At 37.9% G+C, this 72,089-nt stretch overlaps 1 protein-coding gene across 1 annotated transcript; it reads right to left on the bottom strand.

Moving 5' to 3' along the window:
* Window positions 1-13,230: 13,230 nt before the first annotated feature.
* On the bottom strand, window positions 13,231-55,189 carry LOC124155162. The gene is made up of 3 exons (XM_046528879.1): window positions 54,547-55,189; window positions 54,266-54,449; window positions 13,231-13,300 (listed from the first exon to the last, which is right to left on the bottom strand). Exons 1-3 carry the CDS (start codon window positions 55,187-55,189, stop codon window positions 13,231-13,233), a joined length of 897 nt encoding a protein of 298 aa, XP_046384835.1.
* Window positions 55,190-72,089: the final 16,900 nt, after the last annotated feature.

Below are 72,089 nucleotides of genomic sequence, written 5' to 3'. Positions count from 1 at the left end.
ACATTTATCGATAGCGTAATAGCACTTTTTACAATTCAATCCCGATGGAACACTGATAAGTCTTGGCCGATATGTTTCAACCTCGTAAAACTTTGTGCATTAAAACCACTGGCACTATGATTATTAGCGGTAGCTTGACGGGAGATGTCACGTTGAAAATAACACTATTTTGGCACAAAAATGTTCTCCTATCTAGATGTTCTAGATGTCTCAAATCAGCGAGCAAAAGTTGCATTGACTGGAATTGACCTCATAATACAAGCACAGGCAGTCCTAAACGACGAATTCTCCGGTACTTACGAATAAACGGATGAAGTTATTGTATGTAAAAGCTAAGCGGACATTAGTAAACATCAAAATCGTTCTAATTACATACTTAAATGAATGATGTGCCGTCGATAACATCAACTTACAATTAATGTATCCCCCTTCCAACGGCCGCGGCTCAGACTCCTACAACGATGTTATTTAGGTATTTAAAAATTTTTGGTTTAACTGCTCCAGTTTTATACTTTATGCCCTTACTCAGATATTAATATTATAAATAATACAAAATATGAGGGCTTCCGAGCCCATATCGTCGGATATTTATCTTTAAATAGAAAATAATCAACACGTCTAACAAACGAAGCTCTCACAACTGCTGGCAACTATTACAAACAATCACAACAATTGCTCCGTGTGATGTTTAGGCACCTTTGACGTCATCAAGGCTTCGTCGGCAGTGGCTTGGGGGGTGAGGGAGTTTTTCCCGCGCTTTAAAATTCGTCATATTTATCATTGAATATCTCGCGAAGGAAAACTCAGATATAGATGCGGTTTTCTTTGTTGTATTCAGAAAATAATTTTCTGTCCGCCTGTGAAATAAAAAAAATTCATGCAAGTTCCTCATTTTTACAGTACAACTTAGTCACTCAAGGAAACGTGATTTTCGCAAGACAAATAATTGAATAAGAAATACCTTTATTTGCCCTTATCTTCCATATTGTATTATTCACTGCCTATTCTCTCCTGCAGCTCACGGATAACATTGTACATTAAAAAGGACATTAACGGAAAAAAGAACGTAAACAAAAATAATAAGTTATCAGCATCACAAAAAATGAAAATAAAATCATTTTTACCTACCTATATTATGTAAGACTTGTTTAAAAGTCTTTCTACCACAATCGTGAATCGCCAACAAGATACGAACTATAGTCAACAGCACGAATCTTATTTCTAAAATGGCATTTAGTGTACTTGTTAACTTTGAAATTAATAACCACCACACTTTCGATGTAATATACCAAAAACAACAACTAATTTCCTACCTTATATTTCTCCGCTTTTGATTTGAATGCGCTTTGATTTAAACAGATGTTTGTTCTCGCGGAAAGAAGATTCAAAGAAATAGACACTTCAAATGTTACTTTCTTAATTTCCTTCCTTATCTTTATCATCCTTTCGTTTTATTTCCTTTATATTCTTTCCCAATTTAGCTCCTCTTGTTTGCATAAACAAATATGTTGCTATGATTGTTCGTTTGTATGACTGCCGCGCCGCCATTGGAATTTGGTGGCCATTTTTTGAACTAATCCCTATACTCACTTTTAATTGAATAGACGGATAAATAATTGTAAATTTAGTGTTTTCATAATTTTTCCTGGGGTTTCAGACAATTTTAGAGGGGGTCTTCATTAGACTTTTTGCCGTATCTCGTCTCGTTCACCCCAAACATTTGTATAGGTGAGTGAATGAATGAATGAGTGGTCGTAAGTGGTCTTTATGGTAAATAGATTCCAAACTCGTTATAATCGTACCGGTTAACCTACCTATTAAAATCTGTTCAAAAAATAGCCCTACTGTGTATTGTCCAACGGATTTCAGAAAAAAAAATGGGAAAATGATTGTGTACTTTATTACAGTTATCTCGTGGCACAGCTTGGAACTAATATAAGAGCTTGACATTTCAATGGCGGCCGGATGTATAATACATGTCCAGCTGTTGGCAAATTTTGGGGAGTACCACCTAAATTTTATTCCCAGCTACAGCACTGGCGTGTACACATTATTGAAAACGATTGTGCATCTTACTTGTTCACTTATCTGAACTAAAATTTAGCAAAACTTTCAGCCAATGGACATGACACAGTCATTTCCTTTATCCATACTAATGTAAGAATCGCGCTCATTTCCGAATTTGACACTGCCATTCAATGAAGCTCCAAATTTGGCGTTTATAAATATGAAGCTGCTGTTGCCGAAGACAAACCCAACACCCTTCCCGCCTGCACCTGTATGTTAACACATTCCGTGCTGACCGTTTTTTGAAGAAAATGCCCTGTGGCTGACTTTTTGGCAAAAATTTGTATTTTTTTATTATTATTTTAACGACGTGATCTTATGATTTGTGATGCCTGCTACATGTTTTCGCACTTTTTTTAAAAAAATAACCCTTCATTTTTTGAAAATTTGAAATTTAAATTTTCAAAGTATCCTGTCAAACGTTTGATACCTTCCCGCAACACACCTACATGTTTCCCACATTTCTTTGCTCTTTGTCAGTACTGTAGCGAAAACCCGTTCAGACTTTATCACTTTCTGGAAAAAACTAATGGAAATAGTAATGCAGCAAACATTACTTTTATAATCTGGAAATGATACATTCAAATACGACTTTAAATGTTTTATTGCTCAAAAGAAAATATTGCGAGTATTACCAATATTTCCAGCAAAAGTGTTGCTCCCTATTGTGAAAAAATTATTATGAACGATATGATATGCTTTGGATAAGATTTTATAATGATAAACATTGGTTTATAAATGAAAGGGAAAATTTGTATGAACGAAGAATTATTGCAACGAAACATATTGTTTTACAAATCAAAAATTGACCAGCATTTTTAGAATAATTTTTCAGTTACTAAATACTTCGCATAAAATAATATCTTTTTAAGTAAATATTGAAATATAAAATATAAAAGGTAAACATTAAAAAATAATTTTTTTCTGCTGGGTAAATAATTTTCTGCATCACAAATTCTTGTGATACTTCTGGAAACAGTCAAGACACAATCGAGGATCAGATAGGCAGGGCTATAATATGATGTATCTTGGTGGACATTCTTCTTGAAGCACTGCCTACATCTCTTCTGTTTTTGTCTTTTCTGTCTATCGTGTTTTTCATATAATCGGGTAAATGTCCTAATAAGCCCTTGGTTTTGGTTGTGGCAGGCTAGGATGACTATCTCTTCAAAGGGATCGAAGGTACAGGTATTGTCATAAGAGATTCTATAACTAGAATTAGAAAGTCGATGAGAGGAATTTTTCAAAAATTTTCTTTGAATAAAAATTACGTTTCAGCAACAGTGATTTCAGTTGGTGGTTTCCCAATTTTTAGTACCATTTGATGGATTTCCTTTCAATGGAAAAGTCAGACATCATTTGATCCCAATGATCGAGGCCACAATTGTAATTGCTGTATTCAACCACCGCATGTGGCTTTCTCGGCGTGCACCCTCGTTTTTTCGTAGATTTTTTCATTTTTTGCACTAAATTCAGCGATGATCATCCGCACTTCCCTCTTATCCGTCCACCTTAGGATACCGATTTATACTCATGAAAGGCCTCCACCACCTCACCTTTCTTTAATTCGCAGCAGAGCACCAAAAGAGGAATAACTTTCTTGCCTCTCCTCAGTGTCCCCGTCAAGTTAGGTTTCCCATTTGGATGGAGTCTAGAACTGGCTACACTGTTATAAAAGTTATCAATATAAAAGGATTAGCCTCAGTCTAAATGATCCTACATCATTTCTTTACCATCTTCTCCGAATGCCCTTTTCCAGACACTTCTGAGTTGAAGGACCTGCAGTGCCAAGCCCTTTGCTTCCGTCAACATATACAACTTTATTGCGTACCTGTAGCGCTTTCCCCTCACATATTCACTATATCCCAGCCTAGCTCTCCAAGGAACCATAGACTCTTCCAAACTTAGGTCATGTGAGCGGGTCACTACTTTTTCCATTGATTCCTTGAATGCGTCTATATGGGGCTAATTTTGAATAATCAGTGGGCCAGAGGAGTGTTAGAGTCAGAGAACGTAGATAGGTTCTTGTTGATTTGAAGGGCTTGGAGAATTGACATGAATTGATCACGCGACTTCTCTCTCCTGAAGCAATGCAAGTCATATAAAGATCAAGATTTTCAATTATTGGAGATACGGGAGATTTGGATAATTCTAGCACGAAAAATAAGGCCAAAAAGTGGGTATATTCTTCTATGGTTAAGTATTTCCATCTAGTAAATTTCCTTCAGGACACGTATAGCCCATTTTATATCCTCGGATGTATATATCCTCGGGCCGGATCAGTTTCTCCGAGTTCGGCGGCATGTAACTGGGTTAGTGGAAATTGTTCTCTTAGGCTTTTTTTTGTTGGGGAGGATGCCAAATAGAATGCTTGTAAGTATTTCGGATATTATGGAAAAATCAAGTAATGAGTCTCTAATTCAAATGCTAGTGAACATAAGGATGGGGAAGTCTAGCTATTGTGCATGAAATGTAAATAGTAAAAATAAATTGCAATGTGGAACCAGGACTTCACTGAAGTTATTGTAAAATTTATGCAAATATACTTATTATTTCATGCATAGCAGCAAATAAACAGGGATAACAACAAATTTTGCCATGATGAAATCATAGCAAATAAAATTCACTCGGAAACTTAAAAGTATGAGAACGGAAGCATTTATTAATATCGTAAGGATAAAAATAACCATACCTGGAGTACATATGTCCGAAATTAGGCAACCAGCTAAGCAATTTACCACGATAGCGTTAATTGAAGTTAAAAATAAAAATAACAACAAGGGAAAAATATTTGTATTCCTTCTTGTAAAAACCAATTAAATAAACACAATCTAATTATTGCGTTAAAAGTCATGAAGAAAGATAAAATACCTTGTAATAAAGTAATTACCTATTCTCGTCATCAAAAGTATCTTTTTATTATTTCGCTCTGAATATTTGTAAAAGTTTTTTTAAGGTAAAATAACAATTGTGAGATAATATAAATGTTTTCTGCATTATAAAATGAAAGTAATAAAAAATACATTGTAAAAAGCCACTCCCAAAGACGTCCTTGCAGAGAAAAACAGGGTAAAATAGAAAAACACAGAAAAAATCGAAAAAAAATTTTTTTCGGAGCTTTCCGTACGGCAAACAGGCGAAGAGTGGTGACTGACCCTCTCCCATACCCTAACAGCGGTGGCTGGCGCTCAGGGCGGAACATAACGCAAAAGGGAATCGTGACGTAGCGTCTACGTCATCAGTCACTGGGTAGTGGCTGCCATGACGTAGACGCTACGTCATCAGCACGGAACGTGTTAACAGGCATGGCACAGAGTTGTACAAACTTTTGCATATCGGGTGTCCACAACGCTGCTGGTACTTGTTAGCCTCGGGCCGCCGACATGATGGGAAAGTCCACACGGGATTAATGAAAGACCACAGCTGCAATGTACAGTTATATTTCTAGTTACCTTCAGGCAAATAAAAGTTAAATTTTATAATAGACTGACACTTGCAAAAATTAGTTGCAAGTTTCTCTCGTTTCCCTAATCAAAACTGGTGCGACCCTGGAAGTAAAGTAGAGACAGAGTATTTGGTAAAAAACAGCGCATTCCTAATACGAAAAAAATAAACAGCATATATCTGTATCAATTTTTTTGCAGAAGGAATGGTACTTCTTCGTAATTATGTACGTATATAGCATTTATTTAATTATTAATCCTCTGCCCTCGCAATCACTCTTCATTATGCCTACAATTTTTTGAAACTATATTATTTCTTTTTTAAATTCCAGTGGTGAACGCCTCATGTTCATGAGAAAACACTCTCATGATGCAAAAATACATTCACTCAAGGGAAATGAGGTATATTTAGGGGTGTTAACAGAAATTTATGTATTTGATGATGAGATCTATCAAATTCGTAACTCTTCAATGCTATTAATTGCAAGCATTTCACTTCAAAATAATGGATAAAAGTGGATCGCATTGCACTCATCCGCGCTCCGTGGACATTTTAGTGAACCGATGAAAATGCGACCGAAGTGGCAACAGAAATCAGCCGTCTATGGGATGGATTGGGTCTCCTCTGAGCAGTCCCCTTTTGCGGCTTCTTACCAAGGTTTTCATGAGGGTTATCTTCTCTCCTACTCTGCTTAGGACTTAGCATTTCTTACTCATCGTCAGTCGATCCGTTTGATCCTCATCATTACATATACTTCCATATGGATGGATATGAGGTTCATCATTCATAAATATCACCACTTTTCGAAAGCCTCCACCATTGATCTCTTCACTGCTGTCATTGTTCACGCCCCTCTTCTGTAGAGAATCAGAGCGTAGAGATTTTCTCAATGGAACTTCGCAATGAAATGCTATTTTGTTTTCAGTTCCAAGGATAATCGGTTGCGACGCGTCGCAATTTTCTCTTTCTAGCTAAGACTCATTCCCAGAATTGAATATCAATTTGGGAGAAGACAGAATTGCTCTGGATTATGGAGACATTTGAACGGATTGGATGCAATCACTTAATGGTAAGAATGGATTTAATTTATTTCCTTAAAAAAACTAATACATGTGCTGTGACCCTTCTCTTGAAAATCAAAAATATTATCCTTTTCATAAACTAAGAGAGTCACTTTTTGACAACATGTAATTTTGACTTATGCTAGTATAAATAATTGCTTTTTGATTACTTGCTTCTTTGATTATTGCCTTTCCAATACGATATCAAGATTTACGATCCAATAACAGTAAATTATTCTTTTTTGTAGTATCATATTGAAAAGTTCGTCTTCTAACCATGAGACAGGGTCTTCCCCTAGTCACAAATTTTTTGATGAGATAGTATTTTTTCGAAAATGGATCATGAAGGAGGATTTTTCATTGTTATTTCCGAATAGCTTGATTGTATTTATTGTAATCCTTCATTTAGATTTTAGGATGCTATTTTTTCTTCTCTTCAGACTTATCGATTAAGTTCATACTGTCTTCTTTCCTTTGACCTAAGAAATTTACCTACTACATATTTATATATGCTCTAATTTTGTGAATAATTTGTTAGAATCAATATTTTAGTATGATATTAATGTGAAAATAGTTTAATTAATTACTAGAAAATAAATTAAATGATTCTCTAGATAACAAACCCATTAATGGGACATAATGGTCATGTAACCGTGAACGGAATGTCAGTGCTACACTACTACACATAGTTACTGCAAGATTATGAATGTGTATCTTTCTAAAGAAATCAATGTGATAATTTATGCAGTTTTGCCTTTGCTAGAACTTATTACAGTCGCTGAAGTATTTTTACTTAATTAGGAATGATATTATTACATTCACCCTAAATATGTCCTTTTGCATGCATTTGTATAGGAATTTATTTGAAAAGTCTCATCCAGTTCTTACTAAGCCTGTCTTTCTTTAGTTCTTATTTCAAATTTAATTTTCAACTGGGAGGGGAAAACCGCGATTTGGTAGTTATTTGCATCGTTAGTACATGTGATGCCTCTTATTTCAACAGGTGAATCTGCATTATGCTGCGTTGTCCCGGAAAAGCGGTGCATCAAACTGTCACTTGAGACGAAGATTGAAGAAATTGAAGAAAAGGGCGTGGAGTCGTGTTGCTTTCATCAGTGTACTTGGACTATTTGTGTGTGCTTTTTTATTGCTGTGTGCTTTATTGTAATGTGTTGTTTTTTTTCAGCGTTATGGGGGATGTAGGCAGGAGAGTAGGAAATCGTCTTCGACATGCGCTGCTTTATGCGCAGGAAATTAGATAGCACTTACGTAGTACTTAGGTATCTTAGTTAGGATAAGGAACTTAGGTCCGTATTGTTTTTGACCTCGTGGGGCCGCTGCGATGGATGGGTACTTTATCATGGGGTGGATCGTAGGTGTGTGAATGTGTGCTTGGTATGAGTGAGTGCTTGTAGTAGTAGTAGTAGTAATAATAGTAGTGTTAGTAGTAATGCTAACACTAACTTCCCTTCCTTTACTAAAAATCCTTCCCCACCCTCCCTCCCCCTCAAATCCAACCTGCTCCCTCTACGTGGGGAGGGGGAGTAACAGAGGAAAGTCCATGAAACTCAACTGGTGATGTGAATGAGTGATGAATGTGACTTTCCTCTGGCTAAAGCAGTGTGGTATCCTAGTGTCCTATCAAATTCTGTGAATGTTCTAAATACTTTGCAGGATAGGTTTGGAGGAGTGATGGATTTACCCAATTTTTTTCTTTTGTAATTTTTTCCGTTTATGTTGTTTTCCCCAGTGTATCATTTGTTCTTTTGTTTGAAATGTTTTATGATAATCTTACTGATCCAATTATCGTGTGGTTTTTAATTATATTTTGCAGTTTTTATGTATTCGCCAATTTTTGGAATTAAATTTGATTAAATAAAATATTTTCTCTTAACTATCATTTGGTGATTGAGTGTTACTGCTTTTTTTTTTAAATGGAAACATTTTTTTAAGAATTAAAATAATTGTAAATGTATCTTCTATATTTATTTTTCACTACCAATGGAATATTATGCCAATGGAGGTTTCAGTGATACGTTAATTTTCACTGCTCTCAAACACTTTCTTCAATGATGAGCGTTGATAATGATATACATGTGATCATACGTTTAAAATAATGTGACATTTCAAGTGATGCACATCAAATGCATAGATTTCTTAACAATAATACTTGATTTTTAGTTGATTGCGGAGTCTCTTTATAATTCGTCCTGTGTGCAATATTATAGCAATATACTCTTTGTTGGTATGTACAGAATCAGCTTTAATCATTAAAGAAATGAAGTACTGTGCTTTTTCCATTTATTTTTTGTTTATGCCTTTTCTTCAATCATGTACATTTTATCCAGTCTGGGTTTTTTTAAAAAACTGTTGTGCAATGCAAATAACATTCTTACAACCCTATTTCAATTGAATTTCGATGAATTCATTTATTTTTTATGCGATTATATTGATGGCTTTGACGGAAAATATAATTTTTCAGTAATTTGAGTTGTTTTAATAAGTGAGAAATATTTATTTCTTCTATTTTTATTGAAGTCACTCAAATGCCCAGCAGTGATGGAAACATTTTTTTACCGCATAAATGGTTCCAAATGGTTCTTAACATTACTAAGCAATACTTGGTTTTCATGATAATGTATTTAGGGAGAGAATTTCTCGGAGAAAATTCAATAGTCAAGTTTCATAGTCAAGGTAAATAATAAAACTATTTCTATTATTAAAAAAAAAAAACAATGAACCGATCCGGTTATACCAGATGAGGCTGTGTCATTATATTATTGTGGTTCTGTCTGAACATTAGCACTGGAGACTCAACTATCGAATTTTTAAATGTCGATTGTTACTACATTTCCCCTTTTTAATTCACTTGCTAGAGGCTATGTCAAGTGTAATTGGCGTGCTGAAATTATGATAAGCAAAATTGTAGCTTTTATTTTGAATATGGTGGGAGGGTGGTGACTAAAAGCTCAAAATATTGAACAGCTTGTTATCAGTCTATGGATACCATCGACTTTGTGCTACATCAGTGTGAAGCGATTCGGTCGGAAGTTATTGCTCGCGGTTCGCTGCCAGGGAGAAGTATGGACATTCTGTGACGTAAATTATGTTTTTTTGTAATTCGAGCGCATATGTCGGTTCTTTAGTTCATGGTACAAGTTCATTAATTACTCTTCGACTGGGCAGATTTGTCTGTTATTCCGTAATTGACTTGACATCAGTAGGTGAAAATGTTTACCGTGAGATTCATTCAAATAAGTCTGCGAAAAATGAATTTTCCAACCTTTACTGGTGAGGAACTGCTAAGAGTCATCTATCATGTTGGTAATTGAGGATCAGGTGTGTAAGCATATTGCTGACATGCTTACTGATGAAGTTCAGATTACGCAAGTCCAAGTAGTACATTATAACCGTAAGTACGAAAAATCACCTTTTTATAGTCATCTATATTTTAACCTGAATAGAAAGTAGGTAGTCAATGCAAACTAGAAAATTTCTAGGTACCTTAGGCAAGGGCAAGTTTGTGGGGCAAGTTTGTGTATCATTTGGTGATGAAATGGCTAACGCAGAAGCCACTGGTAGTGATTTGTGCCAGTTGCACCTTCAAAAGGAGTGGTCGTGATCAGAATTTTGGGCCTGTGATGTCGCAACCTTTTTTTGCTTCTCAAACAATAATAGTCATCTAGTATAATCTTTAGAGCTTTATTTACTCTCCTGCATCCAAAATGGCTCTCTTACTAACAATCCGTCGTTTACTCCCCCATCACAATAGCGCCCTCAACACCAAAACAGCAATATATACATAGACACGCATACAAATAGAAATACAATTCAAACATCAATGCATAGTCCAAGGACCATGGCAAAACACTGGACGGCATGAAAATCGGCCCTGACACCATTCTGCTGATTCTCATGTAAAATGACCTAAATCCGAATATGAACTCCGTTTTTCCCCATCACACACCATTTTCGGGGGAGCTCCCCCCCTCCAATTTTTATGACTTTTTGATTTGCTATAGAAAAAAGATGTTTAGCTCATTTTAAAGCTAAATATTTTATTGAGACAATAAATATGAACTAACACATGGCAAAAATGGTACTGAGGATATTGAACAGATGAATGGAGGCGAGGACAAACGAGTATTTGGGCGAAGATTACCTAGTTTGGTTTTAGAAAAGGGAAGTCAACTCGTGATGCAATAGCGATAATGAGGTCCCTGGTGTGAATTGTGAATTAAATTGGGGTCTGAAGGTTGGGTGACAGACCTGGATGACTGGCAAAAGACTCCACCTCAACCTACATTGCGTGGTAGAGTGCATTTTAATATGTAATACGTAATTAGTATTTTCACAGAACATTCTTCCGTCATCCTGGGAGCTGCACTAAACACAACTACCTCTATTATTCTAGCCTGGACACTTAAAAATTGCTTGTAATCTTCAGACACCCTCTCACCTCTGTAGTGTTTATCAATTGTTATCATATTATGTATGAAAAAAGGTATTCTATTGAATAAGATAGGTTTACATGCACCATTTTCTTTGCCCCCCATTCCTCCCTCCCCAAATTGAACTTCCCACTTCATGCACTTCTACATACTACCCCTAAAGCTGCCTCAATAGATGTGTGGTGCTAGAAAAACATTGGTTAACAAAAGAAAAGAAGGTGCACTTTACACATTTGACTACATATTGAGTCCCACCTAGTTTTTATGGAAGTCCTTTATTGTTGCTGGCAGAAATAAATTTCTGTTCCTATCCATCTGGCTTTATATATGTATCCCTTAGATTATCGTTTCTGTGAGATCAAGAAAAATAGTGAGTGGTCTAACATGACGTTCTTTGTGTCTATCTGAAAGACATTTGTTCTTAATAGTTCAAGCAATCTACATATCTATCTATCACAGTTTTTGAGTCTCTAGATGCTACCAACCTAATCGTTGTCAAAGCTAAGAAATGCTTTATGTATGTTTGTGGTATATTTTTAATGAATTTCACAATTTTACTTCATATTTTATTAATTTCACAGTTAAGGTAGTGGACCAACCCTGGTCCACTACCCAGAAGTAACACAACCTGTCATGTTGACAGGTAATATATATATTCAATTATTCATATTTTTCTTGATTTTTGATTTTGATTGATGGTGTTGTTCAATGTTAGTCTTAGAGTCATTTTAAATCATGACTGTGTGATTTACAATCATTAGGAATAATCCTTAGGTTGCGGCAGTTCTTGATATTTGCTGCAAGTTAGTGCAGAAGAGACCCCCTGGGCAGGAGATACACCCTGCCACGATGGCTGGTCTGATATAATTAAGACCCTTGGCCAGTAGCGTAGCCAGGAGAGAGGTCTGGGGGGTCCGGATCCCCCCGAAATATAAAAACACAATTATTTTCCTTCATAAAAGAAAACAAAATATTGAAAAATCATGAGTTTACAAAATATTTCTTTAACAAATTAAGTTTTTTCGATAATGAAAAGTGTAAAAATTAGTTTAAAACCCTCTACTTAGTACCCTGTTTTCCAAAAACCAGAAACAGGGTACTAAGTAGGGGGTTTAAAATAATTTTTACACTTTTCATTATCGAAAAAACTTAATTTGTTAAAGAAATATTTTGTAAACTCATGATTTTTCAATATTTTGTTTTCTTTTATGAAGGAAAATAATTGTTATGGTGAGGGAAAGTGCACAAGTGCAAGATACATATGTAGAAATAATATTTTTGGGTAAATTCCGCAGTCAGCTTGCAAAACGTATAAAAATGTTCCCACACACTAAGGGTTAAAGCTAAAAATATTAAGTTGAGCCATGCCTTTTTTTCAGCGCATCAAAAATCTACTTTTGGTGATTTTCACTTATTAACAGGAATTCTTTCGCTCTATATTTATAAAATCAGTATCTTAATGGACAATATATTAAAAAAAATCGTCATCTTTACATGAATTATGGATGTATTATCATTAACATATTGGCGGCTGGTACTATAATGGTTCATCCATGGTTACTGTCGTTCATGATCACAGTATACAAAGTTAAGGATCTACCATAGCCTAAATATCAGACTTCATACGTGTTTTCATGGCATTATAGGTATAAAATCCTGTTTTTATTTTATGTTCAGCATCCATGTATGGCAAAAATAAACCTCAAAGCTACCTACTATTGAAGGGGGATATTAGATTAACATCTTCCCTTCCACAGATTTTTAGACGAAACCACCTTACCTAGCCAAGTGTTTTTCTTATTCCTTTCGCTTAAATACTAGAATCCTTTCCATTTGAGTTTTTGTGTGCATTCTACTATATGCTGTTTCGATCCCTTCATGCACTCAACCAAAGTAGCAGCGACCATAACGGCGTGCTATAAAAGGCCAAAAAAGTGACTCTCATCCTTCGGTTATTGAAGCGGGGTGAAGATGAAGTACGTTTTTCAGCCATTATGACTGAAGCAGCAGTGAGTGTGTTAAATGAGGTTATTTTACTGAGAATTTTACCTGTAATTTTGACTTTATGTGGTCTGCTATGGTGTATAATAAGTCTATTTTTTATTTATTGAAAGCTAATAATTTTGAGGCATAGTATATGCTGTCAAAAATGATTTACTCTTAGGAAAAATTGAGGTAGTACTGCAACAAATGTAGGAACTGTAGTCTTAGGAGCAGTGGCTACCAGTGGTGTAGCCACCAGGGAGGGTTTTCTGGGTCACAACCCCTTCCTTGAGCCTGAAATGGGGGTGCCAAATCCAATTTAGAATATACTTTATTCTAATAAATATCCATACAAAATTACTGTTTTTGTGTCCTGCAAATCACATTTTCAGCATCAAAAATCTACTTCAACGCGTCTGGTGGACGCTCATGGATGATATTCTTCCACTCATGCTCCGATTTATGTGCTTTCTTACCGATTGTGTGTTCTATGTGGGGACGCTGAATGCTTTCCTCTATGGTTCATTATCATCTGCTTTTTTGCCTCATGCTTTCCTTTCTCTTTCATCGTGGCAATGATAGTGAAGGCCTGGACCGTCCAGGCATTGTCACTCAATAGTTCTCGGTACCTCGAAGACCTGCCAGCATCTGGTATCTTATTTATGATGTTTGAAGCTGAGGGTTGGTTTTTTTTTACATCTACGTTTGCTTTTGTGGTTTAATTTTTTTCAGCCTTGAGTCCCTTCTTCATCTGAACCCCTCCTTAGTTGACCATGCCTTCTAACTCTCGTGAGTGGTCCGATCAGTGTGTGCTTGACTTTCTGGAATAAAAGAGTGCAGAATGTTCTGATACCACTTCAGAAGTTTCAATTGGATACTCCCTTGACTCCAGGTTCAGAGATTTGTTCCCTCTCATTTTTCTGTGAATTTTCAAAAAAGTAATTGGGAAGAGATCTGCTGTGAAGACGTGCCTCTAACCTTTGCATGTGATTTAGTTGAAAAAAATATCGCCTATCCTATCGACATATCGGTTTTCCTAATTGACACTGGTTTAATGATAAGAGGTTCTTATTTCTTGTGCTATAGTTGTGAGTTTCACATCTTTTAGGGAAGATATCAAGATTTTCTTTCACATATATCAGAGCTTTATACACATACATGCTATAAACAGTTAACATTTTCAATTTCATGAAAAGTGGACGACAGTGTTCCCTAGTCAGATTCCCTAGTTTGGTGAGTATTCTGATGGCATTTTTTTTGTAGCAGAAATACAGATTTTATGTCTGGGGCATTCCCCCATATTTCCAGACATAGTCTAAATCGCTGTTAAAAAAATGAATAATATCTACTACGCATGAAATCTGAAGGGATTATCAAGCTTAGTTTTCTTAGGATAAAGAGAGCTTTAGATAGCTTTTTGTTTACTTCAGTGATGTGATAGCTCCAGCTAAGTTTAGTATCGAGGTAAAACCCAAGTAACTTAGTAGGCTTCAGATTACCTTAGGTTGACTTCAGGCTACAGATAAGCTTTTGAGTTTTTTCCTTGTTTAGTAGAAAGCCATTTACTCTAAATCACCGCGGCACCATGCGCACGATCTGGACTGCTAGTCGCATAATATGCTCAGCAGTCCATACCACCTTGTCCGGTACAGTCCACAAATTTCCACAGGGGATAATGATGCCTCGGTAGCTTAACTGGCTGAAGCATTCGGCCGGAAATTGAGGGATCCGGGTTCGAATCCCGGTCAAGGCGAATGATTTTTCCTTTGTGGATTTTTCGCACAATTTGTGCATTGTGGGTGACTCTATAAAAGTTATCACCGCAGCTAGTCCCGGTACACTTAAATAAATTTATTGCTAGATGATTTTCTGCCCTTTCTACAGCAGAGGTAGTACTTTTACAAACATCCATTAAGGTTGTATCATCTGCGTAGAGAATGCAATTAGAGGGATTACAATGCGGTAAGTCATTGATCATTACTATGAACAAGATGGGACCCAGGACAGACCCCTGGGGAACAAGCCCCTATGAACAAGTCTCTCCTTTACACGGAGAATGTCAGGAGTGTAATAGGCCATCTTAGATATTCTTGAATTGGTCCTAGATAACTTTTTTGAGAAACACATGTAAAAGAAACCCATAAATTCAGATAGTAAAAAACAAATCTTCTCTTTCTAATATAGGCATTAGGTTATTTAACCACCTAACTTACAGCTAGAATGACCAGTTTGTCTACATTTAAGAGGGTGACTCACAATTGGCTTGTCTCTCATCCTTTATATTCTGTCGATGAATTTTTTACACACAGTACTGATGGCATTGTATTTTGATGTAACCTATATATTTGATTGTATGTGATTTCTCTTGTATATTTTTGTACTACTTTTTCCTGACGAGGTCTCAGTATTTCTGAATACTATTGACCAATATTATTATTATTATTATTATTATTTATTATTATTATTATTATTATTTATTATTATTATTATTATTTATTATTATTATTATTACATAATAATAATAATAATAATAATAAATAATAATAATAATAATAAATAATAATAATAATAATAATAAATAATAATAATAATAAGTAAAGATAATAATTAATAAGTAAAGTAAATAAATAAGTAAAGAGGATCCCTTGGCATTGGAGTTATTTTTTGATGATGAAGTAATTACAATTATGGTGACTGAGACAAACCACTACGTAGCACAGCTTCTTGAAAATTTACAAAGAAAATTCCGAAGCGAAAAAAATTGCGCTTTCAAAAGTGGGTTCCCCAAACTCTGGTGGAAATAAGAGGTTTCTTTCTTTAAACTTTAGAAAAATATTTCTAAGTTTGCTCTTATCAATGGGAATAAATAAGAAACCAAGCTTCAGAATGTATTTTATCAGAATGTTGGAAACTCCATTTCTTCTCAATGTAATGAGAAAGGAAAGGTATTCATTGCTCACCAAATTTCTCTGTTTTGTAGATAGAGAGAGGAAGGAATTTGTAAAAAAAGATCCTTACCACTATAAAATTTCGCCCATCAGTGAATATTTGAATCTCATTGAGCAAAATCATAGCAGGACAGAATTTAGAACAGCACAAAGCATGGGTGTACCCAGTGAGGGGCAGGAGGGGGCAGCTGCTCCCCTCTAGAAGCAAAAATCACAAATGTCTTTAAGGAAAATAATATTTTATCAAGCAAATAATTTTAAAAACTAACAAAGAGCTGTTACAGTTTCCTTAAAATGTTGATTTCATTCCCCTTTTCCATGGCATAATCTTACCTACAACTTACCAACCTCTCTTAACAACCATGGCTTGCCCCCCCCTCTAGTTTTGATCCTGTGGGTATGCCCTTGGCTCAAAGGATGGCTCTTGGATACCGATATGGCATGTACTTGATTGACCAGACAGCATTTTGTTCAACAAAACCCACAAAATGAAACATTTAAGGTTGAAAGAAGAAAGTGTCTAGTGATTGAGAAAAATATAAAGAGATATGAGACAAGATACAGTTATAAAAAATTCCCACAAACCTAAGCAGGACCATGGTTTGAGAAACACCACAGGCTGATTAACTACTAAACACCGCATGCAGGGAGCAGGCAAAAGTTAACAGCTCTGAAAATAGTAAGTACGTATTGATAATTATCAAGTTCAAACAATTTTTTGGTGAATGCAATGTTTTGAGTTTTTTTTTCGATGAGCGATTAAGACACTAAAAATATTTTACTCAATGTCTACGCAAAAGCTTCAGTGCCTCTGAATTAAAGCACCCTGGGCGATAAAGCAGCAGGGGCCCTCTGCCAGAAAAAAATTAAGATAAATGGTTCAAAATGTTGAGTTTTACGGCCTTCCGAGGGATATTTTGTTAATCCTCACACTATTCTATAAGCAAGATTAATCCAGTTTAGTAAAATAGGTTTAACTTAAAAATTTCTCTGAGCTCTGGGGAGGGGGTCTCATCCCCCAAAACCCCCTCCCTCGCTGTGCCACTGCAGATGTGTCTCTTAATGTAGGTACTCTTTTCTCTCGCATGCGGAAGTCCTTCTCTGTTGCCCCTTTCTGTGAGCGTCTCTTCGGGGTGCCTTCCTGGCGCTGGCCTCTGCCTACCCTGGTGGCATCCGCATGGACCTCAGGACCCCAGGGCAATGACCTCAGCCAGGTGGCACTCCTTTGTGGTGGCACTCAAAACTAAGAGCTCCGCCGCAAGAAGTGAACCCTTATAATCCAGGGCAAACCTTCTATCTTTCTTTCTTACCAATGGATGGGTCTGCATTTGGGCACTTGTCATTGTCATAGTAGAAAATGGGCAGTACAATAGGAAATGCTTGGGGCTACCTTATACCGTGAGGGATGTTAAGAGAGAGATAAGCTGTTTTAGTGAACCTTACAGTGAGGAAAAGTGCTATTGGTCTCCACCGGAGTGGCAGTAAAAATTTGGAAAAATGCCATCGTTATTTGAGAAATTATAAATAAATAAATAAATAAAAATTTTATTCACCTGCTTGGTCTTACATGATGTAGACATAGGCTTTGTCATATTATATCTACTCCTTAAAATACAGAGATTCAATGTTCACATTCCGTAGGATTTGAAATTTTCACGTTGGCAAATACAAACATGCAAAATTGAAACATAAAATACAATACCTAGTATACAATTTATAAGTAGGTTTTATGAGTGATAATATTTGCAAGTTTTTACTAATTTACAATTTTCCAACATTTTACAAAGTACAATTCCTTTTGGGTTTTTAGAAAAAAAGAGAATTAATCAACAGTATAAAAAACTTCACTGAGTAATAAGGTTTTTAATTTCCTTTTAAATTGCCCAAGGGATGTGATATTCCTGATACTCTGGGGTAGAATGTTGTACAGTTTTTTTCCATTATGGTACGGACCATTACCAAACAGACCAACGTTTTACCAAACGTTTAAAAAATATTTTTCCCACAGTAAGCATACAAAATGTTTTAAAATGTTCCCGCAGTCTAAGGCTTAAACAGAATAGTATGTAGGCACAAACTTGAGCAGGTAGTGCAAATCAACTAAATGGGCAGCACATTACAGGGAACCATATTGCACAGCTAAGATATCAGGAAGAGAATTGCATTAGAAGATGAGGCATTCATGGATAGGAAAGAGCTGATGAGGGAATCGCACCATAAAACTTTAAAGAAAAGGGTACTGAAGACTCATCATGATGATCAACAATCCTAAGACTGGTTTGACACAGCTATCCATTTTGTTCTCCTATCCACCAGCCTTTTTGTAGTGACATATTTCTTTTCTTTTACAGCCATTATAACTTGGCCTGTGTAATTCACTAAGAGCCCTCTCTTGATGTTCTTCCATTCCAACTGTCCTTTTATAATTGTTTTCATCAGACCACCATGCCTCATAATGTTGCCAACAAAATATCCCATCTTCTCCTTAAGGTTTTTAGAAGGCTTCTCTTTCTTTCCACTCCTCTTACGACTTCCTCATTACTTGCATGGTCAATCCAGTATATCTTCATCATTCTTCAGTTGCACCACATTTGAATGCTCTTTATCTATCTAGGCATCTTTATCATCTAGATCATACTTGTATCATCATCTTTATCTTTAGATCTTTATCATCTTTATCATCTAGATTTGTATTACTCCACGGAGGCTATCCTTACAGATTCTTTTATAATGTATTCTACTACTTAAGTCAATTCTCTTCCTCTCCATTCACTTCCCTACACATCCTTCTCCAAATGAACATCCAGTCTTTTCTCCTCCTCCTTCCATAACTCTCCATATTTTTGTACTAATGATGTGTCGCACTCCAAATAAGGCTCCTTGCAAGTCTTTTCTTTGCACACATACACATCACCTTACATAAACCTAATCCTTCCATAAGCTCTTTCCTGTTCATGATTGTCTCCTTTACTTCTCTTCCTGGAGTCCTATAGTATCCCTTCACCTCTAATGTCAAACTCGTCCATCTGCTTAAGATGCGACCATTGAGCTTGAAGTAGATTTGCAAAAAAAATTTGTGGGAAGTGTCTTGAAATGTTTTTTGTGAGTTATTATCAACTGTGTTTCCAATTACAAAGATGTCATGATGCACAAAGGTTAAGGAAAGACTTAGCTGTTTCACAAAATAACTATTTTAACTATAACTATAAATAATTATTTTGTGAAACAGCTAAGTCTTTCCTTAACCTTTGTGCATCATGAAGGAGTTTCACCATGTTACGCCAACCACCATCGCACAAAGATGTCAATTTTTATTAAAAGAGTTCCTTATTCATGAGATTGTTTAATTTAACATAGTCTATCTCATCTTATCCTGCGTTTTGTACTGTTGTTCCGGCAATTCTTTTTTGTTTTTCTCATAAATAATAATATTTTAATAATGATAACAATGATGACAATATGAAATATAATAAATGAGTCTTGTCCAGCTTCACAAGGGGTACAAGGGCGCACCCAGGATCAAAACTAGGGGAGGGGGCAAGCCATATTTGTTTAAATTGTAGGTAAGACTTAAGCATGGATTAAGTGGATGAAATCAACATTTTAAGGAAACTGTAGCAGCTCTTTATTAGTTTTTAAAATTATTTGCTTGAAAAAAATATTATTATTTTCCTTAAAGACATTTCCGATTTTTGCTTCTAGGGAGGGGCAGCTGCCCCCTCCTGCCCCTCGCTGGGTACGCCCATGAAGGGGTAAGCATTAAAATAAAAGGATTTCCCAATACTCCACGTGGGATTGTCATGTACCCCACTCCACAACATTGATTGCTATGTGTGCCTGTATGTGTGTGGACCAAAAACGTTGTGCGAACGCATACCCCAGCAAAATGGTTTGGACCAAGAGGATTAATTTATGTAGTTAACTGTAGAATCCTTTAAGTTTTGTTTTCCCTTTCAATAGGTCAATAGGTATGCCTACCCGGCAGGATATCCAACGAAAGACGTTGTATGCTGTGACATAACAAACAATAATGAGGAAACCACACAAAGGACGCGTCGCACACAACCGAAAGTAGAACTACGGGCTTTGAGAGCATGAGGTGCCCCCTACGAACTAAATTTGGCTGCAATGAGTGCTGTCGTATGGAAACGCTGAGCGGACAGACAAACAGACAGTAGCGGATCCAGGATTGGGACAAGCGGGGCGCTAAGTATGGGGTAAACTCCCAGAAGTATTGCGGGTCCGTACAAAAATTACCATTCTATCTAGTGTAAATTTGATGTCCAAGGGGGGGCTGCAGCCCCTTAGATCCGCCACTGCAAACAGACATCCTGTTTGCTGGGATATAAGCATAATATATTCTACCACAGCACCGTTGTCCTCGTCTTTTTCCTATTATATGTTCCTATCCCTTTCTTTCTTTACCTATGACTTTATTTGCAAGTTTGCACTTGGCGTCGTGTTAATGAATGAAGTAGTGTATATATATAAATAGTGGAACCCGGGGTGGAACAGGGTAAGCGATTATTTTAAGTGCGAAAAAAGGTGCTGTGGAATCGGCAATAACTATATCTAGTCCAGATTGGTGTTGCGTATAAGTTAAGCAACGCCAACCTGGACTAGTTATAATTATTGCCGCTTTTTTTCGCGCTTAAAAATCTCTAACCCCGTTCCGCCCCGTTCCTCCCCTGATTCCCTATATATTCAAATTAATTCATAGGTAAGGAAACACATAAATAAATAAACGGGATGATGGGACTGGGTGAACGGGATGATAAAATTTGACCGCGTCAATTCCACCGCCGGGAATTGACTAGAAAGAAAAATATTTTTTTAAATCCAAACGCAGTAAATAATTGAAAGAGACGGCCGTGAAATATTTCTAGACTCATCATGTCACTACGACCGCTGGATTCAGTGTGATAGATTTCATTTTATATCCACTCGAGGCCATGGCAGCAGTCGCTAATTAAGATTAATTGATGCAGGAGAAGAGTGGTGAGCTATGCAAGTGTCGTCATTAGAATAAAAAAAATGACCTCATCGCGTTAACGATTGATAGAAAAACGTAAAATAAAGACGAACAATTTTTTGTCTCGCGTTAAATGTTTTTTTCGCAATATACACAGTCAGAAATCAATGTCTCAAATTGGGCGCTAATAATCATTAATACACTCGACCCCAGAGTTAATTAAAATCGTTTCACGATCGTATGAACACGCCCAAAAATAATAAATGAACCGCGGATTTAAATGCTGATGAGGTAGAGGGGGCGTATTTTGAGGGATTTTAAATCGTGAGAAAGAGGGGAAATGAAATGAAGTTTGAAAAAAAAAGTATTTCCCTTGACGTACTTTGAGGCAAAACGGTCTTCTTAGGCTCGTTTCACACATATGCGGTTCCATTCGGTACCTACGTTTCCGATTCGTTTTCGCTGACCGTCTTCACACCAATAACGGCTTGCCCATAAGGACTCTCGGACGCCGCCCCTCCCAAAGATTTGAAAAAGGAAAAAAATAAATATCCATTCAATTATAATTATACATCTAATTGACCAAAGTATATATTTTTTCTATCGCATAAGTCGAAAATGTTGGAAATACACGCAAAAATAGCGCGAGAAGTTCGCATTTGTAGCCGCGGGGCGCTGGCCAGAACGTCCCAATCCATCGCCATGCAGTTATATGAAGAGTGGTAGCGGTGGGGGCTGCTGGTGCTATCACGCGTCTAAGCTTGTGCCTTACGGAAGTATTGGGACGCCGCCCGAGCATGCGCAGAGCGACGTATCTAATGATATGACATCGCCGCTACGGCTGGCGGCATTATAATCTGGCGTCTACTTGGTGCTGCAGTGTTGCAGAATACCTTGTTTTGGTTTAGATTTTATTATTATAAATATTTAAATTATATTATTTCAAATTTAACAAATTTAATACCTAGATAGCCTTAAAAACTCACTAAAATACACAAAATATTCAAAAATTTTGACCCGCCGGTGAAGTGTGCCCCCCCCGAGCATTTGACTCACGAGCCGCCACTGCCAATAACCTCTTCACACGCATGCGGTTCATATCAGGTTTTTTGTTGGCTATGATTCGGTGAACAACTTATTTGCAAAGTGGTGGTTTCGGTTATACTTTGTGGAATTTGCTGGACATTGTGGTTGAATAAAGAGAGACGTACGGGTGAATGCCGCGTGATGTATCGGAATTTCCCCGACGTTTCGTGACCGACTGCTCGTCACTTCATCAAGGGAATGGTGCTGTTGATTGGTTCTGCTGCCTTTTTATTTCAGGTGGGCGGAGGGGGTGAGGAATGAGGACTGGAGGGGGAAGATGATGAAATGTTGTGGATGACTGGGTTCCATGTACTGATAATTCTCAATCCGGTATCTCTGTTATAATTATTTATGTTTTTCTTTATCTCTATGGCTTCGCGATACTTCTAGATTTTTTAAAAATCGATCGCGTGTCCCGTGCCTTCGTGCTCCGCTACGGCTGACTTCGTAGAGTAACCCAGTCGAATGGCCCGGTCGCTCATGCTCTTCTGGTCGAGTTTATAATCACCCATTAACCCTCGGCCTCCACCTGCTCAATACTTACGTGAACTCCACCTGGGGTCTTTTTTGACCCTAAGCCGTAAATTTATAAACAAACAGTTATTTTTCAGGAGATTTTGAATTATACCATTTTAAATGATAATAAAGACATAAATAAGCAATTTTATTGTTTTATCAAGTAATAATAACATTTTGAAATAAAATAACATCTATCCTAGAAAACTCAACAAATTATTGTTCATCCAGAAAATTTCTCTTATAAATTTTCCGTTTCAGTCCAACACAAAAAAACAAATACTTTTATAAAATTAAGTATTGAAATAACAACTAATCTATCTTACAATCCTTCACATTTTCTGCAGGATATAATGATATTTGAATGATCATTATAAACAAAGACTCCACATTTTTCACACCGCCGATTCATTACCTACCGGATTCTCTCGGACAAAATGAACAGCACCTACATTTTTTTCTACGTAGTGGCAAATCCCTTCTACGCTGCAGTGGAATAAATGTTCAAATCCTGCAGAGTTAACTGCTTCCCTAATTACTTGCATTCGTGTCTGAGGATTTTTCAATTGCCTTCTTATCTTTGGTTCTACTAACTCCTTTGCCAAATGAATAAAAAATTTTCTCCTTGCTTCCTTTTCTATTTCCCCGTTGAACATCTTTGAATTTAAAACAAAAGCAATAAATGCTGCAATATCAATAATATAAAAATAGAACAAGAGGTCATCTTCTTGTCCTACGCTTTACTGAGTAATGTCTTGCCATTAGATCTACAGTGTCGATGCCGGATTTTGTATGATAATAAAATAAAATTACTTTTTTTACGTTCACCACGACTAACATCAAATGACCGGTGCTGAGTTGAAGCTAGAATAACTGCCTTTCTTAGCTTTGGGGCATATGAAACCATTAGCGTATTGTTTGCATAAGAAAAAATACTTGAATGCTCCTCTCATTGCTTGGCGGGTAACATCACCCTCGGAATTTCTACGCGATTTGAACTTTGTAATTTCCCTCATCTTCACTGTCCTCTTTCTGACGAATTATCTTCTTCCACTATCACGTCTGTGACATCCTCTTCTATTTAAATTCGTTCCTCTTCACCACTGCTCAATTCACAACTGTCCATTTGTATGTCTTCGTCATTGTTCTAAAAAATTTCATTTAGTACCTGATCTGCACTATATCCTCAGCTCAGCCGATGAAACTCCATGTTTACTACGACGTTTTGCAGGTACAATTTTTTACTGGTCCCACGAAATCGCTTTCGATGTGGACTGTGCACCTGCAGAGCTAAAACGAAAATAAGGCCTGACCTCCTTGACATGAGAGTTGCGCATAGACAGCGGTGGCTAGTTTGAAAATGAGGAGGAAGGGGAAATCCTGTGACAAAGTAAAGGTGATGAATCATAATCACAGTTGAGGAAAATTGTCCCCTAGAATATTTTCTTTTCCTTCTCTCAATGCACCTGCTGATGACATAGGGTTACGATGGTCTAAGAGGCCAGATAGTGCCTTCGACATAGGCGTTCCATGCTATTATTATTTCATGAGTGAAAATGCTAAGTGTTTGGCATGAAATAATATGAGGATAATACATCAACATGATACCCTCCGAGAAAACTCAGGCAGGTGGTGGCTATTTTCACTCAATCTTCACTGGGCCCACAATTACAATATCTGTGATACATTATATTCAAAATATAGCTCTAAACGGAGGAAAAGATATTGGATTCTACGAGCATCTTCAGCAGGAAAGACGGGAACCAGCTACCCAACTCATGGAAAAGAGTGTACGTTGAGTAAAAAATACTCACCCCCTGCCCAAAACCCTAGAGGTGGCTAGGAGTTTATCATGTAGATTTAGATGTTGAACAGAGTGCTCCAACAAAATCCGGAAAAAGTTTTATAGGGAAAAAAAGGAAAACACGAGGAAGGATTGACTAATGAGATGAGCCCAGCCTTGAATGAATGATATAAAAGACGATCTCTACCTCCACTCTGCACTCCAGTGACCAAAAGATGCTAGCAGCAATGCCGGTGAAACTGCTGTATATGAAGAAAGACACACGCGGTGTATAACCCGGAAACTTTGCATCTGAATCTTCATCCCACCATGAAAACCTACATAAGGATTACCTACCTTTCAACACGTTTTATCAATTATGTTTCCACAGAAATACGTTTCAAAATTTAATACCTACACAGTCTCCACCTGGGGTCAAATTTGACCCCACTCAGGAAAAATAATCCCATCCGCAAATAATTCAAAATTTCAATTAAAAAATGGCATGAATTTAAAGACAAAACATGCGGGAAGGCATATCTGTAACATGGCAAGATAATCTGAATTGAGTCAAAAATTGCAGGCATTTGATCAACCTTGGGGTCAAAAAAGACCCCAGGTGGAGTCGGAGGGTCAAAATTGCCTATGGTCGGAAAGTTTCCTTCGTCTGATAGAATATTAATAATCGTTATTTAAGCTAAGCGCTAAGCTATCAGGGTACTCTACGCTACCGCCATGCTCGGCAGCAAGCAGCCTGCATCGTAGCGGCGTTCATAGCCTCGCGCCTAGGTGGCCTCACAGCAGCAGCCAGATGTCACACGGACTTTTCCCAGCATTCATACTTAGCCGTTGCGTTTTTCGCGCGCTTGAAAATTTTCACTTTTCATTTAATCGGGAAAAATAGATATCGTCATTTAAAATCTAAAAGCGTGAAATACATACTCCTGGGGTAATAATATTTCGATTTAGGCAATATAAAATAATAGGAAATCACCCTATTCAAAACCACGGCTCTTTTTTAATGGTAAAATATCTTGTTTTGTATAATTTATAAATATAATGTAAGCAGCAATTATGTTTTTACATTGATTTTGTGCGAAATGGCAGGAATATTTCATATTTTGCTTTTTGTAACTGTACATTGAAAAACATACTTTAAAAACGAGTAGAAAAGGTGCCATCATCTAGAGTATTGGCGTTACTGAAGTTATAATATGAAATTTATTGCATTCAAATTTTATCCCGGCACTCATATAGCAAACAAGTTTTTTTTCTTCTCGCCAACATATGTTCGGAGTAACTCAGTTAGCCCACCAATAAATATGAAATTTTTAAAAACAATTTAAATGAAAAAAAATGATCGTCACCTAAATAACAGCAAAGTGGTTGAACTCAAGTGCAAAAAAATATCAAAGGGAGATAATGAAAAAAAAAATTATGCAACATGAACATAATTTGGGGTATTTGAGTTACCCCGCACAGTCACGGAAGGCCTATAAGCTTTACCAATATTTCCTGTATATAAGTTATTTCTATCGATTAAATCCAACTCCCAATAATTTCCGATATCGTTCATCACATGTGTAAGCACCCATGCTACGGTGAAATATATACTTGTCACGAGAGACCGAACTTGAGTCAAATACATTGTTGCGGCGTATTTACTCAGAAGTCTGCATAATTAAGTTTTCTTGGATATTACACTAATACTTAAACCACTTCTTTTTTGAATATCGCGACCCGGATTTCGATGAATTATCGTCATCTTCAGGCGCAAATGATGATCTATTTATCATACTCTTGTTATTTAGTTACCTGATGAATTTTAAAACGGACGCCAGAATAGGGGAAAAGGATGGGTAAATTTATCAGAGTACCGTCTTGGCTTTCATCCTTTTCCCCTATTCTGGCGTCCGTTTTAAAATTCATCACGTAACTAGGAAACAAGAATAAGATAAATACATCATAATTTGCGCCTGAAGATGATGATAATTCATCGAAACCCGGGACGCGCTATTTAAAAAAGAAATGGTATATCCAAGAAAACTTGTAATGGAATACCACAAAGTTAGTAATGAGCTATTTAATTTTGTCTATATAATTACATAATAGAACTCAAAAGGTCATAGGCAATTGTAATTCGTGTAATTTCCCTTCGTATGAACAAGCATTACTTTGCATTTGCTTCGTATCAACAAGCTTTTGTATCAGCAGGCCCCATAAATGTGAATTAAGCTGCAGCTATACACTTCGAGGATGGCCGCTTTCCAGCACGCTGGACTTGGTAAACCTATTGTACGAGCACGGAAATATTGGGTACTCTCTTCCATTCATTAATGCTGCTCTATTATTACCAGCAATGAGGGTTGACCATTCATATTGCAAGCAAATGCAATGGAAGTCGGAAATCATGAGGGTAGTGATATTTATGGAAGCGTTCCAGAGTATAACCGTGCAAGTTTGATATCCAGTCTCAAATTATTTACACCACAGGAAAAACCGAACATTCCGTATTTGGCTTCGTCATCAGTGCTGTAGTTGGGCCGGTTCGGCGTACCCTTCTAAAATCCAAACTCGTTATAAGCGTACCGGTTATAATACCTTCGCGGCTGGATGTATAATACATGTTCAGCTGTTGGAATTCATGGTGAGTACCGCCTAAATTTTTTTTCCCAACTAGAGCACTGTTTGCCAGCTTGGGTTTTCCAATCGTTTCTTTACTATAGAGAACACACAGCCAATAAGTCTCACGCATAAAATCATTTCACGATTGACGAGGTGGAATTGCAATATATCCATTGTACGGAATGGTATTTAGAGGAGACGACCGACAGCTAAGGTCATGAGGGAGGTGTAGGTAACGCAGGGTGGAGAGAAACCCGGCGTCGGCATTAGGCTGCTCTTAACTAAAGGCGCCAGGGGGCCACGGCTTGATGTCTCATCCGACGGATGGAGTGTTGCGCTTGAGATATCCTCCGTACTTCATTCAAGCAGGGATCGGGCAGTCTATAAAATTTCTCTATTACCGCCGGGATTTGAACCCGAGCCCGCCAGGTGGGAAGCCTACACTTTAGCTACCACACCAACCTGATCCTCGATATATCCATGATAAAATATGAACTACAAATGGTAATTTCCACAATTAGATGAAACCGTGAAACCGTGGTTGGTAGTGGAGCTTTATATTAACCGAAACAAACTCAATGTTGCTTCTTAGCGACACCAATAATGTATTCATTTTCAGCTCTATTTAGGAAATATTTAAACTACTTATTTTTTTTTGGTGTAAATTGTGATGATGAAATTCACGATAATTATGATTGAATGCAAAATTTTCAAGTTTTCAAAACGAAAAATCTTGAAATTTGATTTATTTGGGTTATAAGAGTGTGGAAATTATCAAAAAGTGGAAATTATCATTTGTAGTTCATATTTTATCATGGCTATTAATCTTACCTTCCGTGATCATTTCGGTACCGGTTTTACAAAATGAATCCCTTTACATCCGTAAGAATATTCATCCACTTGTGAAGTCTTCGATATTCCAGGATGTCACACAGTGATTCAGACAGAAGTTTAGTTTTGGTTAGGCGAGGGTAGAGCTTACCCCGTAATAGGCCAAAGCTGTGTGAATTTCACAAATTCAGAGTAGGTAGTTCCTTTCCCTTTTCCGAGGATTTTTCTTCGAGGGTACCCAGAAAGCTTCACCTGGGAGTTGAACCCGAGACCCCTCGATCAGAAGACGGTTGCTCTAACCACTAGACTAAAACGCTCCCCATATACTAAGATAAGATTGAAAAAAATAAAAAAAATCGGCTTCATAGACGCTTAATGACATTTTTACATCTATTCTTAAAGGGAGTGACAAAAGTTTCTGCTTTATTCAAGTAGATAAGAGTAAGAAATGCTTCAGGGAAAAGTCAAATCAGCTTACCTTTCCAAGAAATCGAAGAATATCTTTAATCTACATTTTGGCTCTTGTGATGGACCAGAAATTAACCATATCATGTTTTAAGCAAGAAAACTTGTAGAATATATTATAAATCCCTTTCCACCTGTACTAATAGTCGCCCAGTCGTTAAATTTGCGATACTCTAGGATGTCTCTCAGTGATTCAGACAGAACGCTGCCTTGGTTAGGCAAGGAGGTTCTATTCCATTGCTTTGTGATTAGAGAGTATCAACCTAAGATTATCTGTCCTAATGCGTAGCATGGACCTAAACGTATGATATTTTATGGAAGTAGTCATCGATATGTGCTCTTGGCGATGGTATAGCGGTTATCGCTCGAACCACCTTTTCCAGCAGAGTGGATTTGCTCACCAAATTGGTCCCTCTCCTCCTGAAAGCATATATTATTGTAAAGAGAGTCTATCTATGTACTGGGAAGAAAGTATAATCGACTTTCCACTTGAGCAACAAACATTTCCTGATCAGCAGCGAGTTTCTCAGGGTAGAAAAACTGAAATAATAACGTCGTGTTATTCAACGACTATGCTCGCTTGGGCCGCTCACGTAGAACCGGAATCAAAATTCATGAAATGAATTCTTCAGATGGCAGGGAAAGGTGAGTTACGGCAAAAAAATAATTTCCTCATTTAGCCATATTCTCATAACTTTCAAATAGAAAACAAGGTTTTTTTCGAAAGCGCCAAAAATGAAGTTAACTTGATTTCGTAGGACTTCGTTTACTTATTGGCGTAGGATAAAGATTTCCTGTGACAACTTACGAACTACTTCTTACAGAGAGATGTTTAGCGGTCATTGTCGCGTTAATGACCTCGGTACTATGGTTACTTTTGGAAATTCGATGCTCAATAAAAAAATCGAAATCAAGCCTACTGTTTATTGGGGCATTTGATAACGCCGGAAGGTTTTTTTTTGCCCTTTATTTTACGGATGAGTAAATATGGGTTGTAAAAAAACTCATGGTGTTTCAGAGCACAACGATAGCATAGAAAACCAACGTCCAAAGAGTCATTGCTCATTATCTGCGTGATGAGACTGCTTTTTTCGTTCTTGATACGACATGTAAAACATATTTTTCTACACCGCGTACCTTACTGGAAGAATGAAGAGAGCAGCCGTATTTTGAAAGCTCCGCCGAGCGCAAAATACATTCCAGCGTCAATTTGCGAACAGCGTTCGCTAAATACATCCCCCGGGCCGGATAAACACGAGCAAACTAACGGCGCATGAATAGCTCGTGATACATTCAAAAACATTAGATCCGGCAGCAGAGAAGAGCGGATAATCGAGGGTGAACCGCGTTTAAAAAAATAAAACGTTACTTCTTTCTATTTTTTCCGTTCATGCGGCGCGTAATTCGGAGCGAGTGCCAATGAACGTGGGCACTCTATTGTGCGTGGATGCCGCACCGCTAGGGGGACATCTGTTTTTGTGCTCGGTCACCGCATTGTTGCCTGCGGCGTCAACGAATTACTCCCGCTATAATTCGAGCCCCAAAGTCGTGACGCACCGAAAAAGTATAGTTCGACCCTGACTGCGTCGAAATGGTACCAAGGTCAGGAAAAATTACATTATAGCCGAGTTTATCAATAGGCTGGGAAGCCAATTTTATTTTCGATTGTAATAAAGTTATAAAAATTACGGTACCTGCACTTCTCCGTTTTACGATCCGTCACGTGCTTCTCCAGCTTTTCTGCGACGAAAAATCGACACCTTTTAACCACTTCGCAGATAAGTTGATGACGTCACCTATTCATGAAGTGATGTTTTTCCTGCGTCTCAGCTACTCCTCAGCTTCATGCATTGGTTTTTTTGTGGTTCGTCATTTCGTACTCTGTTGTGAGTGCTTCCTTCCCTCAGAGAAATGTTCTACTGAACGAGAAAATGCAATAACTTTGATGACGACACCAACTTTTGAAAAATGGGCGGCAACTTCAGTTGTTTGCTTTTTTAAGCTTGCAAATGATTGGCTGAATGGGGTTGAGTTTTTTATTTAATTATATAAAAATTTCCTCGGTATTAACTCCAAAATTATAAATTCCTGTTCCAAAATTCCATAAACTGTGTTAATAATATCACATAATTTTCGCATATGTGTTGTGCAAAGCCCTATGTTTAATGCTTTCTGTATTCATTTTAAATTAAAGTGTTGATATTTTTCTCATTTTACTGTATAAACTTCCCAGGGTACCCATTTAGTATAACTCTAATACATGTACATCATGCATCTCATACAAACATAATTTATTTATTAAACTATTTACAACTATGTTTCAATTCATATTTAGGGTTGTTCAATATAAATTAATATTTATTCTTTACCTCCGCTTCGACAATTGTATTGCCATTCTTGTGCAAATACATACCTATATTTTTGTGTTACTGATATTTAATTCATATTGTTTTTGTCCGAACACTTGTTATTTGTTTATCCTTGAAATAATTTCTTCATAGCCAAATATTTACTCTTTGTATCGCTGATGAGGTGTATTTTTGTCAAAATGATATTTTTCAGAGCAGAACATAAATGCAAATGTATTTTATACTCTTTCGCTCATAAATGTTTTTCCTAAAGCATGTTAAATATTCATTAATGCATAGGTAAAATATCTTGTATGCATAGGCACTGAGAGACAGTGGTATTATCGAGACATCATCCGGAAGGAGTACTGACAGAAGTAGTTTTTGAAACCCTTCTCCACGGGATTAACCCATCCTGAGTCTAGGGATCACTTCAGGGTCAAGTCGTCTCCATTGGGGAGTAGTTGTGAGCATCCTTTTGAGTAGCAGTAGGGGGCGAGGGAGAAGAGGTCCATCCCTTATTCATTGAGGGCATCAATCCGGAACGTCCACCCCGACAGTCACTCAAGCCGGCTAGCCGCCGCCTTAGCCCGTAGAAAAAATACCGTAGGGGGTGCGCGCTACCGGTCAATTTGTCCGGCGGACGATAAACAGTACCCTTGTCGCCGGGCGTACAGCACGATGAAATACCGCTTCATTCGCTGTATTACAAAGTATTCCTTGGCATTGTAATGGTGTTAAAAAAAACATAAAATAACTAAAAATATTAGAGAAATGGAAAAGAGGCAATTTTCTCACAGGGTTTAATGCTAAATAATAGTATGTAATTAAAATACATTTCTATAAAAACTGCGTTTACATCGCGAACTAAAAATGATGCAATAAATTTTCCACGAGCCTGGCAGTCTCTAAATAAATATCTTCATTTTCAACGAAAAACGTTGGGAGCAAGTTCCATTATGACACTTAGTAAATACTTTACACCATAACATTATGAAACTATGAAATGCAGTAAATTACAGTTAATTGCATTTTAATTGACACCACCATCGGATTTTTTTGGCCATTTTTAGAACGGCTCTTCATATTTAAGTGGTTAAAATGGAGTAGCTAGATTTGACACGGACAAAACGATAAGCAATAGAGCCGATAAAAACATTATAGTTAAAAGAAGTTGTTCAGTTGAAAGAAATATAAAAAAAACCATAAAAAAAATCCAAACAGAAAAAGAAGTATTCTGAGGGAAAATGAAAGAATAAAGTTTTTTTTCGGTTCACTAATAAATTTGAAACGCACGACCCGAGTTTCATAACAGTGTTACATTCGGGTTGATCGTCTACCATCATTGTATCAAGTATTATTTATCATAGAGAATTAAATTTTAAAACATAATGACAAAATAAATATGTTATAAAATCAATATAAGGGAAAAAAGTACCAATAAATAGCTGTCAAAAACTATAATAATTTAGTAGATAAAAAGAAAATTTAAGTAAATAACGTTCTACAGCATAAGAAGAGCCGAAGTTATGTGAATCTTGTTTATGCCGATATTCTTTTAATTTTTTCCCTGCAAATTTTATTAATTGTTGGCACTGATATTTTGATGGATGAAAATGTTAATTAATCAGAGTAATTCAAATTAATGTACCTAATTTCATAAATTTTCCACTTTTAGGTCGTTTACGGATTTTTCCCGTGGACACTGAGTTCGAGACGCATTCGAGATATAGGGTATGGAGAAGAATGGAGATGGTGAAATGGACAGAGAGGAGAAGGAACAACGAAGTGCTGGACATGGTGGGTGAGGAGAGGCAGCTTTTAGATAATATACGGAGGAGAGAGAAGGTATGGATGGACAGGAGTACTTAGCGGGGAGAGGGTGTTGAAAACGGTGTTAGAGGGTATACTGTTAGGTAAGCGAGGGAGGGGTAGGAAGACAATAGGATTTTTAGACAGATGAAAGGGAATAGGCCTTACAGTGAATTGAAGAAGGCAGTGCTGGAAGGAAAGGGAGGCTCCCAGATCACTTCTTTAGTACTCCATGGAAACCTACCTTAACCGGTAGAAAAGTATAACAATAATTATGATTTTTCCATTATTTCGCCACAATTGTGTAATTTGTCCTCTGAAAGGTGTTTTCCTAGAGAAATAAAGTAGAACTCGAATTTAACATAGTCCTGTCGAGACGTTCCAGAGTACTTTCAGGTTGCAGTTCAAATAGGCCAAGAAATTCTTGAGGCCGAATATTTACCACTTCATTTAGTTTTCATGGTGTTTTTGAGAAAAGAATACTCAAAGCAAATTAAAATTGCCCGCCGTGAAGGTACCCATTGGGTGAACAACTAGAATTTACTGTTATTTTGATTGTGAGTCACACTTAAACTATTTAATCAGTTAAATTTTATATTGATCTATTTACTCACAGCAAGTTAAATTTGATATTGCTTTAACTCTTTTCAATCCGAAATTTAAACTTACAAACGAAATGAAACGCAAATACTGTCTCTTTTATTTATTTTATTGGGAAGAAAAATAGTACATGTGATATGAACATTTACGTTAGTCAGTGGGAATACTTCGTTACCTTCATATTTATTATCTTTTTCATAGTGAAAAGGAGCCAGTTGGATTTCGCTTTGTTTTAAGATACCCTGGGGATTTATTTGCTTTGTAAAAGTTTATTTTCGTGCGATTTACTTTTGAAATGTTCGCATTTTTGTCTACTGTTTAAATATATCACTTGTCGTTGCGGATTATTTCTTTTTGTCATGAAAAAGGAAAGGAAAGGATGTCAGCTGCTGGGTATTCGAAAACCAATTATTCCAATCGACTTATATTTTCAAATATGCAATCCAGTCATAGATCACTCCCTAGGCGTTGGAAAATTGCCTTGCTTTGGCACTTCAACGTTTCCCTAAGCCATGGGAAATGCGAACGCGAATTGATTTAGATCGCTCAATGTGTTAATTTGTATTTGATGATTGTAGTCAATTTCATTAGCATTGGAATTGAGGTGGAAGAGGAGGTAAGTGATTGCTACTGAGCTCTTTTTAGAGTATTTACGTTGTGATAGGCCTGGGACATCATTCTTAACTGCACGAGAGATTTCAATTAGTTCTCCATTAGCAGGTTGATATTTTAATTACGAAAAAAAATACTTTTTTCCAATTAATGACTGTGTAATTGATTTTCTATTTATTTTGCATTTCGTAGAAACAAAATTGGAAAATTGGACTAAAACTAATTGAACTTTTAATTGAGTTACTTGAGATTTATATAAATCATTACTGTTCAAAAGGTATTAGAAAAACAATTTGCACGTAGCATACTTTCAATTAAGTATTCAGCAACGGTTTATTATTTCACTCGGTTAAAATATCATAAAATTCATGCATTCTCAAATTAGTCTGTTTTAACTAATCTGTATTCTTTACATGGTGCTCAGTTTGTTTTCCGCATTTTGGGTTTAGGGGGGTCGGGTCTCCCTTTAGCTCCCCTTATTTACGTGTCTGAACTCGGAAGACTACCTATTTATCTTCAATCTTATTCGTACGCTCCAATTAACCCTTTGATTGAAATAATGCGTGAATGATTAATCGATCATTTCACCTACTGGTGCAACAATAAAGTCCATCCATATTATCCATTTCACCAAGATCTTATATCCGAGGAAGACGTGTCAATGGCAACACCTAGTGGTATTTTATATGTTTTCCTAACGTTTGTCTTATTTATAACTCAGGATATTATTTTAAAAATTTCCAGGCACTATGCTCAGATACAGAACCCCATTTTTTAGCAATCCCAGCAGTCCTTTCTTCGGAGAAATATTTTATTATTTCTTTGTTTTATTTGATATCTAGCAAAATGATGAATACACTTTAGGAAAACTTAAAGCTAGCTTTGAAAAAAGCGGATCTAGAGACACTTTCGAGTAAATACAAAATTTTGTGTCATGTTACATTAAGTTCGGTAAAGTATAATTGCATATATAATTTGAGCGTGATATGTCATGAGGTGAAATTGGTCACGGTTATTGAAACAAAGAACGTGACGTGTAACCCTGAATGAGTTTTTTTTTCACTTTTATATACTATTTCGTCCCCCGCTGAAGACATTCTGTCCCTATCTTTCCATGGAGGCGCAAATGACCTTAGCTGACGGTCGCCTCCTTAAAGCTTACCACCCTATCATTCCCTCGTCTACGTGCCTGTATAGGTGGATTGTTTATGCATAAGTTTGAAGACGGAAATACAGTAATTATGAATGCCACATATGTGTTTTGAATTCGTTCATGGGGAAATTGTAAATTTTGATGACGGTTTGATCACTTTTTTGTTCATTAGCTAACGTTTTGCTAAATTCTAGTAGCTTTTTTTAGAAAAGCTTCAAGCCGAATATTATGCAATTAGTTGGTAATCTTTACAAAATGGTTAACAAAATTATTGTGATTTACTTTAACATCGTAAACATAGGAGTAATAGGCATAATTTAAGTATTAATATTCTTAATATCTCAAGCCCAATGTTTGTAAACAGAATATACTCTTACGATTTGGTGCAAGTCATCATAGGTATATATTTTTAAAGAAGTTCTATTATTGTCTTCAAAAGAATCAATAACAGAAAATTTCGTGTATTCTGGAGTCATTTCCTAGACATTAAGTTCAATAGAGGAAAATTGCATATAAAATTTGAGCGTGATGTGTCATGAGGTGAAATTTGTCACGGTTATTGAAATAATGAACGTGATGAGTAATGGATGAATGCATTTTTTTCTCTTTTATATACTATTTTGCCCTTCGCTGAAGACGTTTATTCATTTTTCTTAAAAATTTGTTGTTGAAAATTGCAAACGAATTTGATGAAATGTGCCAGTGGTGGCAACAAGGTCTATTGACCCCTGATGCTAATCTTCAGGGTGGGAGACATCACTTATTTCCTTCGAATCGATCAGAATTGCGAAGTCGGGAAATTGGTGCGCATGATGATCGGAATTCAACAACCTACCTCAATGGGTTGAATATTTTCATGACAGTAAAATTACAATCGAAAATGAAATGCATTTGGCAAACGAAGCTCCTTTAGATAGTTTGACTCTTTAAGAGAGATACGGAGAACATCATTTTACAAACCCCCCAAATTTTCAGGACCAATAGAAGCGATTAATTATGCGAGATATTTTGCCGATCGGATATGTCGTCGGGACATTAAGGTGGAAGGAAAGACAACTAGTATCTTCATACTTGTTTATTACAAATCGGGCTTACAAGGCAACGGGGATGTTGGCGAGCGGTAACGCAGGGGGAGAGTCCGGGGAGGCCAAGTCTTGCGGTGTCGCAGACTCAACACGGCCTTGTCTAGGATCGGACTCTCCGCGAGCATCCTGGCTACCGCGCTTATAACCCGTTTCAAGGGTGCAAAGGGCGGATTGAGTCACCTAGTTGATGTCATAGCCAGGCGGAAAGAGAGCGTTGCACGAGGGTGCAGTGAACCTATCCCCACGTCTGGGCTCTCCTGTCCACCCGCTACGACAGATAGATATAGGAATTTGTTTTTCCCCCGAACCCTAAAGGACTTCGATAAATGTTAGTCGTAATTCATTTAGAGCATTCCCTTTTTATATGTAAATGGCTGGTTTCCTAACACCCTCTGCGACGCACCTTTTTAGGCGGCTACCGGTGTAGTATTTAGATGAGATGTAGATCCATTTTGTCGTTTCCTCTCCCGCCGTGGAGGCTAACCCAAGTCTCAGTCGAAGGGTGCGGAGTAAGACTATAGCGAGGGAGGTTTCTACTAGTAAGAATATACGGGAGACTACTTTTGCTAGTCCACCATGCAGGCCCCGTTCAACTACCACTAACCTATTTGATTTATTATTATTAAAGTATTCTACCGATTAAGGTAGGTTTTAAGAAGTGATCTGGGAGCCTCCCTTTCGGTCCAGCACTGCCTTCTTTAATTCACTGTAAGGCCTACTCCCTTTTCAATCTATCTAAAAATCCTATTCTTTTCCTTCCCTCGTTTAACTAATATTCTTACCTCTAGAACTGTTTTCAACATCCCCTCCCCGCTAAGTACTTCCTCCATTCATACCATCTGTCTCCTCCGTATCTCATCTAAAAGCTGCCTCTCCTCATCCACCATGTCCGGCACTTCATCGTTCCTCGTCCTCTCCGTCCACTTCACCTTCTCTATTCTTCGCCACACCCTAATCTCGAATGCCTCCAGTCTTTTCTCGTCCTCCTTCCTTAGTGTCCACGTTTCCACCCCAAAAGCGCTGCGCCTCAGATCAGACTCTTCACTAACTTTTTCTGTAAACTCTTGCGTAACGATCCTCTCACAAGCTCCTTCCTGTCCATGAACGCCTCATTGATAACGCAATTCTCATCCTGAAGTCCTTAATACTGTATCCGATTTCATCTGATGTGCTGCCAAAATAGTTGGACTATTTTACTCATAAACACCAAAAATCATTAAGTGAACGTGGTTAACTACCAAAATACCAAAATAAAATTCACCAAACTCCAAAATGACCCAACGCAATCCTCTTTTGTACGTTTAAATGGATGACTCTACATTCGCCACACAATTTAGTTATTTACATATTTTCTGAAAATTGGAGAGGACCCGCAGTCATTACGGTACTCAATTATCATTGCCATTATACCCTTCACGGACTGGGCTGGACCTATTTTACTCCTCCTGTGTAGTTAAGCCTCCCCCCCCCCCCAGTGGTCAATACGGCTGCACACACAAAAGCATTCCGCTCCTTTGAGCCCATTCAAAAGTTTGGCTGACGCTATATCAGGTTATGCGGCTGGCAAAGTCGTTCGACCGTGTTACAAATCGAGCCTGGGTGACTCAAGTGGAGAATGAAGAGGTTTAAAAAAAAAAAAAACTAGCAGGCGTGGTGGAGAAGCCACTGCAGCCCACGCCAACCATCTCTCATTCCGGACGAAACTCTTTTTTTCGGGTAGATCAAAACCGTCCCATCATAAATGAAAGAGCCTTGGCAGCACAAATATTACCCACTGCAGACGATTCTACTGTCTACCGCTGGATGTGCGGTGACGCATTGCGCTTTTAAAATGGTTCAGTAAAGTCACAACTCGCGTCGCTAGCTAGCGGAGCGATCACGGGAAGATTAGTTGGAAATAATATTAGCAATGATTACACTTCATGACTCATACAATTTCATGAAAGAAAATTGACCGGTTTCGGCTATCAAGCCATTATCAAGTACATAAAAAATCCTTGATTGATTTAAAAGGGCTAATTACATACAATAATACCGCTAGAGGGGTAAAAAGACATACACTGATTTCTTTAAATAAACATTGTAAGGGTTAATTAGTTATCAGTTTGCGTGCCATGGGTGTAATATTACGCCACGTGAAATCCTTTGATTTTTGCTACGGGCGTAATATTAAGCCATCCGTCTTCTGAAATATCGTCGTTTGCCATATATGAACAAAAAGGTAAACCTACCAAATATAATCTCTAAATAAACAAATGAAAAAAAGAAAACCAAAATTCATCATTTAAAATGATGCCAAGCACCTATTCCTCGCATAAAAGGTTGGTTGCTAAGAAATAACACAAGTAATGAAAATGGGCAGCAATGTGGTACAGGTCTGGAAGGTCAGCAATTTAAGTGCTATAGGTGGGGGTATTAACCGAAATTGATATTCATAATAGTCTCCTAATTTATCAAATTGATAACTTTCCAGTGCTATTCCTTACGATTGCAGATTATGTATTGCAAATATTGGGAGAAAGTTGAGCACTGCATTCATCATCGCGCTGTGGACATTTTGGAAGACATATTAAAATAAGCTCAAAGTGGCGACCAAAATGTACTCCTCTTGCTTTGCAGATTCTACAAAAAAACTTTTGTAACTACCCTATATGAAACATTTCGATACTTTCATTTTTTTTCAAGTGCTGTTTTCTTTCTGTCAATTTAAACCTGGGTTCTGGGTGATGTCAGCCTCTCCCCTGTGGAGGATTCTATCGGGTCTGCGGATGAGGTTTCCAAAATTTCCTCCGATATGTATTTTATTGAATTTTTGCATCCATAAGTAGATAGATGATCGAATTAACAGCTCCAATAGAGTATTGTAAAATATAGATTAAAACCTCTCATCTAAAATTCTTGTGAGTAGTGTTGTGGTTCGCATATTTCACATATTTCCACCCGGATAGCTTCTACCTTCGCCGGTTGAATATCTTTTGTTAGAATGTTTACCGCATTTGTGGGTTGGCAGCCTTTGCTGGCACTTCACTTGCAATAGTAGTCAAACGATGACAATGAGTTGACAATGTTGTAATGTACAAAAATGAAAACTTTTAAAAATGCACGCATAGCCTTAGTTGAAAAAGAGCTATGTGGTACGAAAAATGACCGGTGTAGCAGAAGTGGTACTTCCACTTAAATAGGGAATTTGGATTTGGGAAGGGATTACAGGCTGGGTTCATTCACATAATTCCATACGTATAGCTTCTGCCTTCGCCGGCACAATACCTTTTGTTACATTTTTTCATGCATTAGAGATTTGGAAGCCTCAGCTGGATTTTCACCTACAATCGTAGTCAACCGATGACATCCTGAATGAAGGGACTCGCGTTGGTGTCGCGAGTGGATTTTTTTCTGTTGATTTTGCGGTAAGTTTGTATGAATGCGGTCGCTTCTTTCATCATCGTTGCATATTCATGCCGGGGCCATAGGCGTGGGAGGCAGCATTTTTTGTCCTATCCTGCATTCACGGAGATGACGTTCGCGAAAATATTTTTTTATCATCGACGAGACGAGCGGTTGGGATGATGCTCGTTGTGCACATGCAGGAGTTTGGGTGCATTGTCGTAGCGATCTTTTATTTTGAAATGTCTCGTATATATTATTCATTCACTACCTTTCCCAGTCGAATTGATATCGATAAGCGCTCGAATCGTTCTGAAAACTCATGCGTAGGCCGACTCAGGTCGCCAAGTTCACCAAACACGAATAGTGATGCAAAAATCGATTTCGATAAAAATCGAAAATCGAGTTTTAGCAATGAAAGATCGAGGGGAAGAAGAGTTTTTGTACTTGTTGAAATGAAAGGTAGCAGCACTTTTTCTCAATAATTTCATGCATACGATGCGTTTCGGCTCACAGACCCATCGTATGGTAAAAGAGCAGATTCATTCTTGCACCAGATGATGGCTCTGCGACCCAAAACGCGTCGTACGCTTAAAGATATTTGTGGAAAAGTGCTACTAACTTTCATTTCAGTTTGTATATTTCCACTAAAACACGCCTGATTCAGGAGAAATTATTTTTGAACAACTCAATTGTGTATTTTGAATGTTTTTATAATCAATAATTGGCAAATTTTTGTACTCACTGTTTTTTTAGAATCGGTTTTTTTCGAATGATCGAAAGGTTGGGGAGAATACTGAAAAGCAGATAACTCAGGAACCTGTACATAAAACCAGATATTGTGGCTATGGAAGAAAGCAAGATAATTAGGTGGCTTGGTCAATTAAGAAGAAGGTGAGAGGATGTAATGGTAAGAAGATTGTGGAGAACCAGAATGAAGGCGACCACGGGAAAGACCAAGCCTAAGGATGGAATGACCAAGTATTTGAAAACTTTGGGGAGAGGTTGACATGGCGTAGGTCACAGGAGTCTGTAGACAACTTGTTGGTGAGGCCAAAAGTCAACTCGTATTCGAGTGGTCACAGGACCTCACAAGATTTGTGTACAACAGCCGTACATTAATCCCTTACGCAAGCATGTTCCTTGATTTTCATTTTCCATGTGACCTTTTTATGTCCCAATTACGTATCTCTAGATATTCCCAGGAGGACATTACATTCTATTTTTTACCTCCATAATAACGCGGGTTATTATATGGCCCATCTAGCTGATTCCTCTGTCTTGTGGTCCGCCTTACTTCCCTTTCTTCTCCTATCATTTAAAACAACTCCTCGTTTCTTACCCTATCCTTCCATTTGGTTTTCAGAACCTGTCGCACGTACCAGGTCTTGAAAGCTTCCAGTCTTATCTGTTAAGATTTTTTCCTTGCCCAAGTTTCTGATCGGTAGAGTGCCATTGTCCATATGAATGGTTTTACATATTGTTTCATTGTCTCAGTTATATTTTCTTGAAGCAGAGCAGAGCCTTTGTGACATTAATCGCGTCTTGATTTGGACTACACGACGCTGTAAAAGGTGTGATAAAAAAGATCGGACCGATTTATGATTAGTTTATTTCGACGGATACAGCTTAATCGAACCTGCCACCCTCAAAGTACATGCCACATGACACATTCACCCTAAAGACGATGGCAGACTTCGCCCTCGAAACGTCGGTGCTGAAAAACCCTTGGACCCGGCTGGAAACCCGAGAACTCTTCCTCCAGTCTATTCACCGGGAAAACCTTAGATCTTTCAGATCTACGTAGTGTACGAAATACTCCATATTAACCTTCCTTAAATGTTCGAATACTGAAATAATAATTATTCTACTTTATTCATTCACGCCTTATGCGTAAACATACAAATAAGACTTAATGTCTGTCGCAAAAAAGTATTGCGCATCCAGCCACAGGAAAAACGAAAAATATTCCCATAAAATTCTTAATTTAATTTCTTTCAAATTAAAAAAGACCTATTGTCATCTAATGGTTAAGAAACTTTTCTGATTCCATTCATTGAGGCAGTGCCTTTGGGGGAGGGATTGCCAAAGGGAACACAGGACGAGAGATAAAAACTCATTTCTCCACAGAAATCATCTCTCGAAGCTTTTATCTCTCCTCTTCTTCTCTTCCGCTACCGCAACTTCCTGTCTCATCCCTTTTATCTGGACCGCTTCCTCTCCTACCTTCACCACCCGCTAATTCTTTTACTTCCTCACCCTATTTGGGGAAAAAATGATTCCATGAAGGGGTTGGTCCCCCCCACAGAGGGCTTTTAGGGTTCCATCTCCTCCGGACGTAGCGATAATTCTTTTTCTCGTAAGATTGGTGATTGAATTTTAAAAATTTATTTCCATTTGGATTTAATTGATTCAGGAAATGATTCCCTTCTTTAAGTATCACTTGAATATAGCAGTAGAGAAAACTGTCAACTGTAAATTGTTTAGAATTTTTTCGTGAGAATTCCCTGAGTACTTTTTTCATACCGCCCAAAAATTTATTCTCTTGTATAATAATTATTATTTAATAATTAATAACGCATGTTCTTGTCTCTTTCAGCTTTCGTGCGAGTGTTTATCTTTCCTTTCATTCTTGTGTCCTTATCCATTTCTTCTGTTGGTGAGGGGTGAGCTACCCCATCTATTGGTTACCCTTGTGGGCCAAAGTAAAGAGAGTTTTCTGTGTGTAAACCCCCACAGAATTCATGGCAAATCTGGTAGCGCAGTTGGTAGCGCACCAGGCCGGCAACCAGGAGGTTCTGGGTTCGCGTCCCAGTCAGGCCGCATTATTACTCTCTGATTTCCTGGCTTTTTCCATCTACCACAGCACCGTTGTCCTCATCCTTTTTATTCTATTATATGTTCCTATCCCTTTCTTTCCTTATCTGTGAATTTATTTGTATGCTCGCGCTTACGGCGTGAGTGAATAAAGTAGAATAATTAATAATTACGTATTCGAACGGTTTAGGAAGGTTAATATGGAGTATTTCGCACATTACGTAGATCTGTCTCTCCTCCGATTTGGACTCCTCTCCTCGATTCACACTTAAGCATCCATTTTAAGGGAGGATCCAGGATTTTTTTTCTGAGGGTGGCACAAGGGTCTGACAGGCAAAAGGTCTTCTCATATTTGACATAAAAAAATAAATGCAACAATTACTGAAAGAAATATTCTCTTTACTGTGATATGAAGGTAAATATATGAAAATATTAATAAGTTACCTACATAATAACGTCAATTTTCGAATCCCATACCCGCTTGGGCGACGCTTTTTTTCGGAGCGCTGACTAGCGATTGGCCTATGACCGCGAAATCTGTCTTATTGACATAACTCAAAGCTTAACTTACTGAGGATTCGTAATACACAAAACGAAACGATCGTTATGATAACGGTATTATAAACCTTGTGTATATTTTGAAGCGTCCAGGGGGGAAGTGCCCCCGTGCCCCCTTAAATCCGCCTATACTCCAATTTATTCTATCTATAACTAGGGGTCAAGTATTACCTCACTGAGTCCCTGCAACCGTCTACGCTTCAAACAGTCACCCTTGAGGATTCATTGTTATGATTTCCACGTGCTACTGTAGCTTTATTCTCGATCAACACAAAATAATATATAGGTAATCCTATTACTTCATCCTGTCAATATCTCGTCTTTCTCCAATTCCCACGGTCTTCTGAGGACGATTGCCTCCTGGAAAAAAGAACCACGAGGGAATATGGCCCTCCACACGTGGAAGTGGAAAAGTTTTTCGATGTCTCAAACTGGGTGTGTAATGAGGACCTATCGTCCCTAGGCGAAGAAAGGCAAGGTTGAAGTTCTTTTGTGGCTCGGAGTGGAATCGATTAACACAGCACTAATCGATATTTTCGGTCTAGGGTCAGTTCTGTCAAGTTAATTTTTCGGAGTATGAAGATCATAGTTAACAATGTATTCCACTTAAGGTCACCTGTTTATCTAAACGCTATTATTACTTACCATGCTGACCTTGTTACAGCAGATCGGTACCCTAGCGCTGGCCATTTAAAATAGTTGTGTTATGTCTTAACAACCAACCTTTGATCCCAGGAATAGGTATTTGGTATCATTTTAAATAATGAATTTTGTTTTTTTTTCATTTGATTATTTAGGGGTTTATTGCTTAACTAAGAAATGACAAACTACGGTTTTTTAATAGATGGATGGCGTAATATTACGCTCGTAGCAAAAATTGAAGGGTTCCTCGCGGCGTCATATAACATCCATAACAACGCGAAGTGTCATAAGCTACTTTGCTATATAATTAAACTTTCAAACATTCTCAAGTTAAGGGTTGGAAAGTGAAATAAACGTAGAGAAGGGAGAGTGACGACGTACTGGGCCTGGTGTGTGTGGATAGGCAGCTTCTAGATGAGATGCGGATAAGTCAGAAGGAATGGATGGAGCGAGTACTTAGCGGGGAGGGGATGTTGAAAACGGTGTTAAGAGGCAATGGCGTAGCCAGGGGGGGTCCAGTGATTCCAGACCCCCCTTCGCCCCCCCCCGAAATATGAAAATACAGTTATTTTCAGTCATAAAAGAAAACAAAATATTGAAAAATCATGAATTTACAAAATATTTCTTTGACAAATGAAGTTTTTTCGATTACGAAAAATGTGAAAATTAGTTTAAGACCCATTACTTTTTACATTGTTTTTAAAAAAATTTACCCCCTGGTTTTTGACCCCCCCACTCGGACGAAATTCCTGGCTACGCCACTGGTTGGAGGGAAGAATGCTGGGTAAACGACAGAGAGGAAAGAAGAGAACGGGATTTATTGATGGAATGAAAGGGAGTAGGGCTTATTGTGAACTGAAGGGTGAAGTCCATGAAGGGAGGGAAGATTGCAAGGAATTCTATCGCAATCGGTAGAATACTCTTATAATATGTGTCATCAAAGGAATGGAGTTACAATGGTAAGAAAGCAAGTCTCAACTGATCGACCGATTTTCGAATGCTACTAGCATTAAGTCCTGACTCATGATTTCATCACAAGCATGAGCAGTATAGTTAATTTACTTCAACGTTTTATACGTACCTTAACAATTTCATCAAATGATGCAGTTTCGACAGAACTGGTGACGTCAATGATGTTCAGATTTTGGTCCTTCCGAGGTTATTAAAATACGCAAACAAAATTTTAGAATTGCGGTAATAGTGATGCCGCCGTTTTGCTGTTGTCGTGATGAAATTATTATTTCTTGTCCTCCATTAGTTGAGTCTATTTCTATTTTCCGACGCACCCGAGTTTTTTTTTCAAGACTAATCTGAGAATCAAAGCCATAAGTATACATAAAGTTTCTCTTTTCCGTTCGATTGGTTATGCCATTAAAAGTTTTTTGGCCCTGAGTTATTCTCTCTTCTATAGCGCAGGCTCCTTTCAAAAACCATACTACCGAACGCCTTTGTTAATCCTCCTAAACAGCGAAAGTCAAGTAATTAGAAAAAGTCGGAAGAATTACGCATTCTCCAAAATACTTGCAAAGTTAACTTGCATCATTATCTCACTTCCGCTGAATGAAATTGGGAAAAGAGCAGGATCTTCACAAAAGAACTAACTCTGAGTCATTTAAATTGCCAGCATAATTTTGCAGTGGAAAAATTGAAGAAGACGGAGATATCGAAAAGCAAATATTAAAAAAATATCTCGAAATCTGTGATTGAGAGATAGATGGTGTATTTAAACTGGAAGGAGAGAAAGGCATTAGGGTTTGCGAATGACATAGTGACGATTAGGTACAAGCGAGGATAAGGAAATGAGGATCGTAAAGTATGGAATCGCTATTATCACTAATTTATCACCGATATATATATTCTGTGAAAAACCTAAACTGTCATTTTATAATTTTCAGTCCAAATGAGGTAGATTTTCCTAAAGTTTTTCTCGGTTTTTCGTCATTTTGTTTAAAAACTATGTGATTTGTGCTCTTATCAATTTTGGCGTGGCTTTAACGTTTCTCGTGCGATGATTGCAGATTTTTTGTGGGAAGGCTGAGCTTTTTATGTATGCCCAAATGAATATGTTGATAACTTTATCTATCCCTAAAAGCTTTATTCGGTACAGCGATGACTTGTTTCAACACTCCCGCGTCATTATTAGGATGAAACACGATAGTATTTGGTTAATGATACTTCCTGTTTATAATGACCAGTATGTGTTTAAATAGGTCGACGCTATGCTCAATAATGCTTCGGGGGCTAGACAAAGTTATCAATATATTTATTTAATTATGAAAAAGTTCAACTAAGTTGGCTCGCAAACAATTTGGAATATACTTTCTATTCATATTCTTATTCTACTTGTCGAGTTTGTTTTTATCATGTGTTGATGTGAGCTGAAGTTTGAAAGGATATGTAGACGATTCGTGGAAGAAAAAGCAAAAAATTTAAATTATTTGTGGGACATTAACTTTGTTTATCGATTGTTCTAACATCTACTCATGTTAGTTCTTCCATAATTCTACCATAGCGTCATTATCAAGAAAACCACTGACACTGGTTAATTGGACGTAGGGGTTTCCCTTCTTATCGCTGCCTGTGTAATTTCAATGGTGGTTGCTCGATCCTATGAAATTATTACGTTATTATGAGCAAAAAAGACACGAGATGGGTTGTTACAGCTCTTAACCGGAATTTTGCAGCAGGACGAGCAAAGATCATCGCCTATTCTTCGATAAAATTATTGGGGACGTGCGAGTACTCGAAAACTCGAGTCGAGTCGAGTAGTCGGTACTTCAATCGAGTGTTTCGAGTAGTATTTATGAATGTCTAGTCGAGTAGTTTCGGTTAAATATCTGTCGGGGCCAGTAAGTTCGAAATCTTTCGACGGGAGGTGCTATCATGACACTCATGCAATAATATCGTTTTTTGAGTCGATAAGTCGTTCTTATGCCTTGTTCTAGGAGTTTCAGCTTGTTGTATACCTAGCAGTCAGCCACCATAGCAGTCGACGTGGGCGCCTATAACCTTTTCGTCAGCCACGGCGGCCAACCGTCGCCCCACTCCTCGCTCGTTTCCCGCATTACTCAAGTTAATGTACTAAGTTCCGAACGAGAAGTCTGGGAAGGTAGCGTCTGAGAACCACAGCGTCCTGCAAACACGACTCGGGGAGATCCACACGAAATATCCTCGGAGTATTCAGAACGAACGCTAGCTTCACTGGAGTGGGGTCCTGGATCACGAATGTTACAAAAGAGGATCCTCAATTCGGCCTCAAAATGTGTTGTCACCCACCGCGCATTTAAATGGGTTTATTAAAGTCACCACTCGCGTCTCTGACGTGCAAAGTGATCCGAGTTTCACGGGGTATAATTAAGGTGTTAACCAATATATTTATGAACATGACGACGTGATCTACTAAATTCATAACTTTTCTCTGCTATTCCTCGCAATTTCAAAAGTTATACTGCAAAATGTTGGAAAAAAAGTGGATAGCATTGCAATCGTCACCGCGCCGAGGACAGTTTTGAAAACCGATTTAAATGCGACTTAAGTGGCAACAGAAATCAGCCTTCTATGGGGTCGAATGGGGCCTCCTCAATGCAGTCCCCTTGACCACAACGTCCTGCAAAAACGACTCGGGTAGATCCATCCGAAACATCCTTGGAGTATTCGGAACTGTCATGAACGCAAGTTTCACTGAAGTGGTGTCCTGGATTATCACCGCGTTTGCCCGATTCCGTAGACGGCAGCACGAATATTACAATAGAGGATATTCCAGGGGGCCTTTGGATGTGCTGTCACTCACTGTGCACTTATAGGGTTTCAAAAGTCACCACTCGCGACGCTAACGGGGAGGGCGATCCAAGTTTCAAGCTGTAATTAGGGGAACTAATAAAAATATAAATTGAGGGGTTGAGAAACCAAGGGGTACAAGTGATTTTTTCTCAACAGAGTTCGGCAAAGTTAATTGTTAGAATAAATACACAAAAACTTGTTTGATAAGGGGTACGAGTGAGTCTATGTTATGTGCTGACATCGAGTGGAAAATCAAAGGCACTGCTAAAAATTTAGTTGATATCGTTATTTTTTTCATACCTAATTTCTGTAACTAACTCTGTGTAGAAAAAAGAAATCAGTTGTACTCCTCGGCTTCTCACCCACTCAATTATGGATGATACAATGTATTAAATGTATAAATATTCAATGCTATTCCTCATGACTGTGAATATTATTAGTATTTTAGTATTATACGGATCAAGGTAGGTTTCTATGAAGTATTTGAGAATTATTCTGGCAGTCTTACCTCCCTTAATGGACTTCAATCTTTAATTCATAATAGAGTCTACTCTATTTCATTCTATCACAGTCTTATCTTTCGAGGAGAAGGTGCAGTCATCCTTTTTGGTGCGTTTTAAATTAAGGATGGATGTATGCAGCCATTGCGAGATATAGTTAATAAACGGAGGAAAAATTGGCCTTGAAAAATCAACTTTTATTTTTGGTGAAGAACATTCTTATAAGCAATTTTTGGCATTTGAATGTCATATAAAATCCTCAAAAACTGGTATAATTTATTATCAAGTATTCTACCGTTTAGGGTAGGTTTGCATGGAGCATTCACGAAGCATTCCGGCAGTTCCTCTCTCCTCATGGGTTACGCCCTCTTCTATGCACAATAAGGCCTACTCCCATTCAATCTATCTATTAATCCCAGTATTTTCCTTTCCCTCTCTCGTTTCCCTAACATTCTACTCTCTAACACTATTTACAACATCCCCTCCCCGCTAAGTACTCGCTTCATCCATACCTTCTGTCCCTTCAATATCTCATCTACAAGCTGTCTCTCCATCCCCAAAATGTCCAGCAGTTTTATATTAATTTTTAAGATATGATGCAGTACATATTGAGAATAAATGGTGTCTGTTACGCGGGCATTGGAGCCTACGTCTTGAGATCACCAATGGGCAGATTCGTCGCAGTTGTTTTGCTGCGCAAAAGTGACTTATTAGGGATTGCAACAGTGTGAAACAATACGTCCATTCCCATTCATAGCAAAAGAAGAGACATGCTGACTTCTGGAAGTGTTTTGATCCATGACAACGCCCGTCATCTCAGCGCTGATGCAGCCCAAATGCTCCTCGAGCAATTTCAATGGGACATTTTCGATCACCCACCGTGCAATGCCGAGCTAGTGCCGTGTGGCTTCCATCTTTACACTGAAATGAAGATGTGGTTAGGAGGGAAGCGTTTTCAAACGGGCTATGGGCTTCAGGGCAAAGGCATAAGTTATTGGCGGCAACATCCTGTGGAGGAGGTGTAGTAACACTTGCCCAGAGAAAGGACCAATTCTTCAACGGCCAAGGCGATTATGTCGAAACAATACCGCCAGTGTGCTCAATATTTACCATTAAAATAATATTTGATCAATCATTTCGTCTTCTGTTCATGGCCCATTGGATTTGATAAAAACGGCCTTTGTAATAATAATAGCAATGAGAATTAAAATTTTTAAAAGGCATTGTCCCTTTTCCCATCGCTTACTTCCGTCATTTTCCGTATTTACGACTGCCATTCGATTAAAAGCCAATCTTGGCGTTACAATCGCTATTAGCGGCCGTGCGTTCTGATTGGCTGAATGACGTTGCCAACGATAGTTTCAGCGACGGGAAAAAGGGACGGGTCGAGTGAAGGGAAAAAAGACAGGATATCCAACTCTCTAGCCATCGCGGAGAATGATCGCGTGGAACGGTCATTTTTCCCGACATCATTGGATCAATTTCTGGAGCTGTCCCGGGGAAGAAATGGAAAAAAATGACGGTGTGATTCAGACTTTAGTCTAATATTATCGATATTTTTTATGCAGCCAATTTTGACTAAAGTGTTTATTTTAATGTTTTTAAGTATATATAAACAGGCCTCAAGGAAGGGACTAACCGCCGATGCCTACGGTTTTGATCGTGTATTTTTTTTGAAGTCTCTTGAGACTCCTTATCCACCACACCATTCTCTCTTTCTCTCTCTTTCTGGACGAAATGGTCCGTCCGTGAAATAGCGTGTAGTGGCCCCTTTTACTGTCTTGATCGAAGCGCTCTCGACAGGTAAATGCAATTCCCAGGTAACTTCATTGGTCTCTGACGCTACCTTGGCCGTTTCTCGTTCCCATGGGTCTGACTACTTCTCTGAGTCTCCTTCCAGCTCTTTTGTCGTCTTAAATGGCATTTTTTCTCTCTCTTGGTATCGAAGGATATTCAAGAGGTGGAATGAACTTTTTTTAAGGTATCTAGCCAGAATTAGGTTGGCTGATAAACTCTTGGAACGCAAAAATTCGTTTCCTGTTTGTGGGACAAAAGGAAATTTCAATTTTTACGATGCATCCCATAATCCTATTGTGGAAAGAGGACACGGGGGGTATAAAGAACCGAGGTGGCTTTAGTGCTTCCTTCCGCGCATTAGGCCATTCACTCTCAAATGAATTTACCCGAGTGTCACCACCAGATCGCGTTCAAACTTCGAAGCATGATTATTATTATTATTAAAGTATTCCACCGATCAAGGTAGGTTTCCATGGCGTATTCAAGAAATGATCTGGGAACCTCCCCTTCCTTTAAGTACTACCCTCTTAAAATAACTGTAAGGCTTACTCCCTTTCATTCTATCTAAAATTCCTATTCTTTTCCTTCCTCTCCCACGTTTACCGAACATTCTACCCTCAAACACTGTTTTCAACATCCCCTCCCCGCTAAGTACTCGCTCCATCCATGCCTTCTGTCTTTTCCGTGTCTCATCTAAAAGCTGCCTCTCCTCACCCACCATATCCAGCACTTCGTCCTTCCTCCTCCTCTCCTTCCACTTCACTATTTCCATTCTTCGCCACACCCACATCGCGAATGTCTCTAGTATTCTCTCGTCCTACTTCCTAAGTGTCCACGTTTCTGCACCGTAACGCGCTACACTCCAGATCAGACTCTTTACCTACCTTTTCTTTAAATTCTTTCATAGCGAACCTCTCAGAAGCTCCTTCCTGTTCATGAACGCCTCCTTTGCTAATGCAATTCTCTTCTTTCAATCTAAAAATCGTATTCTCTTCCTTCCTCTACCTCGTTTACGTAGCGATCCACTCAGCAGGCACTTCCTGTTCATCAATGTCTTCTTTGCTTACGCAATTCTCTTCCAAATTTCCTTACTGCTGTAGCCGTTTTTTTTCTAATTTGCTGCCCAAATAGTTGAACTGCTCAACGTGCTCAAGTTTTTCCCCACCCACCTTTATCTTAAGTTTCAGATTCCTCGCTCGCGATGCATTACAAAACCGTATAACCTTGATCTTCTCGTGATAAATCCTCATCCCATAATCCTCCCTTCGCTCGCTTTACGCATCCTATTAAAGCCTTAAGCTCCCTCGGTGACTGGCTAATCAACTCCTGATCATCCGCGAATCTAACTGATTTTTATCAACATTCCCCCACGAAGTATGACAGAAAATGGAATTAGTTAAGCTTTTTGCTCTAGTGTCCAATGGGAAGTAATTTTCGAGATATTATCAACAGCATATACCTACTAGGGAAACGCCGAATCATATTCCGGGTCGGGTATTGAAGTGGCTAAAGAATCGATTTGGAAAAACTAGTGCTCGTTAGGGATTATGTTTCATTGGAAGGGTAGTAAGTGGGTGAATGAAAAGGGAAGGCGTATTACTGAGAATTATTTATCTGAGTATTTATTTTGCGTGCTTTTTCAATAGATCAATTGACTTCCGGATGGAATATCGGCAGAGAGTTGCAGTTTGATTGAGCACAAATATTTTTTCATAGTCTAATATAGCGGCAGGCTGGTACAGTGCTAAGCTGATATATTCTCACAAAAAAAGGTGAAGATTAATTAAGGTGGAATTAGTTTTCCTTTTTTCACAGTTTAAAATTCTTACCATTCCGAAGTAATAGTTATTTTTATTTGTCATAAATGGATTTTTCTGACCAGATAGCTTTCTGAGAAGCCATTTAACAAGACTAGTGGTTGGTAGAATAGCACCAGGCTGGTGTAGAACCAGCTTGGTGTATCATCCCTAATAACTGAAAATAGCCAAAAATATAATTATGCTGTTCCTACACTTTTTTATGGCTGTAATGCGTTTATATTTCGTAGAAATAGTGCTTTTGTTTAGTCATCAATGGATGTAGAAATCTATTTTGCTTGAAGAATACAATTTTACAATCATGTGAAAAAAATGTTCAATTCTTTCATATGCAAGGAAAGTAATTCTCCTCAGACAACTTTCAGTCCGTAAACATGTTGAAGAGTGCGAAAGATTCGTCCTCCTCCAGGAATACGTCGAAAATAGCCTTGAGGAATATGCATTTTGAAGCTCGAAGCAGAGGGCTGTCGCTCTGATCTTACATTTCCTCCGTTGCTACTAGGGCCGGCTGGCGCGGATCCTGAGAATTTTATCCCTTTGAGGAGATAAAAAAATATTCATGGATTTCTCGAAATAAATGAACTCTACTGTGCCTTCTTTTTTCCCTCACGCGCTGAAAACGTTTATCAGCGAAGTTTTTCGGGAAAGCAAGTTTACTTTTAGTGAGCTACGTGAAATGTTGAAAAATTCCACTGTAGACCAAAAAATACACTTTTGACATCTTTGAGAGGCATAGTCAGACTTTGATAGTTAAATTATGCATCTGCTACAATTCGTAAGCATAGGTTAAAAATAATCAGCATTCATGAATAATATTGCAAATTTTATCTGTAAATTAAGGTAGACTCTTTCAGTTACAAAGTTCATTTTAGCCACTACTGAACGAAATAGGCAATGTCTGATGGTATCTCGGCTAACAATTCTTTTGTTTACATTTTGTTTTACATTCACGTATATGTGGCAATTTTATTTATAAAATTTTCATTTACGTCTACTTCTGCATTGTACCGAAGGAAGCATATTGTAATGCTTTCTTTTAAAAGTATATTTCGGTGTATTTTCTCACGTATTTCAAACTTGGATGAAACTATAGGCTCTTCCACGTTTAATAGGAGCTCTTATTGACTCCAGTCTTGGTATTTGGATCTTATTTTTCCAAGATTTAAAAAATAATCGTATTTTAAAAGCTATTTATTAATTGCATAAACTGGCTGTGTGTAATATGGACAGTTTTTCTCTCTATTTGAGAATCGGGATTTGTTGTCGATACTCTCACTTATTCCATCGTGTTTTCCATTTTACCCGCATGAATTTGATGATGAGATATTTACATCACAAGTGATTGCAATTTGTTTATCTCTTCTTTTATTTCCCATCTCGTGACTGAATGAGAGGTAACATAACAATCCTCTTTCGTCGGTGGATAATTTATCGATGTTTTGTAATTAATTTTATGTAATTTTAGTAAATTTTTAATAAAAGCGTTTCTAAATTCTTATGGCCACCGCAGAATAATGAATGTTTATGTATCCAGTAAAGCAGTTATGGTATTGTTGGATATATGTGATGCGGAAAATATTATGCGAGGAAAGGTTTAGTCATTTTAAGGATTATTCATATTTTTTTCGTATATAAATCGAGCATACGACCTATACTATGTGTTATACGAAATTGAGAAAAATTTCCTTCTGCTATTTTATTTTGTTTTGGAATGAAATGAGTTTATAAAAACGATTGGCTGACTTTAGAATGCTTTTGTTGGCAGAAAATACCAATGAAATAAATATATAATTGCATCATCCTTTTATTTTCCATAAATTTGTCCAGATTAACCTTTGAAGCATAATAATTTTTAAGTTTTTCTTTGTGGCTTGAAACAATTTTATAAAAAATAAATGAGATTTCTTTTGAAATGGATGCCTATTAATCGTTAATAAAAAACTATTGGTAAAATTTTCACCGAATCATACGAAAAAAATAAATAGAATAAGGATAACTGAAGGGACTGACGCACCTTTTTAAACCAGAATGATCAGATAATACCTTTGGTTTCCAAAAACTTACAACGATCTATCGTCACTTATCTTTCCAGTCTGGAATTGCAGCCTGAGTCTGTTGACCTTATTCGGTAGATCATTCTGTATCAAATTAATCAACAAACCTCAAATGACATCACCAAATACAGAAAAGTGGGCGGAAACTTTCGCCTTTCCCTATTTTAAACTTACAAGAGAATGACTGAAAAAGGAAGATTGTTGCTCGTCGTAACTTACAAACCTAATAACTAATCGAGACTAACTTACAAACAAATAATTTATCAGAATTTTCCTTTGGAATGCGCTTCTCTACGGATACGGGGCATTAGGGTGGCCCAAAAAAAACTTTTTTTTGAAAGTTTGTGGGGCGACTTCATTTTATGGTGCAATTTCATGTATAAACGACCCACAAAAAAATTCGGCTCGATTGCACAATATTTGACCCTGCCGAAACGCGTTTAAACATTTTCGGTTAGGATGTAAGGCATTTTGCCTACTTTACAGGGGCTATTTTCCGTTTTCTCCGGTATTTGCTGCAGAAATTGTTGTTAAATAGAATAAATACAATACTTGTTGATAAAAACTATTATTACAAATCAGTTATTTTATTATTAATTCGTTAAAAATGGTTTACATAAAATTTACAACCTTTTTTTTCCGTACTTATCGAACATTCTTCTGTGCTTCTGCATCACTAATAGCAAATGCTGTCTCTCACGTTCATTACAGGTAAGGTTTTTCTGTAACAGATATTTTTTGATGAGGGACACACCCCTTTCGGCGGTGTCATTGACGACTTTAATATGTTTTATAACATTAAATCCTTTCAGGTACCTTTCATCGAAAATCCAATCTTCGGGGTCTCTTGACAAAAAGCCTTGATCAATGCCCGTAATGTCGAAGAAACGTCGAGAATTAGAGGAAACGAAATCGCTCAATTCCAAATCCTTAATGCCACAATTGGGAGGAAGTTGCGCTCGAGGGCTGCAAACATGCACTTCCTTTAAAAAAGAGTTGACCATCGCCCTCTTACAAGGCAATGAAACATTGGGATCAAACAAAGATAAGCAAACTAATGTTTCTGATAAATACCATAAATGCACTATCTGCACCTCCTTCTCAGCAAAACCCAAAGATTTCGCTGTGGCCTGAGCAACCGCTTTTATTGGCATGGATCCCCCACCGGAAGACGTCAGAGTTCGATCTAACGCAGCAGATACCATTGAGTCATTTACAATGTGAATCTTGCGCTTCTTAGGCTTGCTCGGTGTAAAGTCTGTAAAATGTGTAGTGCAACAAAAATTATATGACCTACATAAATAAAATTATTCATAAATTTTAGCTTGATAATTCATACATACAAAACTACATACCATCATCGGTGTCTTCAGCCGTGCTCGTATCGGAAGCCTCGGAAGAAACATGGTTTTTAAAGAGCTCATTCGTCTCCTTTGTACTTCGTTCTTTCGCCTTCTCCGCTGCAAGTTCCTTCTGATGATTCCTTTTACGATTGTTTTCCTGCATGGCGCACCATTCCTTATCGATGCCGCCCATATACCCAATGCGGTCACTTTGCATGCTCACGTAAAATTGGCGGTCATCATCTATTTTAATGAGCTCCATAGCTTTCTTATGACCAATGTCGAGCAGCCTGTCCAGCTTGGATGTAAATAATTGTCTCTTCATATCACTCTTCCTGCATTTGAGGCCCTTATCTTTTCCTAACCTCCTATATTCCCTATACACGTTTAATAGTTTCTTAATAACATAACGGGCGTTTTGAGTTGGGATGTTTGCTTCTGCCCAAAATTCCAGCAATGCGCTCCCCGTGTGTCTGGCGACGTCTTTGGATTTAGTAGTGCCCGGCGTGGAGTGCAGTCTAGCAAAGAAACTCTTCAAAACTTCTCGCAATGTAGGAAGTTTCCCATTTCTCGGCAAGTTTTCATCGAAACAGTCACCAACGAGCCAAATATTGGTATTCCTCCTAGTGATACGCCTATAACTCTTCTCAGCCATTTCGAAGTAAAATCACACAAACTCCTAGAAAAATAACTCAGAGACACACGGTTTCACCTCTGAAAACATGAACTGCTTTCACGAATGCTACCGCTTGTTTTGTCACTGGAGTCTTCAGGGGCGGGAGAGTCGCGCAACAATATAGCTGTGATCATGAAGTGCCGTTGTCTTCTTGCATCGTCGTAGGACAATGATGCCGCCTTGCAACATTGTTCTAATGAAGCATTGACTGAGTTTACTTTTGCCGCCAAACGATAACCGTGCTGCTTTGAACGCTTTCTTGATTACCTTTTTATCCAATTATAACGAGAATAAGCGAAATCTATCATGCCGTAGAAGGCTTTTTGTCAAGAGACCCCGAAGATTGGCTTTTCGATGAAAGGTACCTGAAAGGATTTAATGTTATAAAACATATTAAAGTCGTCAATGACACCGCCGAAAGGAGTGTGTCCCTCATCAAAAAATATCTGTTATAAGTAAGTATGGAAAAAAAAGGTTGTAAATTTTATGTAAACCATTTTTAACGAATTAATAATAAAATAACTGATTTGTAATAATAGTTTTTATCAACAAGTATTGTATTTATTCTATTTAACAACAATTTCTGCAGCAAATACCGGAGAAAACGGAAAATAGCCCCTGTAAAGTAGGCAAAATGCCTTACATCCTAACCGAAAATGTTTAAACGCGTTTCGGCAGGGTCAAATATTGTGCAATCGAGCCGAATTTTTTTGTGGGTCGTTTATACATGAAATTGCACCATAAAATGAAGTCGCCCCACAAACTTTCAAAAAAAAGTTTTTTTTGGGCCACCCTAACGGGGCATGGATAATGACAGCAGCAGAGATATCAAAGGTGGTATTTGAAATATGCCGTTGGACATTATATGAATCGCTAACTGCAGATAGGCATCATGCCCAAGTTGGACGATTTTTAAAAAAGTTGTTGCTAGGTGCAAAACTCAACGTTTCCTTCTAAAATGAAACATGTTATGGAAACATGCTCGTTGTTAATAGCATGATATGTTTACTTTTAGTCGGAAAGATTTAGTTTTGCAGTTAGCGTATCACATTGAAGAATGATGGACATCTAATAGATCGGTCGGATGAACTCTGAGGAAGCCTTAACCTTCCGTCGCGTCGGGTGCAATGGATGTGACAGGCAAAGCGCGAGTGTTTTTTTTTTCACCGTGCCACTACGCAGCATAGACCCTTGGCGCTTATACCATCTATTTGTTTTGACATACTCTATGCAGTCTCATGCTTTTCGAATTAATGCAGACAGATCAGTGTCGGATTATTTAGTATAGTTAAACAAAATGGTGGCACAACCAAGCAAAATAAAAGAATTATTAGCTAAATAATTAAGGAGAGTAAAAACACTGATATTATATAATTCACATGCTAAAATACATTGCATGTAATAATACTTAGTATAATAGGCTGAAGAGCACGTTAATTCGCACCTTGTTGGATCGGCCCGAGGCCGTATGACTGTGAGTAAAGTGATGTATACACACCAAATAAGGCATCATTTAACTGAACGTTTAGTGATAGTTTTCCGGGTTTACACCGCGTTGATTCATGTTTTTGCGGACGACAGTTTCGGGCGCGTTCCAGCTCCCGTCTTCGGGTCCAAACCCGGAAAACTATCACCAATCAACTCTCCGCGGAAGCCTCCGTAATAACTGAACGTTAACTTTAAAAATTGCGCTTCAAGCGTTAAAGGTGTACCATCGAGCCATGCTAGGAGTAAATAATGTTTTTTCACAAATGTGCTGTCATGCAAATTGCGCCTGAGCTCAGGAATTCCAATATTTGCGCCTTACGGGAGGTTAAGAAGACTAGACGGGAAGAGAAAAAACACTTTAATAAGTAGGCGTTTCACTGATACCCGAGATCTCAATTCAATGAAAAAATTAGGCCGATGGAAGGGAAAGTTAAGTTACGACGAGCAACAATCTTCCTTTTTCAGTCATTCTCGTGTAAGTTTAAAGTAAGGAAAGGCGAAAGTTTCCGCCCACATTTCTGTATTTGGTGATGCCATTTGAGGTTTGTTGATTAATTCGATATAGAATAATCTTCCGAATAAGTTCAACAGATTCAGGCTTCAATTGGTGCAAGTTAGACATATTTAAGTAAATAAAAGATCGTAGCACTTTTAAGTAAAAGATCGTAGTCTTGTACCAGATGATGGCTCAGTGAGCAACGCGTTGTACGCAGTAAAAAAATGTGGAAAAGTGCTACGATCTTTTATTTATTTAAATAGAATAATCTTCCACCGAAGCAGAGAATCACTCACAAGAGATTAACAGCAACAGTGATTCACATGTGATCACCACGGGAGATCGTGGGTCAACCGAGCGGGATGACCCGTTCGGCAAGAGTCGATTCTGTCATCAACTCTCCTGGGAAAGGGTTAGAGATCTCGGTTTTAGCGAGAATCAAGCGATAGATCGACAAACGTTAAAATAATGCCTCGTTAAGATTACGATTGTTCCAGCAATCGTTGTAACTATCGTGCATTCACACAACGATGGTTGATATCTGTGCTGCCAGCTAGTGCTGACATCTAAAGTGAACGAGAAATTGACGGTTAGCAAAGCTGTTGAGGTATGCAGGGTCAAGATATCACTGTGTTCAACGTGCTTTTAACGAATAATTCATCTTCTGTCCAGATTCTTCCTTGCTTGGACAAATTCATGAAAAAATAGAGGGAAGGGAGCTCAAGAACTTCCCTTTTCGTCTTTCTCTTGTCGCTTCCTTTTCCGGTCTCCCAGCGCCTAACCATCGTAGAGTGGCAACGTTTGGAACCACGGTAACTATCAGGACTACCAGGACATGCATTCACTCTGCTGGTTCGGCCAACTATCGTTGGCACGATCGCTCGGACAATCGTAATCTGAACGAGGCATACGGGTACCTTTCACTGGAACTTTTAAACTCTGTCACAATCGGCGAAGACTGAAAGCGTTCAAGATGCGGTTATGGAGAAAAATGAATAAAGGGAGTGGACGGAGAGGAGGAGGAAAGACGAAGTGGTGGACATGATGGGTGAGGAAAGGCAGCATCTAGATGACCTGCGGAGGAGCCATAAGGCTTTGATGGAGCGATTACTGAACGGGTAAGGTACCTATACTAAAACAATGCTATTCGGAGGAATGATAGTTAAGCGAGGGAAGGGAAGGAAGAGATTAAGATCAATTCATGAAATGAAGGGGGAAAGCCGTTATTTTGCATTGGAGAGGGCGAAATGGACGGAGAAGAAAAGGAACGACGAAGTGCTGGATATGGCTGGCGAGGATAGGTGCTTTTAGATGAGATACGGAGAAGACAGAAGATATGGACGGAAGGAGTACTTAGCGGGGAGGGGATGTTGAAAACGGTGTTAGAGGGTAGAATGTTAGGGAAACGAGGGAGGGGAAGGAAAAGAATAATATCTTTAGATAGATTGAAAGGGAGTAGGCCTTACAGTGAATTGAAGAAGGCAGTGCTGGAAGGAAAGGGAGGCTCCCAGATCACTTTTTGAGTACTCCATGGAAAACTACCTTAATCCGAAGAATACTATAATAATAATAATCCCTAAACCTTGTCAAATTTTACTCGTTTGGGGTCATCACTTTCTTTCCGTGCACATTAGCTTTTTCTTTAATAAAATCTCAATTAACTATTAAAACAGAAATATGTGAACGAGTCCATTACTGAATTTTGATATATAAGTAGTAAACGTTTAGCAGCTCATTAATCCGGAAATATTTTAATGCGTAACGGCTGTATCGATGGGGAATCAGTTAGGTGTAAATTGCGTCTCGGGAAGTGAAATCAGCTTTAGCCTTTGACATTCATTGCCGTCATCGTGGGAAGAGGACATACGGAGTTGGCGGTTTTTGTCGGAACAGCATTCGGTCCGTTGATCCCGTTCCGCTTTGGGTCACTCGGATATTGGCCTGCGATAAATTGGAGATCGTCGCAGCGGAATCGAGCGCATAAACTTTTTGCCGTCAGCCATTCATCCATTGATTGGTGTTTTAATAACCCTGAATATTGCCGATAAACGAAAATGCGGCGGTACCCTCGATCATTAAAAACGCATTAAGAGAACCCTGCTCCCACGGAATTCGTGGCACAGTACCCCGCTTATACACAGGGAGGATAAAATATGAAATGGTAAACATGGATAATTTTCGGTTTTTCGTAGGTTTTCACGGAATGTTTTTCCAATAATCTGCGACTTTTTCTTTTCCTAAATTTTATTTATTTCGTGTGTCAGTGGCGGGTCTAAAGAGTGGTCTGTAGGGGGGGGGTATAATGAGGATTTAATTTACACTTGATATAATGGCAATTTTGTCCGAACCCCCAACTACTGCTGGGAGGTTACCCCCCGGGCCTACAACCTAGCCCCATCTATTTTTTTACTCTACCACCGAAAAAAGCATCATTGGAATTTTATATCGATGTATTTTACTTAAAAAACAAACGTTCACGATCATTCATGATGTGGATAGGGTAAACCGACCCTTGCGGAGCTCAAACCCTAGGCCTCTTGTGTGACAGGCAAGGACTTTACCCCTCTGCCACCGAGACCGGCAAAGATATCGTCGGAATCCAGCGAGGTATCTTCTACTTTGGTGCGTCTTTATTTATCTCCAATACATCCATGAATAGATTATGTGATAGCGAGAGGAATAGAGAAGTGTTAGGCGTGTTGGACAAGAAGAGATATATTCTAAACGAGATGTTGTACATGTAAATGAGACCTTGCCACTGTGCCTCCAAAAGGTGTTGGGGGTGTTTCACCACAGTAGGTAATACCTACCCTCGCTAAGCATGTAACAGCAATACATTTTTGAACTCAAAAATACAAGACAAGCCATGCCCCTGGGCCATTCCACCCAAAGTCGTCCAGAGGATTGTCCCTTCGGACACCAATATCAACCCAACCCCCGGAGAATCGTATCCATTTGATCAAAAAACGAAACCCCGGAGTCTTTTGGTAATATACGCAAAGGTTTACAGTTTATAACATTGTTATAAAACTGTAATTCTACGATAGCCTTTACATTAGCTTACATATCTCGGTAAATAAGGAAGATATCAAAAGCATGCCATGGGTATTTTAAAATATATTGAAATAAAAAATATGATAACTTAATTAATAAAATGAAGAAATTTAATTCAATTTGATCGTGCTTGGTTACTTCAAGGGTCAATATTTCCAAATTTCTGGTCAAATTTGGGTTGCATGGTCTCCCTACATTTCTTTTATCCGAAGGCCTTTACGAGGTGCACCTTCTGGTGCTAGTGAGTGGCAATATTGTCACGTGGAAGCTTCTCTATGCGATTTAAATCCAATGACATTCCTCCTTTCCTATACTCATGCGGGATTACATCTATGGTGAAATATCATGTGCTCCCTGGAATAAATGTAATCAGGTTGAGGGGCGCGGATGCTCCGAGAAGGCTTTTTCCGAAGTGAACACGAATGATATTGCGTCAAATTTTCTCCACATCCGCACTCATTGTGAAGAGAGTGGTTCTAGAATGTGGGTCGGATTGAATCCGTGGAGAGGAATCTGAGGAGTTCTTGTGGATGAAAGGGAATGAAACTTGCACGGGAAAGAAACAAAAAGGTATGGTATGGTATTTGGAGGAGGTGACCGAAAACTAAGGTCATTTGCACCGTAGTGAAGGGTAGGAAGGCGGGAGGGAAACCCGGCGTCGACATTAGCCTGCTCATTAACGAAAGGTGCCGAGGGGATTACGGCTTAAGGAAGTTTGAGCACCTCGGTAAAAGTAACAAATATTTGATGAAACTTTGGTCACATATTCTTTGAAAGACTTACTTTCAATGGTCCAATTGAAAAAAGGATTCCAATGTGCCGTTTCGGAGACATTTGACGGTAAAATTAGAATAATTTGATGTGGGATCTTATGCAGTGCTGTACTTGGGAAAAAATTTAGGCGGTACTCAGCAAAATCAGTTCCAAGTTGTGCCACGAGATAACTCTGTACAAGTAAATAATCATTTTCGATTTTTATTTCTGAAATCCATTAGACAGTGGGTTCGGGGGTCCCAGGGCGGGCCCCGCAAAGGTTACGCTCTCGAGGACCGGGAACCAAGTCCGAGACTTATACGCCCGTGCCTCTCGAGAGGGGGAGGACAGAGGAAGGAAAAAGGAATGGAGGCATCGCCGCGATGAGAGCCCGACGACACCTCCAGGGGAAGGATAGGAAAGGAAGGGAGGGGACAAGGAATCCCGCACCGTCACAAAGGCGAGCGGGCCCTACTATAAGCGAAACCAAGCATACGCAATTAATATTCTACCAATCCTAGTAGATTTTCCTATGAGGAAGAAAAATCTATCGATCGAATCGGTAGATATCCATTAGAAAATTTATAGTAGGGGTATTTTTTTTACAGATTTAAAAAGATAGTTTAACCGGTGCTCTCATTACGAGTTTGGATTTCAGGGGATATGCCGTACCGGCCCTACTACAGCACTGACCTTATGCAGAAATACGATTTTTCAAGCTGGCGAAGCTGTTTGTGTCAAGAATTTGTTGAAACGGCACTCATTATAAGCAAAATTTTGTGACGAATCTAAGTATGTACGGAAAGTTATAAGTATATGATAAATTAACGGAGACATTTGCGGAAAATTGCCTGAAACCAGCAAGATGGGCGCCGGAATATCTCTGATATCAACATCGCCAAACGAAAACCACTTCATCGACTCCGCCTAAATTACGCAAATGTATTTAATTTCTCGGCTTTTACATGCGTCTTGCTGATCTTTTGCTAATAAATATATTTACTTAAGATTTACCACTTAGATTGTGAATATTTACTCAAAGTGCGTGGTCAACAGTTCAGTGTGCAAAGGTTGGAAGCAGTGTTGAAACTAGTCAAGTTTACTACTATAAATAGCTTTAAAAAAATAATTTTATAAGTGTTCATTGTGCTGAGGTGCAAAATCACGCTCACATTTCATTCCTAATTATTTTTTCTTTTGTTTAATTTTTTTTGGCGACTCTTTTGCGTAAAAAATAGGTAGCTCGTGTATATCACTTGAATTCAGCTGATTCCGCTCTAACTACTTAAACATCCCATCCAACGGTGCTGTAGCCGAAGTACTCTACCTATAGCACTCCAGCAGGGATAAGAAAACCTCTGATTTATCGCTGCCACCGTCGAACTTTGATCCTAGACCCATATAAGAAGTCAATTATCTAGTTGTCGTAGCAACCCGGTCCCATTCATTGCTAAAACCTTAAATAGAACTTCAAAGTAAAGAAAAAAAGCCATCAGACCAATAGACACTGGTTCGAAAGTAGAGAAGTTGAGGGAAATGAAAGAATATTTCTTTCAGATCAGGCCCCGCGTGCTGGACCCCATCTTAGGGCGGTGGACGGCCATGGCCAGAGGACGCCAGCACTATGGGAATGATCCAGAATTAATTACATTAATTTTAAGTATTGTTTTTTTTGCTCAATCCAGTGTTACTCATGCTGTTAAATGAGAAATCATGGAAATCAAAGGACTGATCAATTTTGGTATTGTGACTGTAAAATTCGTCAGTTTCGGGACAGGAGGGTGACAAAGATTTCCAAGCTGGAGGGCACACCGGGATACGTCCCGATGTCCCGGTGGCCCATAACGGTTGCAGATGTGGGAAAGGAAACTTCTTTGGAGATATCTGAAACACTCAATAAAGAAGGACAATGGAGGATTAGAGAAGTAATGAGAAATCGCAGTAACTATGTCCAGAAAATGGGATATTGACAGAAGTTAAGAAATTGATAATTTGATTGACAGGGCATTTCAGTAGAATAAAGGAAAAACCACGTTTGTAAAAGAAAACTAGAGGGAACAAGAAGTATCTGAAATCAAAAATTAACCACTCATCTCCCTAATAAGTCCAATGGAAACGTTATGGTACAGGAAGGTATTGCTTATTATGTTTTGACTCATGCTAAAAATATTTCAGAACGCAGCAATCAACTTGGTAACTCAACTTTAATATTTCACTCTTTGTGGTATTGTAATGATAGAAGGTCCGCTGCAAAGCAGTTAGGAAGGACAATTATGGATCAAAGCGGTGGTATCCATGGTAATACCACATGCTGTTCATCACAAGGGCATAGTTCTGGAATTGGCCCCGATTAGGGAGAACTCAAAATAGGTTGTTCCTTCTGATATCATTATGATATTTCTGTAATCATATGGTCATCATATTATCATAAGCTGAAGAGCCTTCTCAAAAGGACCGATAAAAGTCAGGGATGATGTCTTGCCCCAATCACTGAAACTTACGAAAAATGAATAATATAAGGTAGGTACCAGAAAATCAACAAATCCATCCGTGACGAATTGGTGAATATTTTCAAAGGCCGCTGGAAACTTTATGATGCTATATCATTATATAACCATAGAACACAATTTTATCAATCAGACCAACGCGGATTTTATTTTTTTTAGATTACTTGAATTATTTTCAGGCTTTCCACTATGCTAAGACCTGCACGATGGATGATGACGCGACGCTTCGTTGAGAACCTTCCCCGGTATCCTTATGGCTGGTGATCATCATGCGGAGCCTAACTTGATGGAAAACCCGAAAAATAATTCACCCAACTTATTCATTCGGAAAGCCTTGTACACTTCATTACCTAAACAGCGTATGCCGTTTTTAATTCTGAAAGATATCAGTTTCACATCACTTTCACGTATTTATATCTCAGGAATTATGAAAGTGATATCATGTCAATATCGCCATCAGAATTTAATATCACTGATAATGATGGAAAGATGACATAAAATTTCTTTTTTTTTCAAATTTTTATACGCCCACAGCAACGTTAAAGTGGTGCGACTTTAAATATCACCACTTAAAGTGATAGAACTAGACAGACTGGCTAGTTAGTATTTTTCAAAGCATCGTCACAAAAATCAGTTTTCCGATAATGGTGTCGAATAGATTTCTTCTTTTTTCATTTAAGGGCCGCTTAATTTTGGTCTGATAAAGGTTTCACCAAGTGATATCTATTTTATATCAAAATGATGTAGCTGTTATATATCTCTTTAGTGACTAAAAATTATCACTTTCGACGCGTAAAAGACATCAGCAATTTCGATATAAAGGTCATTCCATTTCAAATCACCCAATATAAATAAAATTTGTTAATTGACATTATTCCGATTTTTTTATAATTGGTTCCCTACAAATAGACAATCACAAAACGCCATTTGAAAAAAATTACAAGCCATACTTTTTTGGCAGCCATTTTTAAAATGACGGCTGAGCAAATTTTCAAGAAAAACGTGGTTTGCATAAAATTTAATTTCGAAGCTATTTTAAGAGATATCAGAATAATTTAAAAACCATTGTGTTTATCATGAAAAAAAATTGGAAACCATTAAAAAAAATTTCTATCGTTAAAGACAGTCAGTCAAAATCTTTCCGCAAAAACTCGGGAAAAATTTGTCAATACTATCTTTTTAACGCCAAAAATTTTATGAAGGAAACGAGACTCAATAATAAATTGTTATTTCTGAGTTGAATACATAAAAAAACTACTTGCAGTAAAAATTTATATCCTTGATATTGATTTATAAGTCAATATCAAGAATATATCAACATGCTGCTTGAGTTGATTCACGCTTAACATAAGTGATTTTGCATACCGTCTGGGTCATGTTAATTCCACAAAGAAATTGGACATGTGAACCTCCTCTACATCCCTGGCAGGAGATGAGGAATTCATAGTCTCTGGTGAATCGTATTTTCCAGCGAATCGTCAACGTCATTTCCCGGCATTCTCTCTGACGCTGGGGGAACTGTCGACGCGAGTTTACATTCACTTGTTCTGGCAGTTAATGAAGCCGGACAACTTGATCACCGACAGTAATACCATTCTGCGCGTGGATTGAAATTTTCTCCGTCACTGACACAGTTTTCCGTCGGAAGAGTGCCATTTCCCGTAGTTTTGACGTGAGCGCTCGAGATACAGCCCTAGGGATATCTTTTCTGCCTTGAACTCTTTCCTGAGTGAGCGAAAGATAACGTATCTGCTCCAGCACTCGTAAACACAGATTATGGATAAGTTTTCCCGGAAGTATTAATAAAAAAAGTGGTTAAATTGATTTTTCATCCTTATTACTCATCCGCGTCATTATTTCACAGAATTTTAACAATGCCGCTTTATGTATTAAAATAGAAAAATTTGTTGAAGTGATATGTCAGCAAATTATATCGTAATCCGGCTGCCAAATCAACGTTATTATTAATCTTAATCTTCATTAACTGCTCCAATTTTTAGATAAACAGGCTGTTTATGTTTATGCGTTGTAGATTGTGATGGTTTTCCGTTTGTTTTTCGTAATTTAAGTAATTATATGCTAACTCAATATTCATATGATCATTAAAATTTTCGCGTTCAGTTACGGCAGACGTAGTGTGGACGCCCTCGGAGACAGCAGAGGGTAAATTTTTTCCACCTAGAATTAGCGAAGAATGTCGTACTATAGCACTAAGAGAAACAGATTATGGATAAAGTTTTCCCGAAATATTTGTCAAATGAGGTGTAGGATTGATTTGGTACGTGACTACCCTCCATTCTTTGTATCGACTGGGGCAAATTTATGAAAATAAATTCACTTAAATTTGAAGTTTTTGAGGTAACCCGAGTTATTTTCGGGTTTCCCATTAAGTTCAGATCGAACCCCTCGATGGATGCCGAAACGACGCGTCGTTTCTTTGCGATGTCCTCATGACAGATGATCGTCATGCATTTTGAAGTTAATGGCTTAATCGATTGCTAATTTAAATTAAAATAAAAAATGAAAAGGGTTGTCAAGGGTTTACAGTTGTTTATTAGTTACTGGATAAAAACAATCAGTCAAAGAGACAACAACAACGTGTATGATTAAAGACTAATTAGATCATTATTTACGCTAATACTGTGTCTAATAGTTATTTATGGAGCAAGAGAAGAACTAAATCCACTAATGCAAATCCAAATCCTGTGAGAAATCCAAAAAGAATTTACCCAACTTATTCATCGGGAAATCCTAATATAAGTTATTACCTTCATTGTTTAAGTAATTGATCAGCGAAAGATAAATTACTCCTGCTCTAAATATTGGCTCATAAAAAGTAGCATTAAATTTTAATTAATAACTTCGCAGTTTTGAGACATTTACAGAAAAAAATTGGTCTGATCTGGTTGCCCTTCATTATGTAGGACAGACTTGGAGGAGATTTAAAGATCTAGTGATTGAACACAGGAATTTTTATCAATAATGATGAAAAATCATGTTTTTGCTAAACATTGGAACTATTGTAAACATTTTAGTAACTTTGATTTTGATATTTTACATTGTATAGAGAAAGGGCAAAAGCTGGACTTTTACGAGAGATTGGAAATTGTTAACAGCCCGCATAATCTTTGTAACGATGAAGTGTATTCTTCCCAATCGCCTCTTTTAACCCTGAACATTCCTCGCCGCTCTGTGAATATATAGATGTTTTTAATTTCTGACCTTCACCAACACCCGCTCCTTTCCTGGTTTCTATGACTTCTCCTCCTACCTCCCCCATTCACTGCATTTACATGAATCCTCGTCCCCCCCTCCTTCAAAGACCTTCCCTAATACCCATCTTTTTAGTCAAATTGTCTCCCCCCTCCCTTGCTATCCTTTCCACCCCTCCCTTCTCTTGCTGGACGGTATATATAGAACTTGGAAAGCAAAATTTGTACCTTGATAATGACACTACATGTTGAAACCGGGTTGGTACTTTAAATTAAATTGTAAATAAAATTGTGCGGAAATATACCACTTTAGTTTATTCTCATGGATATAAAACATTTCCACCAGATATCGCCGGACACTGTGAATTAAGTTACTTTTTATTTTATTTTTGTTTATATGAGAATTCTCGGAGGGGTTCCGATAAGACTTATTCCCATACGTCAGGATGATTTAAAGTCTTTAATTGCTTATGATTATGTGGCACTTATAGGGACTGTAATTGGTGGTTTATTCAACTTTGACTTATTGAGGATTAAGTGGCTTATATACTTTAATATTATGGCTCATGGTCTTTCTGCTACTGGTACATTTTGTTTAGCTAATACTGTATTTCTTAAGTATGTACGTTTTAATATTAGTGGTCGTTTTTTAATAAGTGTTAATAAATTTAATGCCTAGAATGTCTTAATCATGATTTTTAAAAATTTCATCTTTCCATATGGCTGCTCCTCCTATATTAAATTTTCTTGGCGAAATTAGATTTTTAAATAGCCTTGTCAGTTGAAGTTGGGTTTTAATGTTCGGTTTAGCTTTTTTATGTTTTTTTTTTAGAGTTTCTTACATTATTTATAGCTACCTGCCTGACGAAAGGAGTACTGATGGATTATTATATGTTTTCCGGAGTCTGTTCCTGCCATTGCCGCAACGAATTCTATCGTACGCTTGCGACGGCGTACAAGTTTTCAAAAACAAAGACGGGCGCCCACTCTCTGCAGAGCAGCATCAATCTGTGCTCCAGCTGAGCCCCACGCCCATTACTCCCGCATCTACTCATTGTCTCCCGCACTTTGTTGACCCTCTTGACTCGAATTCACGCCCCAAGTGCATCAAGTTCGTCCGTCGCGGAATGCTATGCAATCGATCAGTCTGCCTCGGCGGCCGCGAAATCGCCTGAATTATTGGGAGACCCACGGGCACAAACACAAGGCCGACTCTTCTAGTCCTTGTTTTTGACGTCCGAGTCCTGCTGTGTGCGATCGACGGTGTTTTGCAGCTTTTCGCAATCCATTCACGGATGAGATCCAACGTGCGTTCCGCCATCGTGAGAGCATATGTTATGGCTTAAAAAAAGTCTCCTTGCAAAATGGAGTCACTTACGCTTGTAAAAAAATTTTGATTTCCTCTATTTCTGTAATTTGTTCCTAGTCCACACATTATTATTATTATAGTATTCTACCGATTAAGGTAGGTTTCCATGGAGTATTCGAGAAGCAATCTGGGAGCCTCCCTTTCCTTCCAGCACTGCCTTCTTTAATTCACTGTAAGGCCTACTCTCTTTCAATCTATCTAAAAAACCTATTCTTTTCCTTCCCCTCCCTCGTTTACCCAACATTCTACCCTCCAACACCATTTTCAGCATCCCCTCACCACTAAGCACTAACTCCATCCATACCTTCTGTCTCCTGCGCATCTCATCTAAAAGCTGCCTCTCCTCGCCAACCATATCCAGCACTTCGTCGTTCCTTTTCCTCTCCGTCCATTTCACCCTCTCCATTCTTCTCCATACCCACATCTCAAATGCCTCCAATCTTCTCTCGTCTTCTTTCCTCAGTGTCCACGTTTCCGCACCGTAGAGAGCTACACTCCAAATCAAACTCTTCACCAGCCTTTTCTTTAAACTCTTACACAACGATCCTCTCAGAAGCTCCTTCCTGTTCATGAACGCCTCCTTCGCTAATGCTATTCTCTTCCTGATGTCCTTACTACTGTATCCGTTTTCCTCTAACGTACTGCCTAAATAGTTGAATTGCTCAACCTGCTCAAGTTTTTCACCACCCACCTTTATCTTGAGTCTCACATTCCTTGCTCGTGATGCTTTACAAAACAGCATAACCTTAGTTTTCTTAGTCCACACATAGGGAGGTGAAAATTGGGACTATGTAATGTCATATGCTATCAACCATGATCCCTGACAGCCATTGCTAATGGAAAAGGAAGTAAAAAATAAAATCTAAATAAACAATAAATAAATATGATCTCAGTGCCGTATACTTTGAGAGAAAAATAAAAAAGCCCTAATTATGTTGTTACCATTTTTCGTAAACAATATTACTAAAAAACGTCGTTGAACATATTCATTAAGTGCGTTGAAGAAAGTATTTTAATGGAAAACAAATTGATTTATATTGTATAGGTTTTGGTAAGTCGATTACCTACATTAAATAATACTACCGCAAACATTCCTCTCCTCAAAATCCAAAGATTTCAGCGATTGAGATGCAATTTTATTTGTTAGAATACTGGTAGTCTCAACTGGATGTATAAAATTCTCCCAAAGCTCGTCCTCCTTGCGAGAAAATTTTTCACTATTTTGGCGGATTGTGGAAGTAATATTACGCCACGTGGAATCGTTAGATTTTAGCTACGGGCGTAATAATACCCTATACATCTTTTGAAAAATCGTAGTTTGTCATTTTTTGGCGAAGTTTTAGTTTTGGAAACCTCTAAATAATCAAATGAAAAAAAAACAAAAGCAAAATTCATCATTCAGAATGATACCAAATACCTACTCCTCGCATCAAAGGTTGGTTATTTAGAAATACAATACTAAATTATTCAAAATGACCAGGACTAGGGTACAGATCAACAGCACAGTAAGTGACGTTAGCATTTAGTTAAACAGGTGACCTTAGTTGAATACATCGCTAACCACGATTTTCATATTCCAAAAAACAATTAACTTGACAGAGAACTGACCCTCGTCCGTCAATATCGATCAGTGCTGAGTCAATCGATTCTACTCCGATTCACAAAAGAACTTCAACATCACCTTTCTTCGCCTAGGGACGATAGGTCCTCATAACACTCCCAGTTTGAGGCATCGAAAAACATTTCCATCTCCACGTGTGGAAGGTCGTATTCCCTCAACATACCATCCCCGCTACGTACCTACTCGCTCCATCCCCTCTGTCTTCTCCGTATCTCATCTACTGGGAAAGAGGAAGTCAAATTTTGTCAGATCATGCTAGGGGTACGAACCGTCTTCAAGCTGTTGTTTTAACGTCCGAGCCCAGCAGCGCGATTGAAGTTTTGCAGCTCTTGAAATTCACTTATGAATGCGGTACATCGCCGCACCTACTTTTTTGCCTTTCAACATACTCGCTTGATGGACAAGGGGACCTCTCGATAATCATAGAGGTCAACGATACCGTCTTTATGCGAGATAATTCGGTTTGAAGATGGAGGATTTTGTGCTTCCGACACCAATTTCATAGTGCGAACAAAAGAAGAGCTCTGACCTCCGGGAAAATATTTCAATTATAGCATTCGATTTACGTTTGACTCCGTATAATAATTCAACGCGGAATGAATTGAGTGAATTCCAAAAGTAGTGCTGAGGGAGGACTTCAGCAAAAACTTGAAATGTCTAGTAAGTAGAATTTGTGATATTTTTTCTACAAGACCTTAAATTTTGTTGCATTCAAATGCAATCATAACAAATATCTAGCCTTGCTCAGTAATGTGAGTGCTTCAAACTTACGGTGGGAAAAGTTTTTGTTCAATGGTTATGTGAAATAACTAATTTAAAAAGAGCTCAAAATTTTACTTTAAAATTAATTTACTGAGTTTTTGAGACTAGTTTACTATTATATGCTACGTATGAAAATTGCTGAATAAGTAATTGAATTCTAAAAATTATGGTGCATATAAATCCGAAGTTTTTATAACCGTTTATCCAAATAAAGTGATATAAATTTTATTTTTGTTGTCAAAAATACTTACCTTTGACTTTGTTTAAATGAATTGTTATCACCTAAGATACATTATGAAGATAATTTATTGCGCCGGGCGTAAAAAGTTTAATGGTTCGGAATACTCAAAATCGATGCTGAGGTGAAAATGAATTCAAGCTTTAGGTTAATTTCCCGTATGACTATTACAAAACGGGATATTAAAAGCTTTGAAAATAAATAAATAATTGCTCTTATGGGCTTGGAAACAATGGTTACGATATTTTCTCTGATTTTGAGAAACAGAAGGAAGGATGGAGGAATTAATGTAGTCATTTGGTAAAAAAATATATGAATTATTTATAAGGATTTCGAAGGGTAAAAAAGATATCAAAAGAAAATTCATTCTACTGTAAATCCAATTTTTTGTTTGTTTAATCCTTTTCTTTCTTTTTATGCAAACTTTTATCTATCGAATATCCCTTTCAGTTAAAAAATCATATTTTCATTCGTAGGTAGCTCGTGTTTTGTTAGATAGTCAATCCGCCGCCGTTATTAAAACAGTCGCTCGCTTATTTGATTTAAAAGAAAAAAATTCAAGTAAAAACTTCTATGAAAAATGGCTATGGTATTCCCAGCACAAAAATAAACCCTGTTTAAGTCAATTTAACGCAGAGACTTCGTAAAAAATGGAATTTTCGCCCGCGCCACTAGATTCCGTTTCATATCCCTCCCTCTTTACCTAATTCGATATTATCTTTCCAAAGTGTATTTATCTCCATCTCAGCTTTTTTATGATGGATCTCGTATTCCAGGTAGTTCTCACAATTTGTCAATTATCTTATGTATAATCTCCAACGTAGTACGTACTTCTTTGGGTTTAGAACTAGTAGTTGATATCACTCGATTTTACATATCATTACGACGCTTGTGTACTTAATTGTACCGATTTTTTTTTCCTTTTAATTTTATATTTATACCAATATTTACCCAATTAGGTCAATTAAATTAATTTTTAGGGATCCATAAAGAACTTCCAAGCACTTCAAAGTGTCAAAAACTGACAAGTAATATTTTTGGAATGCATTGACTTTTAAATGAATACTTTCATGGCAAAGTTAACTTATGTGTTACTCACTTGCAGGTTAAAGTAAGAGTACATATATGAAAAATGAAAATCATGCTCTATTACCCTTGTTCCTTTTCCTATCCCTCCATATTTCATACCTCATTTTCCTCGTCACCCACCTCTGAAACGCCTCCAGCATTTTCTTCTCCTCATTTCTCTACGTCCATGTATTCGCCACTAGAAAGAGATCACTTCAGATGAGGCTCTTCAATAGCCTTTTCTTCTAACTTGTGAATAACGTTCCTCTCTCGAACCCATAATTCCCTATATTCATAAACCCCTCCTTTTC

This window comes from Ischnura elegans, chromosome 3 (assembly GCF_921293095.1).
Source record: "Ischnura elegans chromosome 3, ioIscEleg1.1, whole genome shotgun sequence".
Classification (NCBI taxonomy): Eukaryota; Metazoa; Arthropoda; class Insecta; order Odonata; family Coenagrionidae; genus Ischnura; species Ischnura elegans.
The sequence above is the reverse complement of the archived record's forward strand: the minus strand, read 5'-3'. Positions and strand labels throughout refer to the sequence as shown.

What these genes read in the sequence shown, in the direction of transcription:
- LOC124155162 (XM_046528879.1), bottom strand. Translation starts at nt 55,189, where the DNA reads ATGGCTGAGAAGAGTTATAGGCGTATCACTAGGAGGAATACCAATATT. An exon ending in GGCTGAAGACACCGATGATG is followed by an intron (nt 54,450 to 54,546) that starts GTATGTAGTTTT and finishes CACATTTTACAG; the next exon opens with ACTTTACACCGAGCAAGCCT. An exon ending in GTGCAGATAGTGCATTTATG is followed by an intron (nt 13,301 to 54,265) that starts GTATTTATCAGA and finishes CCCCCATTTCAG; the next exon opens with GCTCAAGGAAGGGGTTGTGA.